Source organism: Cnephaeus nilssonii (assembly GCF_951640355.1).
Source record: "Cnephaeus nilssonii genome assembly, chromosome: 2".
Classification (NCBI taxonomy): Eukaryota; Metazoa; Chordata; class Mammalia; order Chiroptera; family Vespertilionidae; genus Cnephaeus; species Cnephaeus nilssonii.
The window spans coordinates 9,552,917-9,622,741 of NC_137073.1; the positions used below are offsets into that span (position 1 = coordinate 9,552,917).

A 69,825-nucleotide genomic window follows, 5' to 3' on the forward strand; every position below is an offset into this window, starting at 1 on the left:
CCTCACAGTTACTATGGCCAGCAGTGGCAGCAGCAGCGGGGTGATGGGGGCGGAGCCTTCCCCTGATCAGCCCAATTGCCTCCCGCAGAGAAAGGTGTACACTGGAAAGGATGCAGGCTGGGCTGAGGGGACGCCCCCCCCCCATCCACGAATTTCGTGCACTGGGCCTCTAGTATTAAATTTTTTAAAAAGTGAAAATTGGCTGTTACAGAATAGTCATGGGGATGTAAAGTACAGCATTGGGAATGTAATCAATAATACTATAGTAACTACTAGAGACCCATTGCAGGAAGATTCCTGCAATAGGGCTTCCTGCGAAGGTCTCCGCTGCCCCACCTGCTTCCCTCCCTTCTCCCCCGCCCCACCTGCTTGCTTCTCCGCAGCTTCGATCCCTTCTGCGGCTTCCTTCTATGCTGTCTTCAGTCTTCGCTCTGTGCCTGGATATGCAAATTAACTGCCATCTTGGTTGGGTTAATTCACTCCTGATTGGCTAGTGGGCGTGGCTTGTGGGCGTAGTGGAGGTACGATCAATTTGCATGTTTCTCTTTTATTAGATAGGATATATGGTGTCAGATAGGTTGTGAGATTTATTGGGATGATCACTTAGTAAGTTATGTAATGTCTAATCACTGGGGTGTACCCCTGACACTAATATAATAATGTATGTCAAACTGAATTTTACGTTACAACCCGATACTGTACATACATCCAAGTGTCAGAGGCGAAGGGTTGATGGGGTCACTAATACACGGCTGCTTAGTGTGGGAGCTGGCAGAACAGGTTGAACACTGCATTACCTACCCAGAATTCCACTTTCAGGTATTTGTCCAAATAAACGCAGCACATATTCATCAGGAAACACAGGCAAATGTATTCATATCCACACTAACCATACTGACTAAAAACTGGAAATTACCCAATGCCCACCAACAAGAGAATGCACAGTTACAATTAATAAATGAAATATTACTATACAGCCAAGTACAACACCATGGATTAATTCTAGCAACATAAAGTTACATCAAATTTGCAGATCCATGGGGCTAAGGAATTTTAATATTGTTGATTTTGTTAGGTGTAATAACAGTAATATGATTGTGTAAGAAAATGTCAACAGTTTTTAGAAATGAGCATTAAAGTATGCACAAGTGATGGTATGTACAAGTTTTTTGCAATGGATTTGGAATCTTTATTAAAGTTATTTTTACAAATGTATGTCTGCTAACGTTGTTTTCTACTTTAACACTTGCTTTGCAAATTTACATCAGCAGTAGGAAGGGCTTTGGTGAAACAGTAAGATTTCTAAGATTTACTTTAAACTATTGCAAGAAAAGAGGAAGGAAAACATGATCAATAAAGCGAGGGCAGCAAAATCTTGATCGTTGTTGAAGCTGGGTGATGGTACAAGAGGCTCGTGATATTCTTCTGTTTTGTGGGCTTGAAATTTTCATAATACCGAGATTTTTAATAAACAAACCCATCCCAGTAGACAAAGTATTTTCATGCCTCTTTCATACAATCCATAAACAAGTAAAATGAAACTAAAAGCATGTGTGGTGATTAAAAGGAGGAGCAAGAAAACCAAAAACCACAAATCCAGGCTCACTGTCCCTCTGAGAGGGAGGCGGGTTTGGGACAGGGGAGAAGTAAGTTTTTAGAACGAGTTGACTTGGATTAGGTGCTGGGTTCACAGGGGCTGATTTTCTAATAAATAGGTAGCGGAATGCAGGAGGTATACATAGACCCACTGCTGATAGCATTGTCCCTAATCCAAGTCTGTGCACCTGAGGTTAAAAATAGCACACGGGGTCGGCTGGGGTGGCTGGTGGTTGAGCGTGGACCTATGAACCAGGAAGTCACAGTTCCATTCCCGTCAGGGCACATGCCCAGGTTGCAGGCTCAATCCCCACTAGGGGGCGTGCAGGAGGCAGCTGATCAATGATTCTCTTTCATCGTTGATGTTTCTATCTCCCCCTCTCCTTCCTCTCTGAAATCAATAAAAATATATATTTTTTTAAAAAACACAGCATACGGTTTCAGGTGGTGATTCCCTGCTCCCCTTAGGGATCTTACACTCCCCGTGAAAGTGAAATCTCAGAAAGATCTCTGACCTGGAAGTGGAAATGAGATGTTCTGGGTTTTGTTCCGCCACTAACCTGCCACATTGCTTTAGAAACAAATTCCTGCAAATAGCTGTTTCCTCACCGTGAAATGAGCAATTTGGCCAATGGTTGCTGACGCTCCTATTAAAAGAGGAAGAATGACTGCTTACTGGGCAGAGATCCCTGGCAACAGGCTTCCAGTCAGCCTCTCCTCCGGGCTCTGGGTCTGGCCTCCATTCTTCCCTGGTTCCTCGCCTTTGTAGACAGTGCTGAGCCCATTCCTCCACGCCCCCAGACCCGACATCTGCCCCTCAGTTTTCCTTAACCCACCCCCCGCCCCACTGTGTGCTCCCACCCAGAAACCCAGACATCCTGCCTCGCCCCTAATTGTTCTCGGGGAAATCCGTCCTGCCTTGGGTACCTGAAGATCCGAGGCAAGGCCTGGTGGTTCCTGAAGCCACCTACACTCCCTTCTTCAGGCCTGGAATGCCCCTCTCAGGCATCCATCCAGACACAGGCAGGCCAGAGTACCGCCTGGTCCTCACGCAGGTGACACAGCCCAACAAGGAACCCCCAGAGAGCCTGCTTTGCTGCTGTTCACTGCCAGGCCAGTCTCTCCCCTCCTGTCTCCCCCACATCCAGGAACTGAGAATCCTCGGGGAGCCTCCGCTGCCTCCACCTTTCTCTCAGGAGGCTCTGAGGCTCAGACTCAAGCCAGTCAGAGCAGGGGAGGAAGGGGGGTATGGCGGGGGGGGGGGGGGCGCACTCTCCGGGCCTCTCTCTTCTGTGTGCTCGGACTTCCCACCCTGCAGCTGCACCTCCCTGCCCAAGGGCTTTCTCAGAAACCTCAGCAGATCTCCCTCAGGGCCCCAGTGGCTGACAGGAGTGCCAGTCTACACTCCTCAGGTGGGGTGAGGAGTTTCTCGGCGAGAAGCTCCCCTCTCCTTGCGCTAACCTCCTTCATAATGCACCTTCCCTGCCCCCAACCCGACCCCCAGCCCCCGGCCCCCTCCCCACGCCCAGTGTTTCCTGCACCTCATAAGCAAGCCTGTTTTCACTGGGGTCTTTCTTCTCTTAAGGTCTGCTTGGGGGGAACCCAAACTAAGACAGTGGCATCTCAGAGAATTCTCTAGGCCAACCCCCTCCCACTACAGACGAGGAAACAGACCCAGACGGGAAAAGGACTGGTCTCCCCACCACCCGACACTGGCCATCACCATGGACCCTCCACCCACATGGCCTCCTCCCCTTGGAAGACAACGGGCCACAACACCTCCAACCCTTCGAGAAGTGTTTCCCGGACTTCACTCACTCACGTACCACCTTCACATGCCATTTCCATGTTTATCATACCCACAGTACCACCTGTGGCACTTAACACGTCTTAATAGACTCTCTTTTTTACTTAAATTTCCTTTTTCCATGTTAATTTCCGTTTTAAAAATAATATGATGGGGGTTTTTTTGGTTCTTTTGGGGGGCATAAAATTTTACTGACAGGTCTGAGGAAGAGCTAGGGGTAAGGGTCCCTCCCCTCCCATCCCCTCCCCAGGGGCTCCCTCTGCTGGACCAGGACGCGAGGAGGCTGCTGGCCTCTTGCTGGTGGGCAGGTTGCTGCAGGTGGCATCCTGGCCCTGGAGCAGGCTGTGCCAGGTGGTGATCCCCTGCTCCCCGCATTTTTTTTTAATTTTAAGATATGATTTTTTAATATATTTTTATTGATTTCAGGGAGGAAGGGAGAGGGAGAGAGAAAGAGAGAAACATCAGTGATGACAGAGAATCTTTGATCGGCGGCCTCCTGCACGCCCCCTACTGGGGATCCAGACCGCACATTCCCTGGCGTGTGCCCTGACCTGGAATGGAACTGTGACCACTGAGCCATGCGGGCCAGGCCTCCAGCTGCATCTTGATGTCCATGAACTGCCGCTGCTCCAGCTTCTGCCCTTCAGTGTGGGCACGACCGTCACTCGGCTGGTCAGCGAGGACCTGGCCAGCGGGGCTCCAAACCCAGCCTCTGTTTCCACCGGTGAGCCTTCCAGGCGTTTCCGCAGAACAGGCCTGAGGGTGCCGCAGCCGGTGCCTCCGTCTTGCTAATCTGCAGTTGCTCCGTGTGGCCAGCAACCTCTGAGTATGGGTCATCATTTGGGGGATTTTCTTTCAATTGAAGAAATGGGCAGGGAACCATATTGCCCCTGCTTCCCCGTCAACCTCTCTTCACTTAACGTGCTGCACGTGAGTCGTGTAAAGAAACTCTACGGGTGAGGTGTGCCCCGGCTCCGTGAAAACAGTGCAGATCAATCTGCCTTCTCTGCGTTTGTCTCAGATGCTTTTGTTGTGGGCGGAGCTCTAGAGTGCAACCTCCTCTGTGTGGGAGGCAACAGCACCTGTAACTCACTAAGCTGGTGCTGTTTTCCCAAACCACAGCCCAGCCCGCAGGGATTTGCTGGTTGATTGATTTTCAATGGAGTGAAGTATACCACCCTCCAAAATAAACAGAAGTGTGTCCATTTTTTTATTAAATTACTAGAAGCCCAGTGCACGAAAATTGTGCATGGGGGGAGGGGGTCCCCTCAGCCCAGCCTGCACCCTCTCCAATCCAGGACCCCTTGGGGGATGTCCGACTCCCAGGGATCGGGCTGAAACCGGCAATTGGACATCCCTCTCACAATCTGGGACCGCTGGCTCCTAACTGCTCACCTGCCTGCCAGCCTGATTGACCCTAACTGCCCCCCTGCCGGCCTGGTTGCCCCCAACTGCCCCCCTCTGCCAGCCTGGTCACCCCTCACTGCCCCCCTCTGCTGGCCTGGTTGCCCCTCACTGCACACCTGCCAGCCTGGTTGCCCCACGCAGCCTGCTGTTCGGTTGTTACTGTGAGGGCATCGTGACCAATTTGCATATTACCCTTTTATTAGTATAGATAGGAAAAGGGGAGGAGGGGGGTGGGAGTGGCTGGGGGAGGGAGGGAGGAAGACAGAAAGAAGAGGGAAAGGGGCAGTTGGTGACCAGCTGGGGAGTGTCTGGGGAGGTGGACATGAGAAGGCGAGGGAGAGGGTGGCAGCTCTGACGCGGGGCCCAGAGCGAGGGCCAGGTGAGGAGTGGCTGCTCAGGCTCCCCGGGCTGGCTGGTGGGCCAGGCTTCAGCATCCTTCCCGGTCTCCCCAGCCATGACCTCTGTTGGCTCTCCTGGCACTCAGCTCTTGGCTAGGTCAATTCTGGAGTGAAATCCACCTCTGTGCTGACCTGGCGGCCCCCTGGCCCCTCGGGGGGCTGACTTCCTCCTGAGGTTCTTCTTCAGGCCCGCTCCTCCTCCAGGCCTCCAGCCTGCATCTCCAGACCGGCTCTGGCCAGGCCAGTGGGCCCAGCACCCCGCACCCAGCACCCGTGCAGGCCGCGCCGCCCCTCCACCCTCTTGCAGGGCCTGCTCCAGCCCACGTGGGTGGGAGGTCGTCAGCAGCCAGAGCCGTGGTCTGCAGGTCAACCTTGGCTTTCTCAGGGGGCCCCAGGCACCCTGTCCCACTGCTCCTTGTGGTGGTGGCTGTAGTCGCGGGCGGCGGGGCCCTGCTTCTGGGACCAGTCGCGATCGTCACCTCCAGGTCACCGTTGGCGCCGCCAGGACGTGCACCTTGTCCACGTGCGAGGCCAGGCGGTCGCTGAGGTTCCGCAAGGTGGCTTCCCATTGCCCACCAGCAGCCAGCCGGCCCGGCCACGGCGCCTGCACAGCCTCCACGGAACTCCCCCCAGGAGAATGAGGACAGGAAGCAGGCAGAGGACACCCATACGCCTCGGCCTCCCGGGCCTCACGGGTGCTAGGTGCCTCCTGCCCAGAAGCATACGGTGCCTCCGCACCATAGCTTAGGAAGTCATAGACCATAGACAGAGGGCGCGGGACACTGGTCGGAGGAGCTGTGGTCGGCAGGGGTGCGATAAAATTATGTTTTTAATAAATACACCAACATGGCTCAAAATTCAAAAGGTATAACAATGCACACAGGGAACAGTTTCCCGCCCAGTCCTGCCCAGCCTCCCGGAACCACAATACCAGTCTCTCCAGACCGTCCAGGGAGGTCCAAGTGTGCACACGCGTGTTCTCTAACACACGTACTGTAAAAGTTAATGTCCTATCAAACCCACACATAAAAAGCAGTATCGCTTGCTTATGAGTAGAAAGTAATGGTAAACATAAACATAATGAATACAAAGTAAAATAAAATTCCCGGACGACTTTGCATTTTCACGGGTCGGAGCCTGAGAGGTGCTCTTTCCCGAACTAAGATGAGTCAGCGTCAGAGAGGAGCTGAGGCCCAGGAGGCCCGCCGAGACTGTCTCCTGGGCTGAGCCTGCAGCGAGGGCAGGACTGGGACGGGAGCAGGGTTCCCATGTGAGGCACCGATGCACGCCCAGGCCGGGCCCGGGCCACAGCTCACAACTGGCAGAACATCCCTTCCTGGCCTGGCCCTGAAAAACTGGCTCCTTGGTAGCATCGGCGTCGCCACTTCCTACTTGTGTTGCCTTCTCTGAGCATCACCACCCTCGTTGGTTTTAAAAAGAAAACAGCGCTGAGAGTCCCCACCTAAGAGTGCAGCCCAGCGGACGCCTCTCTCTGAGTCTCATTCCTCCACCTTGTGGACATTCAGAGCAGCTCACCACCAAAAATGGGGACCCGGCAGAGAAGTATAAAGAAAAGCTAACCCTGTACCCATGGTGTGGGGAAGGGGGTTTACGATATCTAAATCCAGCCTACCACCAGGAATGCTCAGGACCTACTCAAGAAGGCAAATAATCCCTTCCACCAATATTTACAGGGTAAAACAAGATTATTGTTAGAGTAATAAATTTGACAGTAAAATAGTAGTCAAGTTTTCAGACAAATTTAAATTGGCTAGTTGAAACAAGTGAATATTCTAGAAAAATTAATTGTACCAGACAAAAAGGTGTTCCTAAAGAGTCAACTAAAATTTTTATTGGTACTTCATCTCATGATAAAAGTGTGCACCATATAATGAACCTAAAACAGCTATATTATAGTGCAAAAAATTAAAATTTAAAAGCCACCAAGAATACATTATAAAATTTTCAAAAGCCTCCTAACATTTAAATCAAAAAAGGAGGGGATAGTAGAGGAATATCATGTAAGGAAAAATATCCTGTAAGTAAATTACATCTAGAAAATTAATACGTTAGAAAATTAATTGTAAGGCTAAAAGCAAGACACCCATGAAAAACACACAAGGTGACAAAACAAGCCAGAGGAAAATCATTTGGGCAAAAATTGAAAAAGGATCCCCAGTCAAATTTATAGAAAATATTCCTTTATTAACCTTTGGTCGAGAATATGTTTGTATATTTTCAGAAAACAACTCCGAGACCATGTGGATTCCAGCAAGAGAGGAATCGACAGGACTACTCCAGCCATGAAGACAGAAGAGAAGCAGTCCTGAGACGGAAGACGCTGATGTGGCCTTCCCATACTAGCAGTTAGCAGCTGTGCATCACTGCAGATTGCCCAGGACCAAACCGGACAGAGTCGGACCTGCATTACCACCATTTGTCCACCATCCAGAACTGAAATATCAGTGCTGACATGTACACATAAGGAACTGTTGGACATTGAAATTGGGTCTCAAAAGAACTGTTGGCCCAGAAAGAAACTCACTACACACTGATTCATTTGCCTGTCACCATAACCATTATTGCTTGTCTCATTTTCGGTTCTTATAAGTGTATTTCTAATAGCACATGATCTCACTCATCTAGGGGAAATAATGAACAACATAGACTGATGAACAAGAACAGACCCAGAAACAAGGAGGCATGGATCAGACTGTCGGGCCTCAGGGGGAGGGTAGGGAAGGGTGGGGGTAAAGGGGGAGACCAACCAAAGGACTTGCGTGCAGGCATATGAGCCTAACCAGCGGTTAAGGACAACAGGGGGGTGGGGGCATGTGTGGGGAGGGGTGTGGGATGGGAATGGGGGGACGAGGACAAATATGTGATACCTTCATCAATAAAGAAATTTAAAAAAAAAAAAAAGAAAAAGAAAAGCTAAGTCACCAGGAATCCCGCGGGTGACAATGTTTTGACATTTCTTTTGTCTTTTTTTCAGGGTTTTTTTCTCATAATTGCAATCATGATGGATATATATATAGTCTGATATAATGCTTTGTGGTTTCTCACTTCTTTCATGAGTATTTCCCATTTCATTAAAAACTCTTTGACATTTTATCTCACACTATTTGGTTCACAAAGTTTCTCGATGGTTTAAAGCAGTGGTCGGCAAACTCATTAGTCAACAGAGCCAAATATCAACAGGACAACGATTGAAATTTCTTTTGAGAGCCAAATTTTTTCAACTTAAACTTCTTCTAAGGCCACTTCTTCAAAATAGACTCACCCAGGCCGTGGTATTTTGTGGAAGAGCCACACTCAAGGGGCCAAAGAGCCACATGTGGCTCACGAGCCGCAGTTTGCCGACCACGGGTTTAAAGGAAAAGGCAGCATGTTTACACGGTGGGAACTGTTTCTACCCACTCAGCCAGGCCCTGGGAACTGAGCAGGGGCTGCTGCCTGACTCTCAGGCCCGGCCAGGAACGCCCAGCTCTGCCAACCTTACTGAATTCTCTACTCAGCCTCTACTCGCAGGAAAAAGCCAGAAAAATAGTAGCAACAACTCAGATGTCTGTGATGACCTTCCGTTTTACTAACACAGCATTCCCTCTGAGGATCTCAGATTTCCTGTCCCAGCCCCCGTGGCAAATGACTCCGAACTCTTTTAAGATGGGGACAATACGTGATAGAAATGCTGCCCCGCGTTCTTTTTTGCTATTTACTTTCATTGGTTTTTAGAGAGAGAGGAAGGGAGAGGGAGAAAGAGAAACATAATGTGAGAGCAAACCATCGATCAGCTGCCTCCTGCACGCCCCCTGCTGGGGATCGAGCCTGCAACCTGGGCATGTGCCCTGACCAGGAATCTACCAGTAACCTTCTGGTGCACAGGACGACGCATATATGCATAACCCATGGACACAGACAATAGTGTGGTGAAGGCCTGGGGCGGGGCGGTGTAGGGCAGAGGGGGGGTCAATGGAGAGAAAGGGGGACATCTGTAATACTTTCAACAATAGAGATACATTTTTTAAAATAAAGATATTGTGATAGACCCCCAGCCAAGACAGTGGCCTACCGTGGCAAAGGGACCAGCAGTAGTGTAACTACACCGCAGGAGCGTAACTCCGGGAGTGGGGGGTGGGGAGGGGGAGGGCAGGGCAGGAGCTGAGAGGCTGTCACACAGTCAGCCTGACAGTGTCTGCTTTTTTTTTTTTTTAATTTCTTTATTGATTAAGGTGTCACATATTTGTCCTCATCCCCCCATTCCCATCCCACACCCCTCCCCACGGATGCCCCACCCCCCTGTTGTCCTTAACCATTGGTTAGGCTCATATGCATGCACACAAGTCCTTTGGTTGATCTCTCCCCCCTACCCCCACCCTTCCCTAGCCTCCCTCTGAGGCCCAACAGTCCCATCGATGCCTCCTTGTTTCTGGGTCTGTTCTTGTTCATCAGTCTATGTTGTTCATCATTTCCCCTAGATGAGTAAGATCATGTGTCACTAGAGATATACTTATAAGAACCGAATGTGAGACGAGCAATAATAGTTATGCTGACAGGCAAATGAATCAGTCTGTAGTGAGTTTCTTTCTGGACCAACAGTTCTTTTGAGACCCAATATCAATGTCCACCAGTTCCTTATGTGTACATGTCAGCACTGACTTTTCAGTTCTGGGTGGTGGACAAATGGTGGTAGTGCAGGTTCGATTCCCTCTGGTTGGGTCTCGTCTGGACCCAGGGGCACGGCCTCACCCGGACTCAGGGGTGCACGGCCTCACCCGGACCCGGGACCCAGCATCACCCGGGCCCCGGGGTACGTGGCCTCACGCGGACCCAGGTGCGCGCAGCCTCACCCGGACCCCGGATCCAGACCCAGGGGCGTGTGGCCTCATCCGAACCCAGGGGCACGCGGCCTCACCCGGACCCAGGGGCGCGTGGCCTCACCCGGATCCAGGGGCGCGCGGCCTCCCCCAGACCCGGGAGCGCGCGGCCTCACCCGGACCCGGGGGGCGTGCGGCCTCACCCAGGCCCAGGTCCCAGCCTCACCCAGACCCAGGGGCGCGTGGCCTCACCCGGGCCCGGGACCCAGCCTCACCCGGACCCAGGGGCGCGTGGCCTCACCCGGGACAGTGTCTGCTTTCACCATCTCTGAAGAGCCCACAGCCCCGGCCATGGCAGCAGGAGTAGTTGGACGGCCATCATGACAGAGGTCCAGCTTATAACCACACCAGTCACGTGTCATCTCTTTTCCTCTAATTAACCCGAACCTGAAGGAGCCAGCAGAGCAGGGTGGGGAGGGTTTAGGCCGCAGTGATTCTCAACCTTCCTAATGCTGTGACCCTTTAATATAGTTCCTCACGTTGTGGTGACCCCCAACCATAAAATTATTTTCGTTGCTACTTCATAACTGTAATTTTGCTACTGTTAATGAATCATAATGTTTTCCAATGAATCTGTGTTTTCCGATGGTCTTAGGCTCTACAGCAGCGGTTCTCAACCTGTGGGTCGCATAAGACCATTGGAAAACACAGATATTTACATTACGATTCATAACAGTAGCAAAATTACAGTTATGAAGTAGCAACGAAAATAATTTTATGGTTGGGGGTCACCACCACATGAGGAACTGTATTAAAGGGTCGAGGCATTAGGAAGGTTGAGAACCACTGGTTTAGGGGAAGGAGAGGGGTTGAAAGGAGAGTGAAAGACCAGATCCCCTTCCCCTTGGGGTCACTTTAAATGGGACGTGCTGTTGAAAGTTTTAATTTGGCAGGACTAGACACTTTCATGCCTGGAAATGAGACTGTTCTTCCAGCTGGAATGACCTAAAAGCTGTGCAATCCTCCAGAGCATGGCTGAACCACTGATAAAAGATGCTTTCCTGATGTAACCCTTCACGCCCGACCACTTGGAAGTTTTAACCACTTCATGTCCAGGTAATCCTTCAGGCCCACCACCTCTTCCCCAAGTCCACCATTTAATGGTAGTGCCATCCCCATTCTAAAGGCACACATGCTAGGACACGGCCTCTCCCCACACAGTATCCACCCCAGAGAAACATTTGCACATGTGCACGTAGAGGCATGTACGAGGATGCTCATTTCAGCAATGTTTGCAATAACAAAAATAAGAAACAAACAGCAATTAATCAGAGCATGATTAAGTAGTCAACGGCATCGCCACACGGTGGAATACCACACGGAAATTAAAAAGGAGATTCGCGTAGAATATGACATCATTTATAGAGAAAGAAAAACACAGTCTTACCTGTGGGACATAAACATGTACAGAAAGTCCTGGAAAACCACTCACCAAACTGGCAACCAGGAAGACTAGAACTTGGGATTGGGGCGCATGATCAGAGAACGTTCCCCTTCTCCGTAAGATAGTAAGTATATTCATGCATTATTTATATTTTAATTTTAAAAATAATCTTAAGAACCTATATACCTAAGGGTCTGGAAGTCTAGATCCAACAGCCAGCACCAATGCAAAACCTTATGGATTTCCTGGCTGGTGTGGCTCAGTGGTTGAGTGTCAACCTATGAACCAGGAGGTCACCATTTCTGCTCCCAGTCAGAGCACATGCCCCAGTTGCAGGCTTGATCCCCAGGGTGGGGAGTGTGCAGGAGGCAGCCGGTCAATGTCTCTCTCTCTCTCTCATCGCTGTTTCTACCTCTACCCCTCTCCTTTCCTCTCTCTAAAATCAATACAAACGTATTTTTCAAACTTTATGGATATTTCTTGTTTAATCTTAAACGTCCATGCAAATTCTATACTCCATAATATGTTTGTTTTGATATGATCGTGATGTTTTCAATGTTGACTCATTGGTTAAGTTAGACAGCTTTCCTGCCGCCGCCGCCGTCACCGAGGAGAGGCAGTCCGGCGTAGCTGGTTCTCCAAGAGGCACCATGCCGTGGACTCGGGTCCTCAGCTTGCACCACCGTTGCCCCCTGGGGACACTGGAACCCCAGGGGAGGAGGCAAGCCAGCCTAGCGGGTGTTAGTTGTTTGGAGGCCTGCTGTGGTGAGGATGAGATAAGTGAGAGTACTCGGTTAGTGACACATAGCAAGCTCTCCGTGTCTTTGTTTGCCCTTTAGCTCGGCCCTGGCAGGTGCCAGCTTGCTCTTGTCCACCGGAAGTCAGGGCCCTCCCACCCCCACCCTCTCAGCGGCCAGTCCTCTGGATCCCAGTCTCCACGAGGGGGAAGTACTGAGTGCTGGAGGGACCCACTTCCTACTTCCCCGGGAGGTTCTGGCTGGGCCTCCAGCCACTGTCCAACAGGAACACTCTGATCAGGCAGTTTTCCTCAAACCGGCCCCTCAGGACTGCCTCCGGCTCAGGGACCTCGTCTCTCCCTCAGCCAGCCCTGGGCAAGGTCACAGGGTCGTTTCCCTCAGTGCACAACTTTCTGGTGGCCGTGAGAAGGACGTTTCCTGCGTAGCTCCCACAAAGAGGAGCAAAGGAGCGAGGGCGCGGCTGAGGCGCTGTGAACCCCTCGCCTGTGTCTGCTGGCAGCCAGCCTCGGAGCCGGCAGGGACACACGCTCCTGGCTGGCCGGGCGGCTCAGGGGAGGAGTCCCCACAACAGTCACCTGCACCCCAGCCTCCTCCCTGCCTTCACGCGGTCAGACGGGCATCCATCCGAGCTGTGGGCTCCGTTCTCTCCCCCGGCCGTCTTCCCTCACCCATCTCTGCACATTTGAGCCCACCTTGGTGTCTGCTTCTCAGGGTCCCCATTTCCTCAGAAAGGGGCTTTGGGCTCTTGGACCCCACCAGCCTTCCCCCGACGCCCAGGACGGGGGCTCAGGCCGAGGGGCGCACATTGTAAGGAGGTGCCGGGGTTCAGAGAGGATGAGAAATGGCGATGCCTCCCGAGAGCACTGAAGGGTGAGTGGGAGGGCAGGGCCCTCTGCGTGATGGGGACAGGAGGGTGGCACAGGCCAGGCTGGAGAAGGGCAGGGCCCCTCCGATGCCGCGCCAGAGACCGGACTATCTCCTCTACGCAACAAGGAGCTGTTGAAAGTTTTGAGCCACTGAATCGCATGACCTCGTTTGTGTTTTCAGAAAGATCTGACGTGTCAAGGCTGGGAGGGCAACAGGAAGTTACTGCGGAGACTAGGTCACTTGTCTCTTCACAGAGATTTCATGCGGAAGGAGTCAGAGTGCAATCGCTTTTATTAATGCTGCTGGATTTTACAACCAATAGCCCATTTACTTTATTGTTTTATTTTCTAGCATGAAAGAGGCCCTCAATTAACCCTCCCTCCTGTGCCCCGGAGCCAGGGCCGAGCAGGCTTCCTCTGAGGACACAGCCAGGAGTGCCCACCCAGCCAGATCCCGGGCCTCTCTTACCTGCCCACAGCCTCCCCGGCCCATCTCTCAGCTCCATCACCCAAGGAAGTCCCCCCTTTGGCACCAGTTGCCAGGGGCCCCCAGGCCTGTCACACCTCAAAGGAGGTGGTCCCAGGCCAGCGTCTCCCCTAGGACAGGATGGGCAGCAGCCTCCAGGCCCACCTGCCGAGCCCCCAAAGGCCCCCAGCCCCAGGGGTTACCCAACGCCCAGAAAGTGGGTCTTTGCGCTAAAACCAAGGAAGGTGTGGAGCCAGCTCAGGGGGATGGCGCCCTCTATCCTCCCCAGCAGCAGGCCCAGGGCGGGGGGAGCATCAGGCTGTTCTCTTGGTTGGCACCTGGGGGGGAGGGGGTGTTCCTCTCCAAATCCCAGACACTCCGTGAGCATATTCCAGAGGGAAAGGGAAACAAGGTGGGCGGTTTGTTCAGCCGGCAGGGGCGCTGGCGGTTTGCAAGCGGCTGTTGGATGGAGGACTGTGTTTGGGGCTTCCTGTCCCTGGTGGCTGATAGGACCTGATCAGTGGCTCTGAGGTGGACAGCTGACGGAACAGATGGGTGCCCAAGCGCTTCTCCAGGGGCCAGCGCCACCTGGGAACCTGTAGGAAAGGCACGTTTGGGACCCGCCTGGAAGGGGGCGGCAGTAGAGTTTGGGGAACCAGCTCGCATTGTGAGAATAGGAATCCTGCTCTGCTAGCCATGGCTGCGTGGTTCGGATTAAAGAAGGCACGTCTTCCCTGGCGGGAGCTCACTGGAGAGGCCGCCTTCCTCCCCGTTGGGAGCTGCCTGTCATCATGGAACGATGAGCAACTCTGCTCAGAAACCAGTCGCCAGCCTTTGAAGGTCCCAGCCCTTTGGCACCCCGCAGGCCTTTGCAGACCTCCAGCCGCTCACCTGTGAACGGCCCACCTGGCACTCCCTTTGGCTGTCTCCCTGTCACCCAGCCCTTGCACGTCACTCAGCCCTTTGAAGACCCCAGTCCTCCCGCAGATCCATCTGTAAGCTGCCCGTTTGCCTACTTTCCTTTGTGCTTTTACCGCATCAGCAGCGGCTTGTGGTGGGGGCAGGGCAGGTGTCTGTGGCTGACCTGCTGCTCTCCCGGCTGCCGGCAGGACTGGAATCAACGCTCATGTGTGATTCCACCCTGTCTCTGCCTCATTGGCTCGAGCAGTGACAGGCAGCACGGACCCCTTGTCCAGACCTACTGAGCCCAGACCTACTGAGCCAGACGCTCAGCCGCCTGTGCTTGGACCCGCCACTGCTGCGCGCTCTGGAAAGGGGGTTTGACCTGCTCCAGTTGGAGACACTGAACGGCCTGGCGAGTGGGCCTGCTCCCCGTGGAGAGGGGGGAGGGGAAGCTGCAGGCCCCCACCCCGCCCTCACCCCAGGGCTCCAGCTCCTCCCCGCCCCAGGCTCCTGGCCCTTTGCCCTCCGCCCCTCAACCTCAGTTCTTCCGGGAACACTTGCCTCTCCTGGTTCCCAAACTGGGGTTTCCCCACTGACCCGACGTTAGACCCCTGCCCCACCACAGCCCCCTTTTCATGCCCAGAGACTGACTCGCAAAACTCTCGGAGCCCCCACCCCGCCCCCCGCCCGGCAGGCCGCTCAGGCCACCTGGCTCTCGGGCCCCACGAGCAGCAGCGGCTGCGCATTCTTGCCCTTGTCGTGCCAGCACACGTCGAAGAAGGGGTACACGGGCCCGGGCAGGCGCTCGTGGAAGGCGAAGAGCAGCTCCAGCGCGTCCGCGTCGCTGGCGTCGTAGAAGGAGAGGACGCCGTCGGCGAAGCTCAGGTACAGCCCCACGCGCGCCGGCCGCCGCTCCAGGTGGCGCAGCGCGCGCGGCTCCTTGGCCTCCACGTGCGCCTCCAGGACCTTGCCCTCCCGCTGCCCGAGCAGCCAGAAGCCCTGCGAGGGCACCGTGTGCAGCCGGCCGCGGCGGCCGGCCTGGGCCGCCATCACGCCCAGCGCCCAGCGCGGCTTGTCGCCCACCTCCACCTCCCAGTAGTGCTCGCCCTCGGAGAGCAGCTCCCGCGCCACCACCGCCACCGCCTTGTCGAACTGGCGCGGGTCGTCTCCGGCCGGCGGCGCCTTCTGCTCCGAGCACTCCGCGCGGCGGCCGCAGGGGGACAGCACCAGGCTCGGGTGGGCCGTGCTCGGGTCGAAGGTCAGCTCCCGCACTGCCGGAGAGACCGTCAGGCCCGGTTACCCTCCGCGAGCCTTTCCCCTCGGCCAACCTATGGGTCAGCCTGGTCTCCTCTCATCCCGGCCCTCGGGGTGGGGTGGGGGGTGAACCCCCTCTGCTCACTGGCTTCGGCCAAAGACTGCCGCTCTGAGCTGCAGCTTGCTCAGCTGTAAGCGGGGGCCGTGACTGCCTCCTCCCAGGGCTGTGGTGGGTGAGGCTGATACAAGGCACACAGCACCGCCCAGGACCCAGGTCACAGGCAGGAGACAGTCAGGAAGCCTGGTCCGCGGCCCCCCTATCTCACCGCCTGCGACCTCAGTCAGTCTCTGGGCCAGAGTCTTCTCTTGGATCAAACAGAGTTCCCCCATCCCCCGCCCGCAGGCCAGCGAGGCTGCCCCACCACGTGTACAGGCCCTGGAGCTCTGGAGCGGCGCCCCCAGTGCGCTCAGCTCCGGGGAGAGGAGGCTGAGCCACAGGCCACCAGAGCCCAGGGTTCCAGCTCTGCAGACCCTCAGGACCCAATTAGCAGGGAGTATCCTCTCCACTGTGCACAGGGGCAGAGACTGGCCAAGGAGCACTCAGGGTTCAAACCCAGGCCCAGCAGCAGCACCTTCCTGTAGGCAGCATCCTCCCCAGTCAGGCACCCACCTATAAATCCCACGCCCTCAGGGGTCCTTCTCTTAGCACAGGTATTAGGGTACAGGGATACCCTAGAGCAAGCATGTCAAACTCACGGCCCCGCAGGCCACATGTGGCCCACAACAAACATTTTTGTGGCCCAGCCAATATAACTGTATGTAAGAAATGTTTTAATAAAAATTTCATAACTTAATTTTTACACAATCCTGTTATACATAATCTATATATATAAAAGGCTAGCCCTGACCAGTTTGGCTCAGTGGATAGAGCATCGGCCTGTGGACTGAGGGGTCCCAGGTTCAATTCCAATCAAGGGCATGTACCTGGTTGCGGGCACATCCCCAGTAGGGGGTGTGCAAGAGACAGCTGATTGATGTTTTTCTCTCATTGATGTTTCTCTCTGTCCCTCTCCCTTCCTCTCTGTAAAAAAACAATAAAATATATTTTTAAAAATAAAAATAAAGGCTAATATGCTAAGTGTCTGTCTGGGTAATGATGTTACTTAACAATGCCTGGCTTCCTCTCCCTAGCAACTAGCCTCCTTGCAGTTTCTTCAGCCCAGGAACACAACTTGCTTTACAGCCAGGCGCAAACACTTCACAGTTTAACCAAATGTTTGTGAAGCGTTTTCTCGTGCCTCATCTCATTTGATCCTCACAGAAGTCCTGGAGTAGGTAGCTAGGAGACTCGATGGAATCCTATTTTCTTTTCATTAGCTGGAAAACGGAGATTTAGAAAGCTTAGACACTTGACCCGACTGAAAAGAAGTAAGAAATGGTGAAACTTGAAAATGACTTCAGGTTTTCTCACTGCAGGATCTCTCCACATCACTCTTCTGCAGAATATAGTCAAACACTGCTGCAGCTAAATATTTTACCCTTTGTTCTCCCTGCATGATCTACAATAATAATCTGCTTTGTGTTGATATTTACTGCTGTGACCCTGACAATTACCTGAAAGAGAAGTTGGGGTGTTTCACTGGGCTGGAAAAAGTTTAGCTAAGTCAGAAAGCAGGTCTAATAGGCAAGTTTATTCTATATATATAAAAGGCTAAGTTGACTTGCAGATGCATAATACATATAAAGCTCTCGCTGGCACCAATCACACACGTGTATGTGTGTGTGTGTTTCCATCTGTCATTGTCAATCGTGAATTTGATTGACACTTCTATTATAGAGAAATGGTGAGTAGCAATATTAAAATATTTTACCCTAACTGGTTTGGCTCAGTGGATAGAGCATCAGCCTACGGACTCAAGGGTCCCAGGTTTGATTCTGGTCAAGAGCATGTACCTTGGTTGCAGGCACATTCCCAGTAGGGAGTGTGCAGGAGGCAGCTGATCAATGTTTCTAACTCTCTATCCCTCTCCCTTCCTCTCTGTAAAAAATCAATAAAATATATTTTTAAAAAATTAAAATACTTCTTCTAATTAATTTCCTTTTGATGTGCATGAATTCGTGCACCAGGCTACTAGTTATTAATAATAAACTACAATGTTCGCTAATGACTGATTACTATAATCGTGTTGCATTCATTTCCCTTATACGCCTTACACGCAGGCGCACCATTTCTCTCCACTAATACTAGCAGCGAATATTTTAGCAGCCGATTGCCACGTCATTAGTCTTGTACTGACTTGTTTGGTGTGTGCAACAGGAAATATTTCGCTTTCGGAGAACACGAAAAATAGGTTTATTTGCATTATGCTTATTAATTTGTGCAGTTATTCAGTGTCTGGTAAGTTTAATGTTCAAGAAAAAATATTAATTTTTATTAAAATGTTCTATGATTTTATGTTCACTATGACCCATTTATTTCAGCCCTTTGTATTCAGCATGTCTCTATCAAAATAAACCTACGTTTCTATGAAAATTGAAGCTTTTGTTTCTTTGCGGCCCCCACAAACTTAAACCTTGTTTTTCTGGCCCGTGTTAGCCTTTGAGTTTGACACGCTTGCCCTGGAGTCTAGAGGCAAAGGGGCAATGGGCACCTTCTTCTGTGACCTTCCTCGCTGAGACTGGGAGGCCTCTCTGTGTGTGGCTGCGGCCTCCCAACAACAACACGGTTACAAACATAACATGCCTCCCAGTACCTGGCATCAGAGCACGGAACATCTTCCTCCACACCTGGAATTTGAAGTCATCTGAGATGACAGGCAGCTGGATGTCCAGACGGGCAGGCGGTGGGGACTCTGCCAGGATCTTCTGCAGCCTGGGGGTGGGGAAGTGTCTGTGAGGGGACTTCCGGAGGAGGCATGGGGTGGGGGAGGGCCAGAAGCAGTGCCCAGAAGAGAGGACAAGGCTGTGGAGTTCCAGTATCTCTCCACATCATTCCTCGGCTGACTTTCCAGTTTGGAAAGATGAAAAGTTCTCGCCCCGGCCGGGTGGCTCATTTGGAGCGTTGTTCCATTCACCAAAAGGTTTCGGGTTCGATCCCCAGTAGGGGCCAGTACAGGAGGCAACCAACTGATGTTTCTTTCTCACATCAATGTGTTTCTCTCCCCTCTCCCCCTCTTCTCTCTCTGCAATCAATAAACATATCCTTGGGTGATAATTTTTTTTTAAGATGAAAAGTTCTGGAGATGGATGGTGGTGATGGTTGCATAACAACGTGAATGTACTTAATGATACTGAACGGAAAATGTGCACTAAAAAATGGTTTACCGCTGGGGTGGCTCAGTGGTTGAGCATCCACCCATGCACTGGTTTGATTCCCAGTCAGGGCACATGCCCAGGTTGTGGGCTCGATCGCCAGTAGGGGGCGTGCAGGAGGCAGCCGATCCATGTCTCTCTCTCTCATCCATGATTCTATAGCTCTCTCCCTCTCTCTTCCCCTCTCTCTAAAATCAATAAAAACATATATTTTTAAATGGTCAATTTTATTTTGTGTACATTTTACCACAAAATGTTTAAGTCTTTTGTTGGGATAAGGTCCAAGCCCCTCAGCGCTTCCGTTTGCCCACCTGCCACCCCAGCACACCTTCTCTCCCTCTTGCCTTCTCTCAAGGCTCTTCCCCCAGCTCGTGACTGACTAACTCCAGCTCGTTCCTCCAGCATCCAACGCTAACGTCCATCTCCTCTGCAAAGCCTGCCCTGGCCACCCACTGCTCTCCCCGGCCACCCACTGCTCTCCCCGGCCACCCACTGCTCTCCCGGGCCACCCACTGCTCTCCCCGGCCACCCACTTCTCTCCCCGGCCACCCACTGCTCTCCCCGGCCACCCACTGCTCTCCCCGGCCACCCACTTCACTCCCCGGCCACCCACTTCTCTCCCCGGCCACCCACTGCTCTCCCCGGCCACCCACTGCTCTCCCCGGCCACCCACTGCTCTCCCCGGCCACCCACTGCTCTCCCCGGCCACCCACTGCACTCCCCGGCCACCCACTTCTCTCCCCGGCCACCCACTTCACTCCCCGGCCACCCACTTCTCTCCCCGGCCACCCACTGCTCTCCCCGGCCACCCACTTCTCTCCCCGGCCACCCACTTCTCTCCCCGGCCACCCACTGCTCTCCCGGGCCACCCACTGCTCTCCCCGGCCACCCACTTCTCTCCCCGGCCACCCACTGCTCTCCCGGGCCACCCACTGCTCTCCCCGGCCACCCACTGCTCTCCCGGGCCACCCACTGCTCTCCCGGGCCACCCACTGCTCTCCCCGGCCACCCACTGCTCTCCCCGGCCACCCACTGCTCTCCCGGGCCACCCACTTCTCTCCCCGGCCACCCACTTCTCTCCCCGGCCACCCACTTCTCTCCCCGGCCACCCACTGCTCTCCCGGGCAGCACTGAGCACAGTGATGCCTACGTCCCTGCCCTCCTCTGTCTGGGAGGTTCCTAAGAAGGACCAGGTCACGTTCATTTCTATGTTCAAAACCAAGTGCCGGGAAATTGCCGAGGACTGAATGGAATCGCAGGCCCATGGGGAGTAGCCCGTGAGCCAGCCAGTGTCCTTGAAGACCAGGGCAGGTTGGGGAAGGGGCGGGGCCAGGATGATCTCACCTGCTGGTCACCAGGCAGAATTTCTGGAGAGAGAAAAAGAAAACGGAGGTGAGGCAGGCAGGAAAGACTCTGGACATGACTGAGGATGGGGTGGATGGACCAAGAATGCTGAGTGTGGGGTCAGGAAAAATCAGAAAGGCCGAAAGAGGCCCAGAATTCAAGGCCACCCCAGCCCTTTATCTGTGTGAATTGGAAAAGGGTACCCTTCCTCAGGAAACAACACTCCGCGGGGGAAGACTGTCCTAAGAAGTGAACAAACCCACAGCGTCTGTGCTGTGAATGGACCCTTAGAGACAGCGCCCTCGTGCAGCGCCCAGCCTGAGCAACATACAGCAGTGGGGGCTCCCCCCCCCCCCCCGTGTGACCCTGGCTGGTCCCTGCCCTCTGGGCCTCAGGGTCCCTGCCTGACCCTGGGGTGAGCTCTCTGGGGCCCGGACCGGGCGAGGGGCAGAGGAGGAAGGTCACCCGAGCTCACCATGAGGAACTCGGTCTGCGGCTTGTCTGCCACCTCCTCCAGCACCTTCTCCATCTGCCGCAGCTGCTCCAGGTAGGAGTTCAGGCTCCCCAGCTCCTTCCGCAAGGCCACCCCCGCCTCGCCCCGCACCCGCTCGGCCTCCCGGTCCAGGGAGCCCTCCAGCGCAGCCAGGAACAGCCGCATCTTGCCCAGCTGCTCCCCCACAGCCTCCTGGAACTGACGCACTGTCTCCTGCGGGGCAGACCAGCACAGGCACTTGGCGGGGGAAGCCTGCCTGCCCCCCGCCCCAGGCTCTGCCGGGCCGAGCCCTCACCTCCATCTCCACCAGCTGGTGCTCCAGCACAGCCACGCTCTTCTCCTTGCGCGCGCATGCCTCCTGCAGCTGCAGCTTCTGCTGGGGGAGCTGGGTCTGGGGTGAGGCAGGCAGAGGTGAGCTGCTGCCCCCCCACCCCCCACCTGAGCCGCCCCGGACTCAGCCTCAAGGCCAGCGCCTCCTCCAGCCAAGCTGCATCTCACCTCTCCCCAACCCCCGCGCAGGGCTCCAGGCCCCCGGTTCTGTCCTGATGTCGAGAGCGCCTTCCCCTCCACCGGCCTGTTTAGGTGAGGTCCCCCAGCCTGAGCCCACACCCCCCCGCCCCCCGGCTCTGTGAGGGAGACACACACAGGGACTGGCTCCCCGCAGAGGGGAGTGAAGCTGGCGCCCGCAGGCTCCGGGGGTGAGTGTAGGGTGTTTGAAGTAGAAACGCAACCTCCTCCTATTCCCGGACAGCCGGGCGCTCCTAACGCCTCCTGCCAGAGTCCCCCTTCTCTGGGGGTGCAGGGCCGCGGAGTCACACAGCTCCCGTCCCGCTCCATGGCTTCCAACGCGTGTCCTCGCCTGTGGTCGCGCTAAAGTGGCGGCCTCCGCCCACCCCCTAGGGAAACCGGGGAGCCCCTCGGCGCGGCGCCGCCGTCGGGTGCCCGCGATGGGAGCCCGGGCGGACCTCTGGGCCTCCCGCGCCCGCGCCGGGACAGTCTCCGCCCCCGCCGCCCTCGGAGGACAGCCCCGCCTGCAGGAGCCGGCCGGCCCGCGGAGGGGGCGCGCCGTCGGAGGGCCGCAGAGGCTGCGCCATGTGCCGGAAGCGCGACGCCATCCTGGACGCGCTGGAGAGCCTGACGGCGGACGAGCTCAAGAAGTTCAAGCTGAAGCTGGGGGCGGCTCCGCTGCGCCGGGGCTTCCGCCACATCCCGCGGGGGGAGCTCGAGAAGCTGGACGCCGTGGACCTCACCGACAGGCTGGTCGCCTTCTACCGCGAGGACTACGGCGCCGAGGTCACGGCGGCGGTGCTGCGCGGCATGGGCATGCAGGAGGCGGCGGCGCGGCTGCGGGGCGCCGCGTGAGTCCCCCGGCCCGGGCGGGACCCGCTCCTCTTCCTCGCCAGGAACCCAGGGGTCCGGCCCCGCCAGTCTTCCTGCCCCTCCTCACCTCTCCCCACCCCTCACCCCTCCCCACCCCCCCCCGCCCGCCAGCCTTCCTGCCCCTCCTCACCCCCCACCCCCCCGCCAGCCTTCCTGCCCCTCCTCACCCCCCACCCCCCCGCCAGCCTTCCTGCCCCTCCTCACCCCCCCACCCCCCCGCCAGCCGCTCCCTGCGTTTTCGGGCTGAGCGGACGCGGACCCTGGCAAACTGCACCCGCCCCGCGCGCCCCGGGAGGCTCCCTGGACTCCTAAGACCCTGTCCCACTTCACGGGCTCTGTTATCTCTTCGCAGATGAAAACGGGCGAGGTCGGGAGCGGTGCGGTTCTCCGCAGAGGTGAGCCTGGGCTGGGGGGCTCCTGGCGCGGGGGGGGGGGCCAGCACGGGGCGGGAGACCGCCGCCAGCACTGGCTGGACGGGCGGCGGGGCTGGGAGGGAAGGGGAGGCTGATCGGGGGAGCCTGAGAGCTGGGTCTACCCCCTCAGGTGCTGATGTGGGGGGCTGAGACCACGCAGAAGCCCCCCGGACCCCAGCCCTGAGGCCAGGGCAGCTTCACCGAGGGACCCAGGGCCGCTGCGTGCCTCCGGACCGCGCCCCGTTCTGCCCCCGCGCCAATAAAGCCTTCGTGACAAACGGCCTGGCCTGTGTGGACACATACCCCCGCGTGACTGGCCTCGCGTAGGGCATGGGCGGGCCGGGGTGCGCCTGCGTCTCCATTCAAAGGTGAGGGCCTCTCTGGGCACCCGTGGGGGTCGCGCCCCTCGGGCGCCACAACTAGGTGCGGGCGCTGCGCGCGTTCAGGACTGACAGCTCCCACCAGTAACACAGCTCCAACCAGTAACACAGCCCTGACTTGAATCTCGGTGCCCAGGCGTGCCCGGAACGCCTTGGTGTGCGCCAAGCCAGTCCCACCAGGGCCCGCCCTGCGCGCCTCTTCCCTCTCCGCCCCGCCTCCAGCTCTTAGCCCCGCAGTCCCTCCCGCCTGCCCCTCCCGCGTCCCCCACAACACCCGGCGCCGTGGGCCCTGAGCTCAGAGTCCGCGTCAATGCAGCAACCCCCCGGTGGGCCCTGCCCCGTCCCACCGTCCCTCCACCGACCCGCCCGCGGCCGCCGGGGTCCCACACCTTGAGGCGCGCGTGGGCTTCGGCGGCGGGCAGCAGGCGGTGGCCGCGGTGGGAACCCAGCGAGGCGCACACGCCGCACACGAGCGCGCGGTCCTGCTCGCAGTAGATGCTGAGCGGGTCGAGGTGCTCCTCGCAGTGGCCCTGCGGCACCTGTGCCAGCCCCTCCACCAGGCGCGCCAGCTGCAGGTTGGTGCTGAGCGCCTGCGGCCGCGTGGGTGCCTGACAGGACGGGCAGGGCGCCGTGCCGTCCGCCCCCGGCTCCCCGGCCACGCGGCTCAGGCAGGCGCGGCAGAAGCTGTGGCCGCACTCGGCCGTCACGGGCGCATCGAACAGCTGCAAACACAGCGGGCAGGACAGCTCCTGGCGCAGGAGACCGGGCGCAGCCGACATGGCGGGCCTGGGCACAGGAGAGGTCAGTCAGGGAGACTCGGCCCCAGAAATAGCCCCATCAGGGACGTTGTCTCACTCCCAGTTCCTAAACACAAGCCCGGGTTGCAAACTCAGTCTTACCCACTGTCCTTCCCTGGCTTACCCCAGATTCTCCAAAGCCGCATGGGACCCTCCCGCCCTCACCGCCCCAGGATCCCCAGCACTCCCCTCCCCACTATCTCCAGGCCCACAGGATCCGCGGGACTCACAGGTCTGGTTGGAGATCACAGGCAAAAAGAGACTCCCAGGAGGCTCAGCCTCAGTGAGGCCTAAGCGCAGGGGGTCAGGGTGGTGTCTGAAGACAGGTGAGAGGCGAGCGACCAGCTCGGAGCAGGGACGGGAACTGGCACTCACGGGGCAGCTAGCAGTGGGCACCACAGCTGATGGGCAGCAGTGACTGGCAGAGGGATCCTCCCCACTGGGCTCTGGCCCCAGGACTATATTTAGCTGCCCTGCCTCTGCCTCCTATCATTTCCGGAAACCATTCTAAAAGTGAAGACTGAGTGGTCAGGGAACAAGCACCACATGTCAAGGTCACCTGTCCTGGCCCATCTCACTGTCCCCTCTGCTGCCCAGTCTGAAGCCAGCGCTCAGAGCCAGCAGGACACAGGGCCTCTCCATTGGGGAGGAGAGAGAGGTCTGCCCTTTCTCCCGCACCTCCACTCCCACGCCACAATCTGCAGCTCCCCCTCCCCAAGAGCGGCCCCTGCCCAGCCTGTCTGTCACCCACTCACTATTTCCCAAGCTAATGGCTCTCACACCCACAGTATGATCTCCCCCTGCAGGACAGGGCCTCGGCCCCCGCCCCCACCCCCCCACCCCACCTCCCCGGAAGGTTTTCTTCCTCCAGAGCTGAGGAAAGAGTCTTTTTTCTGTCTCGCCAGAGGTCAGCACAAGCCCGGGGACACAGTTGGCCTCCCTAAATGCTTGAAAAGCAATAATTGACTGGCAGTTGAATAAATGAATGAACCGAATCCAGAGCCTGCAGTCCAGAAGCCGAGTCTGCCTGGGAGCCCCAGGCCTCCCTGTGTGCTGCTCCTTGAAATCTCTGCCTAAATTTCATTGAGAATAAAAACCAAAGTCCTCCCTGTGGCCTACAAGGCTCCACCCAGCTAGACCCCATTTGTCTCTCACCCGTCACCCCCTTGCCCACACCAGCCGGGCCTTTGTACTTGCCATCCCCTCAGTCTGGAAAACTCTTTCAAACGAAGATCTTTAACCAAAGTCACTTTTTCAGTGAGGCTTTTCCTAACTCCCTGATTTCAAATCTCACGTCTCCCTTCCCTGCTTTCCTTGTCTTCATAACAGTTATCACCACCTGACATGCAAAATATTTAACTTTGTTTTTCGTCCATCTCCTCCTACCAGCATACGTGTGTTCACTGCTTGTCTCCAACTTAGAAATAAGTGTGTGGCACACAGCAGGTGCTCAATAAATACTCAACAAAGAAATCAACACAGGAACTTCTGGCCTCCCAGTCACCCCCTCTCAGCCTTTACTGGGGTTTGCTCTTTTTTCCTCGACCACTCTCTGTCTCCCTCAGAGATTCTGTTCCTGTTTTAGTCACTTAACTTCCTCTTTGGACTCTCTCTTTGCCTCTCTCTTGGGATTTTAATATTCATGTTTATGTGTTTTACGCCGAATTTGCACACAAGGTGTTCTGGGTCAGAGACAGATTTCTCATTGATTACTCACAGTCAGCAGTCAATGTTTGGCCCCCTGTGCCCGGGATTGCAGAGGGCCGCCTGGGAGGCACCTGGGCATTTCCTTAATTATCATCAGCTGAACTCAGGGCATAGGCCGATTCACGCCCTGGGAACATGCTTCCCCAATGAGGCTGGACATGTTAATCAGTTCTGACTTCATAGCAGCCCAGGTGTCCGCAGGGGCGGGTCTAGATATGTAAATCCAGTAATGCTGGGGCCTAGTTAAGAATGCAAATAAGCTCCTTTGATCCTAAGTTTTGGTGTTACTTCCTGGATTTTTGGGATATAAAATAAACCTGCTGGGTGGCTCAGCGTCGTCGTCGTCATGCTGCCTCTCCATCAGAGAGGAAAGATGGCGTCCCACCCAGCCCCAGCTTCATGAATCTATTTCTGCGTCTTGTTTTCTTTATTTCTATTATTTCTCAATCCCTGGCCGCCTCCACTTAGAACCGGTTCGTTCATCTCTCTTTCCGCGCGGGACGCGGAAAAGGGAGATCCCCGCCATGTTTGGCCCCCGCAGCTTCAGGCCCCCGCACGGGATGACGCGATGAGGGCCAGGTCCATTAACCTGTGAGAGTAGCCAGATACCCCACAGGTGAGCAACAAAAAGCATTTTTCCTGCCCTAGCTGGTGTGGCTCAGTGGATAGAGCGTCGACCTGCAGACTGAAGGGTCCCAGGTTCAATTCCAGTCAAGAGCACATGCCCGGGTTGTGGGCTCAATCCCCAGTAGGGGGCGTGCAGGAGGCAGCCGATCAGTGATTCTCTCATCATTGATATTTCTACCTCTTTCTCCCTTCCTCTCTCTGAAATCAATAAAAATATATTAAAATCAATAAAAAATAATTATTTTTCCTGCTTTTAAAGGGGAAGGAGGCGCCCTGGCTGGTATGGCTCAGTTGGTTGGGCATCATTCCCTGCACCAAAAGGTTGCTGGCTTGATTCCTGGTCAGGCACATGCCCACGTTGTGGGCTCGAACTCCCATGTGGGTGTGAAGGAGGCAGCCAATCAACGTTTCTCTCTCTCTAAAAATCCATAAAAAATATTTTTTTAAAAACGTATTTTTATTGATTTCAGAGAGGAAGGGATATATAGAGAGAAAGGCAGAAACATCAATGATGAGAGAGACACCTCAGTTGGTTGTCTCCTGCACGCACTGCAACCAGGACCAGGGATCAAGCCCGCAACTGAGTCATGTGCCCTTGACCGGAACCCAACCTGGGACCCTTCAGTCCGCAGGCCAATGCTCTATCCACTGAGCCAAACCAGCTAGGGCTGTGGTCGGCAAACTGCGGCTCGCGAGCCACATGCAGCTCTTTGGCCCCTTGAGTGTGGCTCTTCTACAAAATACCACGGCCTGGGCGAGTCTATTTTGAAGAAGTGGCGTTAGAAAAAGTTTAAGTTTAAAAAATTTGGCTCTCAAAAGAAATTTCAATCATTGTACTGTTGATATTTGGCTCTGTTGACTAATGAGTTTGCCGACCACTGAGCTAGGGCAATAAAAAATATTTTTTTAGAGGGGGAGGAGGCAACTGTCCCCCTCCTCTGCTTAAATGTCTAAACAAATCTCCTCAGGAGTCAGGAGAGCTCCTTGCACATCTTGGGTTTTATGACAAGTCTCCAAGCTCTGGCCTTGTCTCCAAGCTCATTTCTTCTTGAATGCTTGAGGATCTTGCATGTTGCACGCTGGCCTGATTAGGAAGCTACTCCAGGCTCCCTGGCACGTTGGGGCTTAGCCTAGGAACTTTGTTCAAGCTATAATCGCTTGGGCCCCTCAGGAAGAGATAAGAGTTTTATTATTTTTTTGGATCAGGCAATTAACTATACAAATGACTCCAGACTGAATCTTCTGATATGTGAGCAGTCTCAGGAAGCTAAGGCTTTCTCCCAGAATCCAGAGAAGTTTGATTTCCCTACTGTATCTCTAAGTCTCTGATTTTCTCTCTGCCACTTTTGATGGCTCAGACTTGGCCTGGGGTTGGCAAACAGGAAGAGGGTAGAGGTAAGAGCGTACCTGGAGCTGTTCTCTGAAACCACAAGCCACTTCAGTTTGGCTCAGAAAAGTCAACATCCCGAAGGTAGATCTCACCTGGAGTTCTCATCACTGCCAGGCTGGGGCTGAAGGGTTTAGTCAATAAGAGTGGGAACCCAGGACAGGGAGGAGACAGTCGACTCATTCCCTTTCTGTAGATGAGCCAGGTCTGACCTCTGACCATTGGAAGGGACATGGATTGTCTACAACAGATTCGAGGACGAGAAGGGGCCAGAGATCATGTCTAGGGGAGGAGAGGAGGACAAGTGTCGCTGACCCTAAGACAGAGCTGGGGCCCAGAGCTCAGCGGCTGCAGGTTTTAGCTTGTCCTAAGGGAGAGCATCCCCAGAGCTGGAATGGTAAGTGCCGTGGGGGAGGAGAGCCCCTTGTGCTGGATACATGCATCGGAAGCCAGAACCCCCCATCAGGACCACTGCAGAAGCAGGTCCTGAATGCTGACATCATGAGCTCAGGAGATCGCCTCCCTCTCTGGGCTTCAGCATCTTCAGCTCCGACAGAAGGATAAGGAGGATGATAACACAGCCCTGCAGCCTTGTCACGGGGATTTAACTAGACAATATGAGTAAACACCAGGGTGGTGTGCTGGCACCAAAGGGCTTAGGGCAGTGATGGGCAACCTTTTGAGCTCGGTGTGTCAAACTTCACCAAAAAACTGAGCATAACTCGGGTAGTGTGTCACTTTGAGGAAAAAACTAACTCCAAGACTCTAGTCGCAAATGTTTCATCCTCGGCATGTGGCCGCGTGTCATCAGAAATGGCTACGCGTGTCAGTGCTGACACGCGTGTCATAGGTTCTCCATCACTGGCTTAGGAAGTGCTAGGTTAAAACTTGACTCTGCTCTTTCCTTGTGTGACCTTGGGCAAGTTATTTAAGGTGATTTACTCACTTGTAAAATGAGGATTATTTGTGGTTTAGGATCAGAGCATTGGATTGTTATGAAGATTCAACAAGCTAATTCGTGTAAAGCACTTAGAACAATGCCAGACCCATAGAAAATGTTCACTAAGTGTCGGCAGTTGATATCATTACAATTATTATTACTAACTGTCCCAATGAATCTTCCCTGCATCATCCCCAAATTGAGAAACTGAGGCTCAGAAACTTCAATAATGACAAAGGCACCTACTATGTGTCAGGCCTGTTCCAAACACTTCACAATTCTTAATCCATTTATAATCTCTTAAATCCATTTGTAACCTTACAATAACCTCATCATTATTCCTATCTGACAGGGAGGCCTAGAGACACAAAGAGATTAAGTGACTTGCCCAATTCCTGGCAGTCTGTGGGCCCTCTGGACCCAGGAGGCGCAATCTGGCTCCAGCAATCAAAGGGTTACTTTGTTGGGTCGAGGGTCACACCCAGGAACCAATTTACCACCAACTGCTCTGGCTCTAATCCAGGGGGCAAGGGTGGGCCAAGAGGTAAGACTAGGAGGTTCTTTTCTGCCAGGGGTCAAAGCTCAGAGCTCTGAGACTTCCCCCAGAAAAGGGGGTCAAGGCAGAAGTGATTACCATGGATTCCCAGAGAGCTGCCCAAGGCCCCTAGTCCCCACCTTCCCAGGGCAAACCACCCTGGCAGTCTCCAGGAATGAGCAGGCTCTACCTCTACCTCCTGGGGGACCCTGGGCAACTTACAGTCCTTTTCATTCATGACACATCATGCAGACCCCAGAGAGCGGCTGTGACCTCCCTACGTCACCCAGCTAAGAGGCAGAGGGCTGGGAATCAAATGTGAGAGGGTCTGACACCCCTTATCTCCTGCGTGTCCCACTATTCCACAGTCTTCTGGATGTGCTTTAAAAGCCCTAGAGCAGTCTTCCAAGAGGAGGAAGTTACTGTTAGCATTACTGTTATTGCAACGCCTGTCCTCCTGAGGGTGTTTGTGGACAGTCTGGAGGAGGCATAAGCTTCCTTATACATAACTCTCCAAGCACTTTGTCAGTTTTTGAGGACAGACATGGCACTTTAAAATGGTGGTTGGCATCTGGGCCTAGGAGTCAGGCGGACATGGGTTCAACCTGTTTTCTCAGATGTTACCAGTGAAGGCTTCCAGAGTAATTTCTGAAAGCCTCGGTTTTCTCCTCTGTAAGGTGGGATAAATACACATGCCTCATAGGGCTATTGGGAGAATCCAATGAGATTATGAATGTTAGGTGCTTAGCACAGTGCCTGGAACAAAGTCCATTAAAAGAATGAAAGTTGTCGTTACTATTATTTGTCTTTCACCAGCACTTATCATGGGGTTGGACATCTAGTAGATCTTTAATACCTGTTTTTAGAATAACATAGATTCTTCCCAAACCTTGTGTCCTCCTGAGTTCAGTGTCTGCTATGTTCTCACAGAGCACAGGCACCTGTCACACAGTGCCACTTGTTCCCACTGAGTTCCAGCCTGAAACCCCTGCAGGAGCGAGGCCTCCAGTTCCAGGGGAGGAACGGCTGTGTGTCCCGGGCCCCTGGGCCCTTTGCCTCCCTGCGACATCACACCAAAGGGCTGGCACTTGCTGAGGCGATGTCCGGTGAAAACCACAGCCAGGTTCTCCTCTGTGTCTGAGCAGGAATGTGACTGGGGTTGGATGCCAGGGGCACGCTGGGCCCAGAAAGAAGGATCCTGGGCGGGGATAGGCGGGAGGAAGTCCTCAGCGCCCTCACGCCCAGGAAGCCAGGGGTGAGAAGCCCACCTTCTCCTCCGAGTCAGGATACACACTCCCCCAGGTGCAATTCCCTCAGCCCCAAAGGTTCCGTTGAAACGCGTTATATTGATTTTACTTAGAGCCAAGGCCACCCCATCCAAACTAGGGTTCAAGTGATACAGTCAGTGGCCATGTGGCCGAGGAGATCTCCGCTCTGAGAAGGGGGTGGATTGGACAAGTTCTTTAAATTCCATGGCTCAAACACACACAGCTTCTAAGATTCTACCAAATGTGAAAGAGCAGGTTTCTAGGATTCTAGATTCTAGGATTCTTTCGTCACTGCTTAAAGGCTTCTCCAGGCAAAGTCTGTGCCAAGCCCTGTGCTGGGTGCTGTGGAGCTCAGCCTGGTGGGGAAAACAGACTCGATAAACACTGCAGCAGGGGCACAGTAAGGGCATCCTGAGGACATGGTCCAGCAATAATTCATTTTGCACAGAGAGGACAGAAGAGTCCATGGCAAAGAGCAGACAGGGGACAGACGCAGATGCTAGACAGACAAGCTCTATGGTCCCCTCAGCTAGATGACCTTGGGCAAGTCCTTCGACCTCTCTGAGCTTCAATCTTCTCACCTATAAAATGGGGCTACTATTCCTATTCCAAAGGGATTGCTGAAAGGCTTAGAAACAAGACACATGGAGGATCACAGCCTAAAGAGGGGCTCCAATGTTTATTATTTCTTTTCTTTTTTTAATATATTTTATTGATTTTTTACAGAGAGGAAAGGAGAGGGACAGAGAGCTAGAAACATCGATGAGAGAAACATCGACCAGCTGCCTCCTGCACACCCCCCCCCCCGACTGGGGATGTGCCCGAAACCAATGTACATGCCCTTGACCGGAATCGAACCTGGGACCTCTCAGTCCGCAGACCGACGCTCTATCCACTGAGCCAAACCAGTTTCGGCCAATGTTTATTATTTCTTACAAGAAGTGACTCTTGTGCCACCAACATGGCTCAGTGGTTGAGCATCGACCTATGAACTTGGAGGTCACAACTCAATTCCCGGTCAGGGCACATGCCCCGGGTTGTGGGGCGTGCAGGAGGCAGCCAATCAATGATTCTTTCTCATCATTGATGTTTCTATCTCCCTCTCCCTTCCTCTCTGAAATCAATTTAAAAAAAAATTTTTTTTTTAATTGACAAATGCTGGAGGACAGGCAGGAACCCACCAAGCAGATCCGGAAGAAAAAAAAGCCAGACAGAGAGCAAGTATCTCATGTGCAGAGGTCCAGAGGCCAATATGGTGGAAGGTGCTGCTGAGGAGGTTGGCAAAGGCCTCCAGGCCAAGCCCTGGAGCGTGGACTTGATTCTGGGCACTGAGAGGCATAGCAGGTTTCTGAGCAGGTGGGGGACAGGATCAAGGTGTGGGCTAGGAAGGTGCAGCCTTCTGGCCACAGGGCACAAAATGAGTTGGAGATTCTAAAAGGACGAAGACCAATGAAGAGGCACAATAATAAACAGCCATGAGCCGAAACCGGTTTGGCTCAGTGGATAGAGCGTCGGCCTGCGGACTGAAAGGTCCCGGGTTCGATTCCGGTCAGGGGCATGTACCTTGGTTTCGAGCACCTCCCCGGTAGGGGGTGTGCAGGAGGCAGCTGATCGATGTTTCTCTCTCATCGATGTTTCTAGCTCTCTATCCCTCTCTCTTCCTCTCTGTAAAAAATCAATAAAAATATATTAAATAAATAAAAAATAAACAGCCATGAGCCAGGGAACATTGGCAGTTGGTGAGGGTGTTGGCACATAGTACTGCCCAGCCCGTGTGGGACAACACTTATAAGGATGGGGAGCAGGGCCCTGCTTCCCTTCTGGAAGCTCTTACACACAACATGCTGCAGGTAACCCAGCTTCATTCACCCCTTCACTCAGTAAATCCTCACTGAGCATCTACTGTGTACCAGCATTCTCTTAAGGCTCAGGACTCATGAAGCTCACATTCTGATGAATTGAGATGAATGCCAAATAAACAAATAAATGAATGGATGTGTAATATGTCAGGATCACATCACTAGAAGGAATGGTGCTTGTTACAGCCCAGCTGAAAGGGATACAGGGAGTCCCAGTACCCAGTGAGGAACGAGAGCCAGAATTCAAACCAGGGACTGCACGGCTTCAAGGCCACAGTCCGTCAGCTCCTGGGAGCTGCCTCTTTGAAGAGAGGCGCACCTTCCAGTTACTGGTATCCTCCCTTGAGCCATGAGACCCGTTTGCTCATTATTGATTCCACGAAGATTCACTGAGCACTTACTACAGGCCAGGAACTGTTCTGGGTGCTGTCGCTGTGACAGTGATGTGGACAGGCATGATGTGCAGGTACTAAACACACCGAGTTAGTGCAATGCACTCACAATTGCTGTGAGAGCTACAGGTAAGTAGCAGGTGTTATGAACTACTCTGGGAGGGATTCTAAACCTGGTCTCCCTGAGAAGGTGACATTGAACTTGAGACCTAAAGTCTCAAGAGTTTATCAGGCAAGAGTGAGGGGACAGATTTCCAGGCTGAGGGAGCAGCATGTGCAGAGACTGAACGGCAGCGAAGGAGCCTGGCTCGTTTGAGGAACTGAGGCCAGCGTGGTTGGAACTGAGATGGAGGGGGAACAGGATGTGGTGCAAGACAAGGCTGGGGAGATCCACAGGGCCAGACCAGCCGTGTGAAGAGCAAGCTAAGGATTCTGGGCGCAGCTTGGGCTCCAATCCCCAGCTTTCACCTGCTCATCTGGGGCAAACCACCCAGAGTGACTCCCACCCATGACTTTCCCTCCCGTCCAGAATCTTCTCAACTATCACAAGTGTCTCTTGTCATTGCGCCCCCAGAACCTCGGCTCCTGGGACCAAAGCCTGGCTCTCCCAGGAAGTTTTGACAAGGTTTCAGGAGCCACTGGGTAGCCCCGGTCATGTTGGAATATTTACTAAGTGGATAAGCGGGTGTTACCTCCATTTTACAGGTAAGGAAACTGAGGCTGAGAGAGAAAGTGCACACAGCTATTCTCCTCCCTTTTTTTAATACCTCATTTCTCCCCAGTCTGTGCAATTGGGAGCTACAAGGTCCTGGCTGTTAGGATTCTGATTCTAACATCCTCTGGCATGTGAGAGGGGATGCTGAGGTTCAGGGGAAGGTGGAGATTTCGGGTCATCTGAATTCCAAGATTCTAAGCCTTCCAGTAAACTGGGTTCCTGGCCCGTGCTAGCTAATGCAAGCCGGGAGTCGCGGGCACCACCCATGAGCGCCTCCCTCTCCCGTCTGGTCTCCCGCGTCCTACCTTGCGGACCAGCTGGAGGATCGGTTCCTGGCGCCCCGCTCCACGGCCAAGAGACTGACATGGAGGCCTTCAGGGAGGGGGTAGGGGTAGGGATGGGGGCGGGGCGGGAGAAGGGGCACAAGGGACAGTCTGGGGCGACCTAACTCCCACCCAAGGGCAATGGGCTGGGGCAGGGGCGGTGTCGGCAGAAGGCGGGAAGCTGCAGGTCCCGCCCCAGAGGAGACTTCCTGGTCGGCGGATACCCCGGTGAGCCGCAGCCGCGGCGGCAGGGGACCCCGGCGCCATGGCGGGCACGCGGGACGCCATCCTGGATGCGCTGGAGGACCTGACCGCTGATGAGCTCAAGAAGTTCAAGCTGAAGCTGCTCTCCGTGCCCCTGCGCGACGGCTACGGGCGCCTCCCGCGGGGGGCACTGCTGCCCATGGACGCCGTGGACCTCGCCGACAAGCTGGTCAGCTACTACCTGGAGGCGTACGCCGCCGAGCTCACCGCCCAGGTGCTGCGCGACATGGGCATGCAGGAGACCTCGGAGCAGCTGCAGGCCCGCGGCCGGGCCCGGGGTGAGCCAGCCTCCACGCCCTCCGGGGGCCCTCGCCTAACCCAACCCCCGTTTGCCCCTCGGGCTCTTTCGCTTTCTGTTCCTCCTACCCCCTAATGAAGCTCTTCCTGCTGGGGAGGGAGGCTTCCCGCGCTCGGTCCTGACTGGCCTCCCCACCCCAGGGCCCCGGACCCCCGAGAGCCTGGAGACACCACAGGAAGGGAGAGGACCACTTAGGCCTCCATTTCCTTACAGGCTCTGGAGCCGTGCCAGCAGGGATCAGTGCCTCTGCAGCCAGATCAGGTGAGGCTTCACGCCCAAACTCACCTGCCTGGGCACCTCACCAGCCTCACCACCGCGCCCCTGCACAGCCTGTCTGTTACCAAAACACTTGCATTGGGAGAGAGCAAGGTTGGGCCAACCTTCCCACCCACCTACCTGCTCACACACCTTGGGCGGAGCCTAGCTGGGGAGAGGTTATACTCATGCCACTCTACCTGGAGCCCGGCTGCCCACCTTGAGCCCCACCCCCTTAGGGTGCATTTAGAGCCATTCTGAAGCAAGCAGGGTTCTGCAGGAACGGGCCCCAGTTCCCACCCTGGGTGCCAGCTCATCTGCTCTACCTCTCCTTCCCCCAGCCCCGCACTTTATGGAACGGCACCGGGAAGCCCTCATTAAGCGGGTCACAGACGTGAACGGCGTGCTGGATGCTCTGTACGAGAAGGTCCTGACGGAGGAGCAGTACCAGGCAGTGCGGGCAGAGGCCACCAATCCAGACAAGATGAGGAAGCTCTTCAGCTTCGCTCCAGCCTGGAACCTGACCTGCAAGGATCTGTTCCTTCAGGCCTTGAAGGACACCCAGCCCTACTTGGTGGACGACCTGGAAAAGAGCTGAGGCAGCAGCTGGAACTACCAGGGGTTGGACGCGCAGAATGAGTGATTTTTTAAATAAAAAGTCAGCCTGTACTTGTGTGGGTTCTCCTGCTTCCAGCCTGGCCGCACATGCAGAGCTCAGCTACACAGCTAATTGCTGCGGAGGCTCAGGTGCAGCTCACTGCCTTTCAAGGGTGGGGCAGCAGGCTCCCCAAACTGTCACCCTTCCTGCCTGTCACCAAGGCGAATGAATATTCCTTCATTCGCCATTCAGTGGCTCCTCCGGTGCTATCCGAGAGAGCCCGCCTTGAGACTCCAGCTGGCCCTGCAGTGTGTTATAGGGGCGTGCACAAAGGGTCTGGACTGCGGGAGCCGGTGTGGCAGAGGCATTGAACCCAGGCACTCTGCTAGCTGGCAGAGCTTCTCTTTTGCCTCTTCCATGGGAGAGAGTACTTGTACAATTAGAGCAATTTTCAGGGGGAGACAGTAGCATCTAAACGTGGAAGACCACAAGCGACCAAATAAAATTCTAGGGTTCCTTCTGGCACTGACAGCAGCAGGCTAAATGACTCCCTGCCACCCCCTGGAGGAAGGGGTATGCCCAGAAAACATGCTAATCACAAAAGCAAAACTTTATGAATTCTAGTAGATATTTCTTCTTGTGGTGGAATTAAAGGAAATAGAAGTACATACAGTTGACCCTTGAACATGGGGGTTAGGGGTGCTGGCCTCCTACGAAGTCTAAAATCCCCATATAAAACTCATCAGCCCTCACAAAAACCAAATAGATTCACAGTCTGCCAGCTGCCAGAGGGGAGGGGAACTGTGGGGCTGAGTGAAAAAGTGAAGAGATTAAGCCCCCCAAAAAACAAATACAAAAAAGCACATCAGCCCTGGCCCGTTTGGCTCCAGTTCAAGTGTCGGCCCTCGGACCAAAGGGTCTTGGGTTCAATTCTGGTCAAGGGCAGGTATCTTGGTTGCAGGTTCCCTCCCTGCCCCTGGTTGGGGCACATACAGGAGGCAACCAGTCAATGCTTCTCTCTCTCTGTCTCTCCTCCTCCCTCCCTCCCTCCCTTTCACTCGCTCTCTAAAAAAAAAAAAAAAAAGTAATCAGCCCTGACCGGTTTGGCTCAGTGGATAGAGCATCGGCCTGCAGACTGAAGGGTTCCAGGTTCTATTCCAGTCAAGGGCATGTACCTTGATTATGGGCACATTCCCAGTAGGGGCTGTGCAGGAGGCAGTTGATCGATGTTTCTCTCTATCCCTCTCCCTTCCTCTTTGTAAAAAATCAATAAAATAGCCGAAACCGGTTTGGCTCAGTGGATAGAGCGTCGGCCTGCGGACTCAAGGGTCCCGGGTTCGATTCCGGTCAAGGGCATGTACCTTGGTTGCGGGCACATCCCCAGTAGGGGGCGTGCAGGAGGCAGCTGATCGATGTTTCTCTCTCATAGATGTTTCTAACTCTCTATCCCTCTCTCTTCCTCTCTGTAAAAAATCAATAAAATATATATATATATAATATATATATATATATCAATGAAATATATATATTTTAAAAATCAGTGGAAAAAACATCCTGGGGTGAGGATTAAAAAAACAAACAAACAAAAAAGAAATCTGACACAGAAAACAGTATGGTGATAACCACAGGGGAAAGGGTATGAGGGGGTAGAGTAGGGTCAAGGGGGATGAATGGTGATGGAAAGAGATTTGATTTGGGCTGGTAAACACACAATCCTATCTAATAAAGAGGGAATATGCTAATTGACCATCACTCCGTCACAAAGATGACTGCACCCACAGCTGAAGCTAAGTTCCCATAAGGAGCCTTAACGAGCAATCAGCAGGGACCTGAGGCTACACCCTCCCCCGCCCCCGTAGGGCTTGACAGGGAACCTCAGGCCGAGACCCCCGCCCAGTGGGCCTTGCCGGGGGAACTCAAGGTGCGCTTCCTGTCCTGGTGCTGGGCTAAGGGACCTCAGGCTGCTCCCCCCACCCCAGGGCCAGGCTGGGGGACCTCAGGCTGTGCCCAACAGGTGGGGCTTGACAGGGGACTTCAGGTAGCGCCCCCCACCCTGGCACCAGGCCAGGGGACCTCAGGCTGCACCCCCCACCCCAGCACCAGGCCAGGGGACCTGAGGCTGCGCCCCCCTGCCTGGCTGGGCTTGACAGGGGACCTCAGGCCATACCCTCCACCCAGCGGGGCTTGACAGGGGACCTCAAGGTGTAACCCCAGTGCTGGGTTGGGGGAACTTAGGCCATGCCCCCCACCCCTGCACCAGGCCGGGGGACCTCAGGCTGCACCCCCCACCCCAGCACTGGGCCAGGGGACCTGAGGCTGCGCCCCCCTGCCTGGCTGGGCTTGACAGGGGACCTCAGGCCGTACCCTCCACCCAGCGGGGCTTGACAGGGGACCTCAAGGTGCACCCCCAGTGCTGGGTTGGGGGAACTCAGACTGTGCCCCCACCCCAGCACCAGGCCAGGGGACCTCAGGCTGTGCCCCCTGCCCTGGCGTCAGGCTGGAGGATCTCAGGCTGCGCCTCCTGCCTTGGCACCAGGCCAGGGGACCTCAGGCCATGCCCCCCACCCAGCGGGGCTTGATGGGGACCTCAGGCCATGCCCCCCACCCAGTGGGGCTTGATGGGGACCTCAGGCTATGCCCCCCACCCAGCGGGGCTTGACAGGGGACCTCAAGGCATGCCCCCCATCCTGGTGCCAGGCCAGGGGACCTGAGGCTATGCCCCCTGCCCGGCGGGGCTTGACAAGGGTGGGACTGGCCGGGTCTGGATCTAACCCAATGGTGGGGGGGCCAGGTCTGGGTCTTACGTGATTTTGAGGCACATGTGGGTGGGTGGGGACTTGACTCTGGGTCCCCCTTTTGATGTGCACGAATTTCGTGCACCGGGCCACTAGTACAATATACAGATGATACATACACTGAAACCTATATAATTTTATTAACCAACTAGTGACCCAGTGCACGGATTTGTGCACATTGAAAGGAAATTAATTTGAAGGTGGCCAGCGGGGCAGAACTGGGCAAGACTGGCCAGACACACTCTGGAGCCAACCTCCCGTGGTCCCTCCCCAGCATCTGCGGAATGAGCGGGGATCTCTCCAGCAGGTGGGGGTCCCTCGGCCTGGCCTGCAGGGATTGGGCCAAAACTGGCTCTCTGACATTCCCCAAGGGGTCTTGAAGTGCGAGAGGGCACTCTGCAAAGTTGCTGTCATAGTACAGGGTGTACAGGGTGTGGAACACAAATGCAAGTGTGCAGTAAACCAGATTCAGGGCCGACAGTCCCCCAGCAACAAACCCACAGCTGAAGGTGGAATCATGTGGCCCCGCGAGGAATCGGGTTCCCTCCTCTCTGGTTTCGGGGTACATCACCCGAGAACCACCACTGCCGAGTCACTGCAGCTCGGCAGCTCCTGTGTTGAGCGTCTGCCCCCTGGTGGTCAGTGAGCGTCATAGCAACAGGTCAGACAGGCAGCGGGACAATGAGCATATTAGCCTTTCATATAGATAGATGTCACCCAATAAATGCAATAAAAAGGTTAAAAAAAAAAAAGTCAGCCCTCCACATACAGATATTCCAAAGCATAGTCCACCCTTGTACAACTTGCATTTGAACTGTGCAGGTCATCTGAAAAAACTCCACTTATTAACTGGACCTGCACAGTTCAAACCCATGTTGTTCAAGGGCCAACTATCTCTCTCCAGAAAAAGCACTTAACGAGCCTTTCCAGAGACTGTTAGGGAACCAGGGTCCTAGGACGACAACCTGCATACACGTTGCACCAAAATTATTTCTAGTTATAGAGCAGTGAAGTGCTGGGGTAACCAGTATGCAAAACAGGAGACCCTGAGGAGCCGCCTTGGGAGTTAATCAAACAGGGATCCAGGTATGAGGGTAGAAGGTGATTGGTTCTGTGCCACTCAAAATGATACACTAACCCACAATGAACAAAGCTACAAGATTTCAATTCAATACCCTCACCTAGATGACACAAATGCAGTGTTTATTCTCCACACACACTCCTTTAGGGGTGTATGTAGGATCTCACTCTGAGTCTGTGCAACATTTCCCTATTCTGACCTGGGTCACCAGAGCAATAGGAGAAAACAAGTGGTTAGCTACAGGAGGAATCTACCAAGAAGGGACAATGTGGCCTGTCAAACGGGATAGCTAATGCTACCTGGGACTCCAGGAGAAAACGTAAGCTTCCCAAAAGGTGGGAATCAGCCCCAACACCTCAGAACCCCATGCCCTAGTCCTTTCTTTGGCCAGCTACCCATAAAATGCTGATCCATCCTTAACCCTCTTCTACCAAGTAGTCTTCTCGAGCCTTATTCAACCCGAGATATGTTCAATCACATGTTCTACAAGGACCTTACCATTTCCAAGAGTGAATCTGTCCTCCTTTTACCGACCCTGTACTAGGTGTACCAGTTAATAATAGCAGATTTTGTAATAAAAAACACGATAATTTCAAGAGAAACATCAAAAGTGGTTTATTCAAAGTAATGTCCATCGCTAGCTACACATTTCCCCATCTTTTAGGTAATTTGTTGATACCATCCCAATAGAATTCTTATTTTGAGGCAAACCATTCAGAGACCCAATTTTCCACTTCTTCGTACATTTTGAAGTGCTGCTCAGAAAATGCATGTGCCATTGATTGGGACAACTGGTAATCTGAAGGAGCAAAATCTGGTGAATACAGCAGGTGGGTTAATACTTCCCAGGCAAGATCTTTTAACGTGTCTTTAACTGGTTTTGAAGTGTGTGATGGTGTGTCATCATGAAGCAAAATTATTTTGCCGTGTCTTCTGGCACATTCTGGTTGTTTCACGATCAAAGCATGGTTTAAATTGATTATTTGTTGTCGGTAGCGATCAGTACTAACGGTTTCACCTGGTTTTAGAAGTTCATAATACACCATACACCTTCCCGATCCCACCAAATGCAGAGCATTGTCTTCTTTCCAAAGCGATTAGACCTTGCAGTTGATGTTGATGGTTGACCTGGATCAACCCATGATTTTGTGCATTTGGGAGTCTCAAAATAAATCCATTTTTCATTGCCAGTCACAATTCAATCCAAAAAAGACTTTCTTCCATGCCGTTGAAGCAACATTTTACTGATGACTTTTCCGTTTTCCACTTGTCTTTCATTCAGTTGACATGGCACCCATTTTCCTTCCTTTAAAATCTTTCCCATTGCTTGTAAGCGATCGGATATTGTTTGCTGAGCAACGTTTAATCTTTCTGCAAGTTGTTTTTTAGTTTGACACGCATCTTCATCCAATAATGCTTGTAATTGTCTTCTTCAAACTTTTTCGGTTGACCTGGACTTTGTCTTTCACATCAAAATCATCACTTTTAAAGCATTTAAGCCAGCGTTCACAAGTATCTTGAGATAGAGCATGTTCACCATAAGCTTCCCTAAGTATTCAGCAGCACTTTTCTTCAAAATAATGAATTAAAACTTCCCGCAAATGTTCTTTTTCTGGCACAAAATTCAACTTTTTTTTTCAACATTTTTAAGTGTAAAAATATCTATGATGTTAACACCTTCAGCAAATTTGACATATGAAGTTTTGAAGCTTGTTGTCAAAACAAAATAGCATACATATCAGATTGCATATATATCAACATCCACCTATTGAAAAAAAATCCGCAACATTAACCGGTACACGTGGCAACAGCAGCAGCCTAACCAGAAATCCTATCATGCTCCATAAAGCCTAGATTTAGTCAGTCTTGCAATTGCCTTGCTTTCAACTTCACTGGCCCCACCTGGTTTATGCCTAATGTCTTACCTGTTTCTAATCTATCACTTTCAAGGGCCTGAGTGATCAAAACTGATCATGGAAATGGACTCTCAATTCTAACATTAGGATACCTAAACTCTCATTCAAGCCCAGCCTGTAAGAACCTACCCAACCTCTCCCATCTTCCTCTCCACCTACCCCATGGTCCAGCATCCCTATTTGTTCACACCCTGTGCCCTAGCAAATGCTGGTCCCTTACTTCTGAACATCTTGAAATCTACCTGTCCTAGTGTGCCCATAGCTGTTGGATGCCTTCCTCTGGGCCCCAGGGCATTTCCTATAGAATCTGTGTAAAGCAAACCATATTGTCATGGTATATTTTCACACAGGACTGTAATGAGACTGAGCCCCATAAAAAGACATCTTCCGCAACAAGGTGGCTCAGTTGGTTGGAGTATCATCCCATACACCAAAAAAGTTGTGGGTTCAATTCCCGGTCAGGACACATACCTAGGTTGCAGGCTGGATCCCCGGCTGGGGCGTACAGAGTACGGGAGGCAGCTGATCAATGTTTCTCACATCTATGGCTCTCTCCCTCCCATGCTCTTAAAAAACAACACATATTGTGTGATTTAAAAAAAAAAAAATCTTCCCAACCTCTGTGCAAGTGCCTTGCATATAAAAAATAATCGATGAATGACAGCTACTGTGTACCCCTAGTGTCTAACAGTATATATTTTTTAAACTTCACAGAAACCTTACGATTCTCATGAGATGGGGCCATAGCTAACACTTCCTTGTACAACAGATAGAGGCTACAAAAACCAGTGTAGGCCTGAGAAAAAAGAGAAACTAAGTTTAAAAACTTTCTTGGGCCCTGACCGGTTTGGCTTAGTGGATAGAGCATCGGCCTTCGGACTGAAGGGTCCTAGGTTCGATTCCAATCAAGGGCATGTACCTTGGTTGCAGGCACATCCCCAGTGGGGGGTGTGCAGGAGGCAGCTGATCAATGTTTCTCTCTCATCGATGTTTCTCTCTATCTCTCCCCCTTCCTCTGTAAAAAAATCAATAAAATACTTTTTTTTAAAAAATTTTCTTGGGAGCTTCCCTTTTCCTTTTTTTTTTTGCGGGGGCGGGGGGGGGCGTGAGGATGGACACAGCAGAACTGAGTTCTACCAGTCTTTAAACACAGCATTGAACCACATCCAGCACGGCCAGGGGTGAACCTAAGGAGGGGCGGTGAAGTATTAAAGAAAACAGACAAGAGAATACAGTTGGGACCAGGTGGATCACTGGGCCTGGATGAGGAAACAGTGACCCTGCCTGTAAGCAGGATCTTTAGTCAGATCACACAAAGCAAAACAAGGGCAAGATGTTTGCCATGTTCTTGTAAGTTTCAGATCTGCTTCTTTCCTGTTGTTGCCTTCTCTGAACTCTATCAAGCCTTGTTTTGGCAGCACTCGCTGCACACCCCTGCAGCCCACATCCCTTAGCTACCTAGGACTGCAGGGTTTGACTATAAGGTCAAGCTTACAACCACAGCCTTTTGGCTATAATTGTGCTGGGAGAGCTTTGCCCTCCAAGCTGGGACTTGTATGTGGCTTTGCCACAAGTCAGTCCGAGGCTTGAATCTGTCCGAACACTAGCCACTCTCCACACAGCACCACATAGTGGTGAAGGACACAAAGTCCACAGCAAAGGATCCAGATTCAAATCCCTGCTCCACCTCTCACAGCTGAGACTCAAGGCCAGTTTGTGCCCCAACATCCTCACCTGTAAGCAGGGAAACTAGGGCTTAATTCATCATTTATACCAACTGACCCAAAGCAAGTACATTAATTTTAGCAATTATCTCTGAGATGTATGTCTCTAGCTCCCCAATGGTTTAGAATATGATCTGAAATAATCTAATTTTTTGCTCACATCTTTAAGCATCACATAACTGGGGGAAAAGCAGAAAAGACAGCTTTGGCTGGCCTATGCTAATTAGGAAAAAACCCACATGCAGATCCCACCCTCCCTACCTTTTCCTTAACACCTAGGTAGCATTGTTTGTTAGAAGTTTTATACAGCCTGGCCTGGGTGGCTCAATGGTTGAGCACTGACCTATGAACCAGGTCAAGGTTCAATTCCTGGTCAGGGCCCATGTCCTGGTTGCAGGCTCGATCCCCAGTGTGGGGCGTGCAAGAGGCAGCGAATCAATGATTCTCTCTTCATTGATGTTTCTCTCTCCCTCTCCCTTCCTCTCTGAAATCAATAAAAAAAAATATATTTAAGAAGTTCTGTACAATCAAGGTCCCCGTCACAGGAAAGGTGGAGGGAATTAGCAGAAAAGAAGTCTCTGCAGAACTTGAATGTGTGGCTTTAAGTATGCTACTGAATCAGCAGCAGCAGCACCAGAGCTTGCACCCGACCTGGACCTACATACTGAATTAGAACCCAAATGCCAACAAAATTGTCCAGCGGTTCACGTGTGTCTTCACCTTAGACACACAGCTGCCTAGAGGATTCGGCCCTGCCATCGCAGACTGGAGTCAGGTGTGCAGGGGCCTTCCCACACAGGGATTTGCCTTTTTACTGGAGACAGTACACAGGAGGGGCCAGCTTTCCTTCAAAATCTAAGGGGGTGGGGCAGGTAAAAAAGCCTAGATCTCACAGAGCGCCCCCACCCTAAAGAGGCTGCCAAGCTCTAAGGACACTACACTGAACAGCTACAGGGAATCCAGGCAACTGAGCAACACTGCCAGCCTGAAGTGTGTGCGGTATTGGGTGGAAAAGCTTGACTCCTGCTCCCTTCAAGGATTTATTTTCCCACATGCACCCCACTCACCACCACCCCCACCTTGGAATTCCCCCACATAAAGCCACCTAAATTTGGTCCCCTATTAGAGCACAAGGAATCCCCAATCTTCAAGCCAACAGTCCAAGTTCCTTCCCCGTCTCCAGTTCCCACACTGGTGGCTCTCCCTTTCTCTAGCACCAGGGCTAAAGCCACATTACAACCCAAGGAGCTGAGAGCACTATCCATCAGCAAATTCCTGCTCACGAGGAACACACTTTTCCTGCCTGTTCCTGGCCTCGAACAATGAGTATTTTATTTTTTATTTCAGAGAGAAAAGGAGAGGGAGATAGAAACATCAATGATGAATCACTGGTTGGCTGCCTCCTGCACTCCCCACACTCAGGACGGAGCCTGCAAGCCAAGAACACAACACTGGGCATGTGCCCTGACCAGGAATCGAACAATGACCTCCCGGTTGATAGGTCAATGCTCAACCACTGAGCATGCCAATCGGGCAAACAATAGGAATTTTAGATTCAATGGTCTCCAAAAGCCCCTCTAAAACCACAGTATTGACAGTCCGACAATTTCTACAAGCCCTAAAGCCAAATCTGCTGGCAAGATCCACTGGACAGTTCCTCAGTTCTTATATGCCAACACCAAGAACAACAATTTTTGTGGAAACTGTCAAATTATTTCCGAAAAGAAAAGTTAAAAATTAAAGGTTTTCTACATATTGAGGGTCCAAAAGTAGAGAGAGCCTGATTTCTGTAAATTCCTCCCAATTAGACTGGGGAGGAATGGTTGCAGATGAGACCCCACCGAATTTAGCCTCGTTCCCATGCATAGCAGTATAGGAAGTGAGATCACAGCCCATGGTGGATCATTAAGAGACAGAGACCAAGTTGGAGCAAACATACCTGGATGAAGTGGAGTCTCATAGGGGCTGGACCCTAGACCTTAACTCCTGGTTAGTCTACCCATCAATGACTTAACCTCAGCCCTATATTCAAATCAATAAAACCTGGCTGGGCCTGGGAGCATCAACCTATGAACCAGGAGGTTACGATCCAATCACATGTCTGGGTTACAGGCTCAATCCCCAGTGGGGGGCATGCAAGAGGCAGCCTATCAATGATTTTCTCTTATCATTGATGTTTCTCTCCCTTCTCTCTGAAATCAGTATTAAAAAAAAAAAAAAATTGGCCAGGCCCAGCATGTGATAGAAAGCTAAAAAGACTAAACTAAATCAAAGGGGACAAGCAGACCTATAGTATACCTCTTCCCACCCACCTTTATTTAGCCTGTCCCAATCCCAATCCTAATTCAAAAAGCCAAGCAATTCAATAGATTTAATTAAAATAATCATCAAAAAAGCCAGGCACCTAGTGCTTTAAGATTTTTTCAATAATAATGAACTGGCAGCAGAACCAGCTCCTCAAAACCAACATTTTCTGCTATTTTTGTCTACATCCATCCTAGAAAGGTCCCCACAATGGATCTACCCACTAATCAGATGCCTTTTATGTAAGGGCTAGCCAGTATCACTGAAGCCCATGAAAGGACATTAAGAACTTAATACCAACAGTCCCACTCAGTACTCAGGCTTCACAAGGATCTTCGACCTCTACCCCTAGGAGCAGGGACCAAGAAACCACAACCCCAGAACCCTACTCGGTGAGGCAGAAACAAACTTCTGAGACCCAGATCAGGCCACTCAAACCAATCATTGGAGAGATCAAACAGCCTGGCCACACCAAGGACAGAACTGCTATAAACTTGGCTCTAAATCCAAGCGCTTCTCACATGGACCAAGTCCAATTAGCCAATTCAGATCATTGCCTGGGAGCTCAGCCACTCAGCCTACTCTTGGTTTTTGAGCACCCCCACCCAGTAGGGAGGGTAAAGCCAGAGCTTCTGCCTGGTCAGGGGAGACCTCACGATGAACCAATCAACTCTTTAGAGAACAGACAGCAAAGAGCATATTTGACCATTTCAACAGAGGAAAGCACTTTTTCACCAGGGCTCCCAGGCACCTTTTTGCTGCTGGCTATAATTTTCAGTTCTATGTAACTAAAATGCATGCTCAACAATTGATTGCAGGTACAGCCAAGTTTTCTCAATTTGAGAATTGGGGGGGAAAGTGGGGTCTCTGAGGGTCAGGAAAGGCACTCAAGTTTGAGGGGCACTGTTCTGAGATTTCAAACTCATTGGTTCCACACTTTTCCCATCTCCACCACCATGTTGAAAGGGAGGACCTACCACCCACAATCATTAAAGCTCATACAAGCCTAATATCTCATAATAGCAATGACCTCAGCCTTCTGGGTACAGGCAGGATGTGAGAGCCAGGTAGACCACTGCCTCCCTACATCTATCCAAGCCCCATCTTTAGGAAAACTAGGGGTGCACCTTGAAATGTAATGCCTCTAAACTTCCTTTCCCAGCTAACCTTTCCCCTTGTTACCATCTCTTCATTCCCAAACAGAATAAAACAGGGCAGAGGAAACTTATTGTGCTTAGCAGTTATCTTGCAGAAAGCTTGCAGCCTTGAGCTCAGCATAGCCTAGATAACCACTAGACATCTGGCGCTGGGAGGAACCAAGGATGGACCGGACCCTTATATCATAACTGTTTGCAGCCAGCAGCATTCTATATATACCTATAGACTAGTATATAAAAGCCTTAGTGACTCAAGGACCAGTCGCCATGATGCACACTGACCACTAGGGGGCAGACACTCAACACAGGAGCTGCCCCCTGGTGGTCAGTGCATTCCCACAGCCAACATCCAGAGGTCCCCTCCCCACCTCACCTCAGCAAGACAGCCCAATCGCCAGCCAGGCTGAGGGACCCCACCCATGCACAAATTCATGCACTTGTCCTCTAGAGTAAGTTAATAAAACCCTGCCTCCCCCTTCAGTCACTGCGGATTCCTTTTTTGGACTCAGCCCACCTGCACCCAGGTGCCTGAAATAAAAGTTCCTTTGATACATTAAGTCATAGGTGCATGATCCCGGCCCACTCTCAACCTTCCACAAACCTCTTCCCTCAAATTTAGAATCCTCTAAGCAAATGAACATTTGAGTTTGTTCCCTTCAGAAAAATGGCTTCAGACTGAAAATGAAGTCAGAACACTAGGGCTCAATCATTCTGATTCTCAGTCATATACCCCATATACTTTTTCTGTCTATAGTGAGGCCACACAACCCCTGCAGTGAGGTGCTCAGTTACTCTCCTTTGTACAAAAGACCTGATTGCACTGCCTCCCATGGTGGTCAAATTTGAATACTGCCCCTAAAGGCAATTCTGATTTGAGCCCATTTTAAAAAGTGTAAAAAGACCCGAGTCCTTAAAGAGGGTAAGACTGCTGTAAACAGTAAATGCACCAAGACCAGCATGTAAATAAATGTGCTAAGAGTTGTTCACAGAGTTGGGCATATTTGGGGCAACACTCATGACATCACATGTTCATTTACCCCATTCATACACCCAACTTTGTGATGAGTTTAATCTCTATTTTTAAGGAGACCACTTGACTTTTTCTCCCCAGGACCAAGTATCAAACACTTTATTCCAGTTCCTGCTGGGCAGGATTATCTGAGAGAGGAAAACACCCCACATTCCTGACCTGGACATCAATCCTCTGAAGAGGGGGTAGAGATAGAAAATTTAACTAAAACGATGGTTTTTAATGGGAACCAGATATATGGTTACAATTACATAGTCCGACACAAAAACCCATGGGTGGGTCAGGAGTTGGAAAGTTACAAAACAACGAGGGTCACACTGGGTATAGAAGAAAAGCTGTTCCAGAACTTCAGGAGGCAGGCTAATATGGCCTCTCCCTGCGATCCTGTCTGTGGTCACCCCTGCAAAAAAGAGTATCCATTAAGGTCTGAGTTACCAACCTTTCATCCCACCCCCAAAATCCTAGCCCAAGAAATCTAAGTATTGAGTATACAGATTAGTTTCCAGAGATAACTTTCATCCCCTCCTTCCTTCATTCCTTCCCCCCTATGGTCACAATCTCAGTTTAACAATCTAACCTTCAAAATGAAACAACTTTCTCAACAAAACCTTGCAATCCCACCCTAGCTGGTTTGGCTCAGTGGATAGAGCGTATGCCTGCAGACTGAAGGGTCCCAGATTTGATTCCAGTCAAGGGCACATGTCTGCATTACAAGGCTCAATCCCCAGTAGGGGGCGTTGATGTTTCTCTCTCTCTCCCTCTCCCTTCCTCTCTGAAATCAATAAAATATATATATTTTTTAAAAAACTTGCAACCCCATGACCTGTTCAATTACTTTTATTTCAATTTAGTCTTACCTGGAGTCCATCTTGCCAGGGCCAAAGCCACCTCTGTCCCCACCACCCCGGCCCCCTCGGAAGCCCCCACGGTCCCCGCCTCGGCCTCGGTAGCCGCCCCGATCATAGCCTCCTCTGCCTCCACGACGATCATCTCCATAGCTACCCCCTAGGACAAAAGAAATATGATATATCATATCCCAAAATCCCCCCTTACCTTCCCTCTAACCTCTCTGCTTAAGATTAAGGGCTTTTTAAAAAATTAAATATTGTCAAAAGTATTACATATGCCTCCCTTTTCTCCCCCACTGACCCTTTCTAGCCCACCCCCACCCCCCAAAAATTAAGGGCTTTTTGATCCCAAATTCTTATTACCAGCTCTGCCTTTTCCTTACCCATATGAGAGCCTCCTGGTCCCCCTCCTGGGCCATCTGGTTTAGGGGCCTTACACTGGTTGCATTCATTCCTCCAAGAGAAGTTCATGTTCTCGCATGTACTGAGGAAAAGTAAAAATTAACTTGTAGGGGTGGAGAGTAGGGCAAGACCTAGAATTAGAAATAGACTCAGACTCCAGTGACCTTACAGAGAGAAAATTGAGCCCTCAGGCCTCAAGAAAGGTAAGAAGGCTTGCTTCTCAAAGACAGGAACAAAAACTGCAAATTAGTGAACCCAGTCCAATACCTTTCCCACTAGTTACCTTACCGAGGAGGTAAGCTCTTGGCCACTGCAGCCTTGACTTGACTAGTTTGGAAAACACACAACTCTACCATAACATCAAAGGGCACACATGTAAGACTGAGAAAAAAGTTTCACTCACGGATTAGGACACTTCCAGTCCCCAGCTCGCTGCTGTCCTCCACCGCCACCACCTCCACTTGGGAATCCTCCTCGGCCACCGCCACCACTGCCACCACCTCCATAGCCTCCACGGCCCATGGGTCCTAGTGTAGATACAAATATGGGTCCAGCCCCTTTCCATGGTTAGTTAACCTAACCTTCTTTTCCACGCAAGCCCTCACAATGCTCCCCCCTCTTCCCATCACCTCTTTACACTAACATCAGGAAACAGCTCCTCACCTCCTCGCCCTCGGCCTCCACGACCATTGCCACCACCTCGATTGAAATCTGCACGCCGAGTAGCAAATGAAACCTTGATAGGATTCCCAGAGAATTCTTTACCTAAAGAAATAAAGAAGGTATAAAAAGGAGGCTTTTGCCTGACTGGTGTGGCTAAATGGTTGAGCTTCGAACCAATGAACCAGGTCACAGTTCGATTCCCCAGGCAGTACACATGCCGGGTTGTGGGCTTGATCCCCAAAAGGGGGTGTGCAGGAAGCAGCCAATCAATGATTTTCTCTATCACTCTCCCTTCCTCTCTGTAAAATCAGTAAAAACATATTCCAAAAAAAAGGGGGAGGCTTTTTATTATGACCCATGGGTCTAAAACAAGCATGTCTAAAACAGATGCCTCATTTGACATGCTTGGAAAAGAACACTAGATACACTCAACAAGGTAAGACTCTGCCTTCCTGAAAAGGTTTATAATCTAGAGATATAAGCAAAAATAAAGACTACTTGAAGTAGCACATAGAGCAAGTGTTGAAAGACTCAAAGAAACCCTCAAAATGTAGTCAGTTTCCCAAGGCTTGCTTGCCCGGATCTCCCCACCTGACACCAGCCTCCTCATACATACCATCAAACCAGTCAATAGCTGCTTTAGCAGAAGGTGGGTCATCAAATGATACCGTTGCCTCTCCCTTCAGCTTGCCCGTTTCCCTGTCTGTGTACAGATTAATCATGGGTTGTCCTGTTTTCTTATTTGTCTGAAAAAGGCAACATAACATTAGGCTTACAGGACATAATAGTTCTACCCACCTTCTAACTTCCTCCTCCAGAACCTGAGGTTCATCGTAACCATACATCAGCTCCTCTCTTCCCAGTTACTAGTTCCCATCTCACATGTAATTTGAATGAAAATCAATGGCTCCCATGGTCTCTCACATCATATCCTATATAATAAAAGCCTAATATGTATGCTAAGTGTCTGAATGGACAACCCATCAAAGCATAATATGCTAATGATATGCTAAGGCCGCTCAACCGCTTGGAATGACATGCACTGACCACCAGGGGGCAGATGCTCTGACTGGTAGGTTATCTTGCTGCTGGGATCTAGCTAATCGGGACTGAGCAAGACCAGCCAGACACGCCCTGGAGCCCTCCTGCAGTCCCTCCCCAGCTGGCCAACCTCCCGCATCTCTCCCCGGCCCCGACATGTACCGGTGGGGTCCCTCAATCTGGCCTGTACCCTCTTGCAATCCGGGATCCCTTGGGGGATGTCCGAGAGCAGGTTTCGGATCGATACCACAGGCCAGGCTGAGGGATCCCACTGATGCACGAATTCATGCACTGGGCCTCTAGTTAAAAAGATAAAACTAATGGTTGTACCTTACAAATTCAAAAGTCTAGGATAGTCCTTTATCAATTGTCTTTGTGTTTTTTCTTTTAGAAAATAGCAACAGCAAATGCTCCTTCCTCATCAAATTAAGTTTATAACCATTAAGACATTTATTTTTACTAATGTGTGAAATCCAAAAGTCTGAAACAGATAGAAAGCACCCACCCTGCTCCACAAGTACCTTAATAATACCAATCTGCTTGAAATAATCAGCCACAGACTCAATTGTAACATTCTCGCCCAGTCCTTGCACGAAGATAGTGTTGTTGTCTGAATTATCCTGTTCTGTTTGTGTAATGCAGAAGAAAACATGAATTAGAAAACAAGCAAAGATAAAATGAGTCAGTGACTCTTCACCTAATACCTGATACTAAACTTTCAAAGGAAAAAAATTCTAAAATAACCAATATAATGTGGTTTACAACAGACAAAAAAAAAAAAAAAACACATCTCTATTTTTTATTATTTGAATGTCTATATGGTACCCATTTCACAAATTTAAAATTAGTTCTACAACTATCCTTTCACACGTTAATACCCATTACAGAAACCAGGGCTCAAATTAACTGCCAATGATCACACAATTAAGTACACCAGTGTTTGTAAAACTCTTAATTGAAGACCTCAAGGTAAGAAACCTATTTTATACTAAAATCCAGTACAAGCATCATCAAAACAAAGATACACTAAATGCTTCCCTGTATGAGTCTTTTGTGGTTACTAATTTGGTCATGATTCACATCTTAAAAACCTATACTTTAAACCAGCAGTTCTGGTGCATGGACCATACAGATGTATCAGCACTCTTGAGACTTGTTAGAAATGCAAGACTATTTATTGGGCTCCTCCCAGACCTACTAAATTGCTGGTGGAGTAAACTACATCAGTTATTTCTGATACATGTTTGTTTATAAATCACTAACTACAGCTACACCTAAACTCCCTCCTTCCCTTTCCTTTTTCCTTCTCTATCCTGCTCTTTCTCAAAAAACATCCAGAAAAGGTCCCATGTTAGCCACCTGTGGACTCACCAGAGTCATGACGAGATCCTTGGTCCCGAGGGCCTTAAGTAACATGGGGGGAAAGAAAAAAACAAGGAAAAAGGAGTCGTTAGTCAACAGGTAAAGACTGACAAGGCAAAAACTTAAAACCAAATCCAAACTCGCAAAGTATCAGTTAAGTGCTCACAGTCTCACTCCAAACCCCAGAGAAAACCCTAGGCATGGCTGGGGAAGAAGACACAGGCCCCTTTTCTTAAGATCTGTGTGTAACTCGAGTCCCCACAGGGACAACTCCGCACTTCAGAAAATGCTGCCTCCCCCAGCTCAGGCTGGGAAATGTCCTCAGCACAGATTGGGGGGAGGTGGGGGGCCAAGAGGGAAACTCATTGAAGTTAACAAACCAACTCATAACTTGGCCCTGTTCTCTCACCCCCGAGAGAAACGGGCTCACCACCAGCAATGTGATATGCATCCATCCAGTTTCTCCATACTTTTAACACCAAAGACACTTATCCCTTGTGGAACAATTTTTAATTTCTTCTTTAGAAACCATTCTTAAAACCATGTTGTTTCCCCAAAACCACATATGAAAATTTAAAAAATTAAAAACATATATAATAGCTTTATTTCCATAATGCAGCCTATTTTTTTCCAGAGACCACCTTTGACCAAAGTTTCTCTGAATTCACCATATATACACACTGTACCCACATTCAATGACACCAAAATCATGAACCCGGGCCTTTGGTTTTAAATGGTGAGACAAATCAAGAAACCTTTTGTTAACCAAACCAGAAAAGTTCCAGCTTACTGGCAGACTTCTCAAATTTGCCATTTTTCATGAATTCAGTTTGTGCTGTTATTTCCCATGAGCCACACATGCTCCCAACCTTTCTTGTGGTCCACACCTTCCTTTCCACAGCTAGTTTCTATTTGCCCATCTGAGTTGTTTAAATACATATATGTAGAATTGAATTGACACCATTCAGTATTTAATATATAAATACTGTATATACCAACTTCACCATTCTCAGGGCAGTATTTCACATCCCTCTTCCAGAATTAAAACACTTAGAGGTTGTTACACTTTTACACATACACATACAAATACATACATACATACATACATACACACACACACACACACCCTGAACACAATTATCAAAAAGGACCCTAGAGCCAAGTTTGTTCGTGTTCCAGCACACTCTCCAGTTTTTCATAATGCCATGGTCATAAGTACCAGGTGTGGCAACACTCATTAAACACCTATTGACCGGAGTCAAACCAATTTGGTGAAAGACGACTGCTGAGTCTTACCCCTGCCTGCATCGTTAGCACACATCTGGCAGCAGGTGGCATTCTACCCCACCCCTTTCTGGAGGTGGTTCTGGACACTTCAAAACCTTTGACACTTAAAACACGCTAAGACATCTGGCAAATGAACAATCAGACAAAGCATTGCTGGGAGAGTTGGGAATTTTGGAAACTCTGTTCACTTACCACCAAATTTATTGAAGCCACCACGATCACTTCCGCTGGAGAAGACAAGTTAGAAGAAAGGACATGAAGCTTCCAACAGCTACAAACGGGCGTTTTTTTTTGTGTGTGTTTTTGTTTTAGTATTCCCCAAACAAGGGTATTGTGTTTTGGGAAAAAGATACAAGTGGCTACTAAAATACATTCCTCTTCCTGACCACCCCTTGTCTGACCTTTGAGCATGTCACACACATGTGTGCAAATTTCTTAGACACAGTTTTTTTTAAGAATTTTGCTTTAAAAGGTTATATATCTATTTCCTCTGGAAAAAAAATGACCCATTTTCCTTGGTTGGTCTTCCGACGTAGCAGATGTTTTTTCCTCTTGTTGCACGCAAGTGGTTGACAACCCAATAGTTGGTTTAAAAACCCTACCCCCAATTTACCCAGAAGACATTTCACACCAGGCTGGGGTAGCCCTGAACACATTTTTGTGGTTTTTGCTTTGAAAGCAGCAAGCAGACCCAACCCCATTCCATAATAAGTCAAAACCAAAGGCAATTTCCCCTTAAAGCGAGACAAACTTAGCTAACTAAACCCTATCCTAACTACTGAGCCGTTTATTTCCCCCAACCACCGGGGTCACCCCTTCTACACTGCGAGAAGAGCGGAGTATTTTGCAATGTCACCTTTCATACCTGTGGCACATAAAATGCAGAGCAAGTTAACAGTCACATAACAGTTGTTTTTTCTTTTTAAAGTTTTGCATTAAACACACGCACACAATAGTTTTCCTCATTTCTGTACGGTTTTTGAGATTGCCCCCACCCACCCTCTGAATACTTACCATATATAAACTTTCACTTTAAAACCCTACTTTAAAAAAAAAGAGTAACACACTGATGACATCCCTCCCCTTTTCAAGGGAGACAAGAGTATGGTCCTTCTAATAATATTTACCAACAGATTTGACGCATGCTTAACATCAAATCGAAGGTTTTACTTCAAATCAACTACAGCGGGAAGGGAAGGTCCAGTTGGACAGGTAACCAGGGGGAGGGGGACAGTGGAGCAAATATGTGGGATACAACTGTCCAGTGTGTTTTGTCCAAATGGTCTGCACACTTCAATAGCCCCACAAAGCAAGTCAGAAACAAAATCATCACTGTCAGTCAAATTACTGCAAATAAAGCTCGTGGATTCAAATGACTACAGAATATGGGGAGAGTAGTCAAATCCTAGAAGCTGAAGTCAGATTCACCGTTAACAACTCCCTTAAAGGACACATGGGAACACAAGTAACAAGTTTCCCTATTACCAGGAGTGGGATCATCGGTTTCCCTTGCAGAGAAAGAAGCCTTTACTTCCATGTTTCCTGCCTAGGATATCAATGACTCCAATCCATACACACCCATGTTTTTCCTTTTCCTTTGGAAATGTGTCAATACTCAGGTGTGGGTGTTCAGGCTCCCAAGCTCTCACAAAAATGGGATGGAGGAATAAACAGTCTATGCCCCCCTATATCAAAGCCATGACAAATCCCTATAAGACTAACCATGCTCTAAGGTACTGAATTCATGCAACCCACCACACCCCCCCGTGATGTTACTCCCTGGCTCACAAGACACCTACCCCATGCCGCCTCTGCCTCCACGGCCACCTCCACGACCTCTGGGTTCATAGCCACCACTGCTGCGGTTGTAACCACCGCCACCGCCCCGGCCTCGTCCCCCACGGTCCTGCTGGCCTCCCCCGTAGCCACCGCCACCACCACCACTTTGGTCCTGATTGCCATAACCGCCGCCACCACTCATGGAGGACTGATCTTGGCCATAGTTACCTGTCAGAAAGAAAAGATACCTTAAGAGGAAAAAAAACACACACACTGTGAAATGACATAAAACAGTTCAACCAACCAGGGAATAAGTGACTAGAAATAAAGAGACAGCCCGGCCGGTGTAGCTCAGTGGTTGAGCATCAACCTATGAACCAGGAGGTCATAGTTCCATTCCCGGTCAGGGCACATGCCCAGGTTGTGGGATCAATCCCCAGTTGAGGGTGTGAGGAAGCAGCCGATCAATGATTCTCTCATTGATGTTTCTCTCTTTCTCCCTCTCCCTCCTTCTCTGTAATCAATAAAAACATACTTAAAAAAAGAAAGAGACAGGAAATAAGAAATCAAGACTTTTAAGAACCCTTTTAGGGAAAGGACCAGGCAGAATATCAATCTTTATAGAAAACAGATATGAGACAAAACTGAAGACACCTTCTCACCTCCTCCACCCCCTCCGCCACCTCCACTGCTACTGTTGTACTGGTTCTGCTGTCCATAGCCCTGAGGAGGATTATAGGAGCTTTGCTGCTGTCCATAGCTAGGCTGCTGTCCACCATAGCCAGACTGCTGACCATAGCCCCCACTCGGGGGCTGCCCATAGTTGCTGCTCTGAGAACTGCTACCGTAACTAAGGAAAAGGAAAAAGACAGAATTATAATGCCAACATGTCCACTACTTCCTTTCCCTTTTGTACATCCCCATTCTCTAAATCCAACAAAGACACTCTCCCCACTACTCCTATTGGGGTCACATCATTCCTTATCAATTCACCCCTCTCCACAACTTCTTACCTTCCCGAGGTGCTGCTAGGAGCTGGCTGCTGGCCATAGCCAGGGTAGGACTGCTGCCCATAAGACGACTGAGAACTCTGGCCACCGCCATAGCCACCGGTTGAGCCATATCCCTGGGGAGCTGACTGGGTGCCATAGCCTGCTACAAGGAAAAGAGAAAGGAAGTCACACAAGCTAAGAGGAAAAAGAAAAGGCAAAGAATGATGGGGAAAAACCTTACATATTACCTAATGCTATCTTATTTTAAAAGTCAGCCTCTTAGCCCTAACCGGTTTGGCTCAGTGGATAGAGCGTCGGCCTGCGGACTGAAGGGTCCCAGGTTCGATTCCGGTCAAGGGCATGTACCTTGGTGGTGGGCACATCCCCAGTAGGGGGTGTGCAGGAGGCAGCTGATCGATGTTTCTCTCTCATCGATGTTTCTAGCTCTCTATCCCTCTTCCTTCCTCTCTATAAAAAATCAATAAAATATATTTTTAAAAAAAAAGTCAGCCTCTTAGAAGCTACTGAGAAATTGTGCAAATCATAGTCAAAGATGTTACCCTTCTCTTCTACCTTAAGGCTAATGTTCCAACTTCTAGCAACTTCAGAGTTCCAATCTCATCCCACCCATCCCCAAGCCAGTCTCCAGAACCACCACTAACCACAGCCCGATACCCCTATTCATTAACATCATTTCAACCTGCTCATGTGTTTGCACTACAACCCATATTATTTATACTTCAGGGGAAATCCCACCTCTCATTGTAGCATATGACATTTAATAGTCTAACTTCAAACATCTTCAAGGCAAATCACTTTCTCCCTATAAGTATTAAAAGCCTAAAACTTTCTCCCCTTTAGTGAATACTTCCCCCACACATTTCACTTTCATGCTGAGGTGAAATAGGGAAAAGTGCAGTATAAATAGAAAGTAAAAAAAGAAAACAAAACAGAATTACAAACCAGTAAGCATTTTTGTTTGAAAGGACTCAAGACTCGAGAGTCAGAAGGGTTGGATAAGGGAAAAGAAACACGGGACAGTTTCAGCATTTCAGCACTGCTTAGGGGTTAAGAAAAGCAACATTCAGAACGAGTAGGAAGAGGCGGGTGACCCACTTAAAAGGACTCACTGTTCTGGGTCTGCCCGTAAGAACCATAGGTGCTCTGGCCATAGCCTGAAGTGTCCCCAGACTGGCTGTAGCCACCGTAACTCTGCTGTCCATAGGGCTGGTTGCTCTGCTGGGAATAACCCTGCCCAGGCTGGGTGGGGTAGGCCCCATAGCTGGAGAGGGGGGTGGGGAAGGAAAAAAAAAAATCAGCAATCAGGAAAACAGCAACTCCTGCCCTCTGCAAACTTTGGAAGCCCAGAGATGACACTCACCTTTGGGTTGCTTGCTGGGTATAGTCTGCAAAAGAAAAACACAATTACATCACTGTCAGCCATCCCTAAGAAAGCAGAACACAATAAAGAAAAAGCCAATTTCTAGAGACCTTTTTGGATGGAAATACCGAGAGTCTTGGTGGACAGCCACAATCTTCCACAAATTCAACTGGCCTCAGGAACCGCACAAATCTACACACATCTCCTTTCCATGCCCACTCCAGGAGGAAGGGATCACCAAGAGTTAGGCTGAAGTCGGGGCTGTGTAAGTGGGGTGGGTTTTAATTACAGCTGGAAGCAGGCGGCACCAGTGTTCGGGATGTGGCCACTCTCTCAACCAAAGAACAAAACTAAAAGAACAAGCATGTCTCCAAAGAGGCCATCCGCCCTTCGCAAATTTTGTAGACTAGCAAGTGGACTTTTAATGCAAAGACAGGTGACCAAGAGAACTCTGACCCCACATGACAGAGACCATCACCAAGTGCTCGCCTCGGGAGACAAGACCATTGGTACCCAAGTCCCCAGCCCCGTGGCTCCAACTGAATCCGCTTTCTCATCGCCCTGCCTTCCCCGCAGCTGAGGGGGGATCGGGGAACCAGAAGTAGTGAAAGCGCTTTTAAGACGCCGGTATGAAGGCGCACCGGCCGGATCAACTCCTCTCCTCCGCACAGTACACGAGGCGCTTCCCCCGCAGGAAAGGGCACAAGGACCGGGAGAGGGTGTGGCCTGGGGCGGTCGCTCCTTTCCGTTCCCACCTCAGAAAGAGGGAATTTGGGCGGGAACACGCTCGGACCCGGTCCCCAGGTCCGTAGGACGACCCTCAGGAACCACCACCACCCGCCAACCGTTAGGCGGGCACGCGGCCCGGGATCCCGAACCTCGGCCCCGCGCCGCGTGGCAACCCAAGAGGGAGTGGGGTGGTCCCGCCCCTTCCCGAGGGACCCGTGGGAGGGTGGGGGGGCCCGAGGGCCATGCGGGACGGGCACCGCGCAGTCTTTAGCCGAGAGGGTCTCGCGACAAAAAGGGCCAAAAAGAGGCGGGAGGGGGCTTCGCGCCGCGAAATGGGGGGGAGGGGCCGGCAGAGCGCGTGCGCGCACCGAGTGCCCGGATGCAGCACTGCGACAAAGCGGCCCGAGCGCAGGGCTGGGAAGCGGGGGGAAGAGGGGCTACAGGGGCCGAGCATTTCCATCCGTATCTCACATTTCATGTCACCAAGAATCGCGCCTCCCAACCCTCACCTCAAGGAACAGGACTGCGAATGGAAGACCTCCCGCCCCGCGCAAGGCATCGGAGCAGAGAAACAAGATGGCGACCTCGGCTTCCCCCTCCACCCTTCTATGCTGCTTCCCGCCACCGAGGTACCAGATCCTACACGGGATCACCGCCCCGGTCCCACCGAAAAACATAAGCCGAGCTGGGAGGAAACGAGCCCGGGTCGGCGCGCCGCCACCGCCTCGCGCTCTTACATACCGTTTGAGGCCATGTCGGCGCACGCGCACACAGGCCGACAGCCACAAAACTCCCACACCACACAGCGCCGACGCCCCGAGGACTGAGCGCCCCGCCGCCTGCGTCGAGGTTTATGTATGCCTCCCGCCTACGTACCGCGGGGGAATGTACCAAATGCGGAAAGCCAAGGGGGTGGTATGGCCGCACTCCTAACACTTCAGAAAGTATAGAGGGCCGAGCAGGCAGAAGGGAAGCATATTAACTAAGAACCTTAGAATCTTCAAATAATATATATAATCATGTTTTTTCTAACAAAGGACTCCGATTCGCTCTGGAGGATAGCCCACGATTTCCTTCACCCCTAACAAGGCATAATGGTATAGTCTAATTACCCTCGGGGGCGGGGCGAGGGGCCAGGGCTTCTGTGGACTGAACTGTAGTCAAAGCGAGAGTCGCCGGGCGGAACCGAAATTCCTTCGGCTGGCGCGCTGCGCTGGGCCCTACTTTCACTCTGGATGGCGAGCTCCTGTGCCCATTGCTCAAAGGTTTCTCCCTGACAGCACACTCCGACCCTCTCCCTGCGTCTCGGTTTTCACTTCACCGTCTTTCATATATATATATATATATATATATATATATATATATACATATATATATATATATTTTTAATTGATTTCAGAGAGGAAGGGAGAGGGAGATAGAAACATCAATGATGAGAGAGAATCGCCTTCTGCACGCCCCACACGGGATTGAGCCCGCAACCCGGGCTTGTGCCCTGACCAGGAATCTAACGGTGGCCTCCTGGTTCATAGGTCCACCACTGAGCCACACTGGCCGGGCCACTTCACCGCCTTTAGGGGTTGCGTTTCTTTAGTCCTTACCAGGATTTGTGGATTGTGACTTTTTAAAAATATTTTTATTTTTTGTAATATATCTTTATTGATTTCAGAGAGGAAGGGAGAGGGGAGAGAGAGAGAGAAATATCAATGATGAGCCCTAACCGTTTTGGCTCAGTGGATAGAGTGTCGGCCTGCGGACTGAAGGGTCGGTCCCAGGTTCGATTCCGGTCAAGGGCATGTACCTTGCTTGTGGGCACATCCCCAGTAGGGGGTGTGCAGGAGGCAGCTGATTGATGTTTCTCTCTCATCGATGTTTCTAACTCTCTATCCCTCTCCCTTCCTCTCTGTAAAAAAAAAAATCAATTTTAAAAAATTATATATATATATATATATATATATATATATATATATATATATAAAAGAAATATCAATGATGAGAGAGAATCATTGATCGGCTGCCTCCTGCATGTCCCCTACTGGTGATCGAACCTGCAACCCAGGCATGTGTCCTTGCCCGTAATAAAACCCGGGACCCTTCAGTCCACAGGCCGACACTCTATCCACTGAGCCAAACCAGCAAGGGCTAAAAATATTTTTATTGATTTTTAGAGAGAGAAGAAGGGAGAGGGATAGAGAGAAACATCAATGAGGAGAGAGAATCGTCCATAGGCTGCCTTCTGCACCCCCCCCCCCACCCCTCCACACACATACTCACACACTGGGGATCTAACCCACAATTTGGGCATGTGCCAGCCTGGAATCCAACCATGACCTCCTGGTTAATAGGTTCACACCGGCCAGGCTGATTGTAATTTTTTGACCTGCAAGAAAGCATAAGATTTAGCCAGGACCCCTGGATCCTAGTCTGGTCCAGCACTGATCGCCCACCCTACTGTCTCAGCTTTGCCCCCAACTACCCTTGGGACGAGAAAGCCCGGTCCCTCTGGACCCTTGCATCGAGATTAGAGTAGGGATCTCTGTTTATTTCCCTGAAGTCCTACCAAGGAACCAATGTGAAGATCCACAATAACTGATACTTGAATAGGGCTTAAGTGGTTTCAAAATGCACAGTTAATTATTTTCCATCACAATCTTGTGAAGAAAGTAAGGGTATCTCCATCTAATAGGTAAGAAAAGTGAGACTCAGAGTCCAAGTGCAGCTAAGGCTCTGAGGGCCTGATTCAAATCCAGGTCTATGTGGCTGAAAAAAACACTCCTTTTGTTGGTTCCAGGGACACTTTGCAGTGTTCTGAAGCCTGTTGACTCCCTGTGAGACCGAGGACAAAAAGTGAAATTCAAATTAACTTGGCAACTTGCACTCTAATCAGCCTAGCCTAGAGAAGGAGACTTGAATGTATCGAATAAAACAAGACAAAGGAAATTGTTCCTGGTACACATGCAGATTTTCCTTCCCAACGTACCTTTGACCTGGGTTCCAGAAGTTCCTTTTTAGGTTAGACACGTTTTCCTGGAGAAAAATTGAGAGGTATTCCCTAGGCCTGCCCACAAACTTCTACTAACCCCCTGATTGAGGCTCTGATGGCCTTTGAACACCCTGTCACCCACCCAGATTGGGAGGGCAGCGTGACTCTGGAGTGAGGGGAAAGGAAGTCTACCACTCATTCATTCATTCTGCACATATTTAATAAGTATCTACAGTGTTCCAGGCACTGTTCTGAGACCTGAGGATGCACTAGTGTACAAAATAAATCAAGCAATTGAATAACAAAGCTAACATTTAATAGTGAAATATTTATATCCTATATAATAAAAGGCTAGTATGCAAATAGACCGAACGGCTGAACAACCGGTTGCTAAGATATGCACTAACCACCAGGGGGTGCGCATGGCGCAGAACATGGCGGGTATCGGCCGCGGCAGGATGGTGGAGCAGGTGAGCAGGGTCACCAGACCAAGGCAGGGCGCCAGACACTGTCATCAGTGCAAGCCTCAGGTGATTACTGAAAATTCTTTGCTCCCCTGAGCTGCAGTCCCGCCCAGCACTCACACCTGCTGTCGGCACCCAGTGCTGGTCCCAATCACTTGGCATCCTCAGTGAGTGAAAGCGGCAGCTGCAGGCCCTGATCGCCCCTGAGGGCTTCTCCATCTTCTCCTGTGCCCACCACAGCCTCGCAGCCCACAGTTCCTTTCAAGGTGCACGAATTTGTGCACTGGGCCCCTAGTATTAAATATATAACATTTGTAATAGGGTAACACTTTGATAAATCTTGCCAAGTGTCAGGCACTCTTCTGAGTGCTTTGAGTATAACTTGTTTAATCTTATTCCTCACAATAAAAGGTTGATGTGAGGATTACACTTTACAGATGAGCAAATAGGCACAGAAATGTCAAAAAGAAAAAGCTGTGCCCTGGGCCTTCTGCAGACAGATAGTGGCAAAGCCAGATCCCCAACCCAGGCAGCCTGGCTCAGAGTTCCTGCTCTTAACCCCTGTGCTTCCACAAACATCACTTGAGCACTACATAAATTGTACCAAGCCTGCAGCATTCCTGGTGAGAAAGATAAGAAAGATCCAGCCCAGCCCTGGTTGGTTTGCCTGCAGACTGAAGGGTCCCGGGTTTGATTCTGGTCAAGGGCATATGCCTGGGTTGTGGGCTCAATCCCCAATGGGGAGCAAGCAGGAGGCAGCCAATCAATGATTCTCATCATTGATGTTTCTCTCTCTCCCTCTCCCTTCCTATCTGAAATCAATAAGTGTATATATATATATATATATATATATATATATATATATATTTTTTTTTTTTTTTTAAGATCCAGTCCAGCCCTAGCTGGATTGGCTCAGTGGATAGAGCCTCACCCTGCGGACTGAAGAGTCTCAGGTTCAATTCCAGTCAAGGCCATATGCCTGGGTTGCTGGCTCGGTCCCCAGTAGGAGGCATGCAGGAGGCAGCCAATCAATGATTCTCTCTCATTATTGATGTTTCTCTCCCTCTCCCTTCCTCTCTGAGATCAATAAAAATACATTAAAAAAAAAAAAAAAAAGATCCTGGCCCTGGCTGGGTGGCTCAGTTGGTTGGAGTGTTGTCCCAAAAGGTCTGGGGTTCAATTCCTGGTCATGGCACATACCTGGGTTTCAGGTTTGATCCCCGGTTGGGGTGCATACAGGAGGCAACATATCAATGTTTCTCTCTCTCTCTCCCTCCCCCTGCCTCTCTCTAAAAATAAATGGAAACATATCCTCAGGTGAGGATTTAAAAAAAAAATCTAGTCCCTGAACCACAGGATCTTATGGCCAGTGGGTGAAATGTCGGCAAGACCCACAGACCCCATAGGGTACTTGAATCAAATGTGGTAAGTTCTGTAACGTGGAATCAAGGACTCTGAAAACCCAGCAGGGAAAGCAAGTCACCCATCAGATAAGCAAGCACAGAAGTGTCAAGAGAGGTGGTAACACTGAAGCCAGGCCATACAGGATAAATAGGAGTTCACTCAGCAGTGAGAGGAAAGGGTGTAATAGATAGAAGAAATGATAAGAGAAAGGCATGGGTGAGGAAAGGCACGAATGGGGCAGAGTGGCAGGAAATAACAGGCTCAAATCATGACCTCGGAAAGGTTTTCTCCAGGCTTATCTCTCAGTGGCCTTTCCCGGGTCACATAACACAGGGCCTCTCACTTCTCCTTAAAAGTCTTCTTTTAAAGTCTCCTTACAGGACATCCCTGCTACTGGCCCGCCCACCTTTTCCACTGTTGCCGGAAGCTAATTCCAGCAGGTCATAAATGCAAGTAGTTCATCAAAAGGTTAGTGAACCTTGAGCCTTCAGCAAGCGCTGGAAAATACATATTATTGCCTGTTGGAAATGGCTAAGGGCATTTCCCCAAACCTGAAAAGGATGCATAAATGATTGCTTGCTGCCAGACAGCTGAGGGCATTTCTATCTACATGTTATTGCCTCCTGCTGGTCAAACATCTGAACAGCCGTAGGCAGTTCCCCCAATCTGACAATGGATTCTGTATACCAAACCTTGCCTTTGATATGTATATCTACCTTGCTTTAGGACAATTTGTGTTAATAAAAAGCAAGGGGTCCAGAGAGACTGGAGAACTTGGTTCCTACAGCCAAGTTCCTCTGGCCCCCCAAAATGCCTTCCAAAATTATGTTTCATCTCCAGACTCTTTAATAATTTACAGCAGCTCCTTCTCCAGATTCCTGAACGCTTCTAGATGCTGGACAAGACCCCCGGCACACTGTCACTCTGCCTCCCCGTTAGGTAGCCCTTTAGGTGGCCGTGCCTCCCAAAGTTCTGTCTTCAGCCTTCAGTGCTTCTCCCTTGAGACCCGAGGCCCCAGCTGTGGTGGCCTCATGTGAAAAGCACCCTGCAGACAGGTTCTGTGTAGCTAAAATTTTGTTTTTAATTTTTTTAACCAGTTGCCGACACTAGAAATAGTGCAAAAATCCAAACTTCTTGTTTTTCTTGAAAATTGAAGTCTGGCCATCCTGGGCCCACTTTCCCACATCACAAGGTCAGCTGCAGCCAGAAGCAGCTGGCCACCAGCCTGCAGTTCACCACGTCCTCCTTCCTCCCTACTTCTGACATGGAAGCCAGTGTCAATTGCCATTTATGTCAGGTGTTTAATGCAGTTTTTCTTAGAGCAGAGTTACTAGTAAAAGCAAGGGAGACAATTCTTCCCTCAGACACAGGAAAGAAAAAGGAGGCCCTGGTTTTCAGCCGCCATTGGCCCTTGGTAGCACTTGGGTTTATCAGTTCCCAGATCCAGGGTTCTTTTTATTCATTTATGTTTTTAATTCTTTTTTTTTAGGTGGTTTTTTTTTTTTAATTCCCAGATCTGGGATTCTTTTTTTTTTTTTTAATATGTTTCTATTTATTTCAGAGAGGAAGGGATAGGGGGAGAGAGATAGAAACATCAATGATGAGAGGATCATGGATTGGCTGCTTCCTGCACACCCCCCACCACGGATTGAGCCCTCAACCTGTGCAAGCATCCTTGACTGGAATTGAACTTAGGACTCTTCAGTCCGCAGGCTGATGCTCTATCCACTGAGCCAAACCGGCTAGGGCAGAAAATCGATACCTGCAACAACTGCGAGGTGATGAAATTTTCTGTTGGTGACAGAGACCCAGAAACCACTGTGATTCATTGCCTACAGATACCGTATTGGGGAAAATGCTGACTTTCAGTTGGAGGTTAGTGAAAATAAGATAGTGCATAGTCCCCCTGATTCACAGGAGATACGCTACAGTGGATGCCTGAAACCGCAGGTAGTACTGAACCCTATATATGCTTTTCCCTCTTTCTACTGTTGTCAAAGAGGAAACCAGAGGCCCCAAATGGTATCACTCATGCTAAAGTCAATGATACCAAACCTAGGCTTAATATCTCATCTAGCTGAAGTTTCACCCTCTCCCAGAAACATTATATTAATCAACCAGAATGGGATTTTCTGGAGATAATCTGTCACATGGGCCTCACCCCTACCCCCATAGAAAGAAGTAACCCTTCCATTCTCCACCACCCCCTAAAAAGATGTCCTTCCTTCTATAAAAACCTTCCGTTTGCACAGCCCCACGGAGCACCTTTCTATTTGCTAGTTGGGATGCTCCCCACTCACACACACCCGATTCATGAACTGCTTAATAAAGCCAATTACAGCTTCAAATTTACTCGGTTGAATTATGTTTTTTAACACTGTACATGCCTTTTCACCTGAAGGAAACACCATGGCTTCTCCGTGGCATATCCAAATTGCCAGCATCACTTTGGGGCCATTATTAAGTAAAATAAGGATTAGTTGAACACAAGCACTGTGATACCACAACAGTTGATCTGATAATGAGTCGGCTACCTGGTGGCTAACCATTGGGTAACTTATACAGTGTGGGTGCACTGAGCAAAGGGATGATTCACTCGACAGAGAGATGGAACAGGGACAGCGCAAGAAATCATCACACTATCAGAATGGCACAGTTTACGAATTGTTTATTTCTGGAATTTTTCGTTCAATACTTTTGGATGGCGGTTGATCACAGGTAACTGAAAACTTCAGAAAGAAAAAGTATGGGAAGGCTTCACTCGCTGCCGAGCACGGACAGACGAGCCCCTGGGAGACATGGGGCGGGAGACTACGCGCTTGCTGACCTCCGAGTCCTTCAAGAATCTCAACGCCCCGGAAGCGGCCAGGTGCGCATGCTCGGCGACCGGCCACCGCTGCAGACCCAAGGGCCGACGCAGCCACCCCGGACCAGCCCGCCGCCGCGCACCGGGCACACCGGAGCTTTGCCGAGCCCGCCGCCCAACGAGTTCTGCGGTGGCTGCCCTGGAACTCTGAGAAAATGGCCGAAGGAATTGCTGAGAGGGAATTGACCAACAGGAATTGGGATCAAGAAGACGAAACTCTTTCTCTCTCTCTCCCAATTTTTTTTTTGGGAGGCAACCAAAATTTTTGGTGGCCTATAAAAAAAAAAAAAAAAAAAAAAAAAAAAAAAAAAAAAAAAAAAAAAAGAAGACGAAACTCGGCTGGGTCCCGGATCCGGGTGAAGCCGCGTGCCCCTGGGTCCGGGTGAGGCTGGGAACTGGGTCAGGGTGAGGCTGGGCCCCGGGTCCGGGTGAGGCCACGTGCCCCTGGGTCCGGGCGAGGCCATGCGCCCCTGGATCCGGGTGAGCCTGGGCCCCGGGTCCGGGCGAGGCCGCGGGCCCCTGGATCCGGGTGAGCCTGGGCCCCGGGTCCGGGCGAGGACGCGGGCCCCTGGCTCCGGGTGAGCCTGGGCCCCGGGTCCGGGCGAGGCCGCGGGCCCCTGGCTCCAGGTGAGGCCGCGGGCCCCGGGTCCGGGTGAGCCTGGGTCCCGGGTCCGGGTGAAGCCGCGTGCCCCTGGGTCCGGGTGAGGCTGGGAACTGGGTCAGGGTGAGGCTGGGCCCCGGGTCCGGGTGAGGCCACGTGCCCCTGGGTCCGGGCGAGGCCATGCGCCCCTGGATCCGGGTGAGCCTGGGCCCCGGGTCCGGGCGAGGCCGCGGGCCCCTGGATCCGGGTGAGCCTGGGCCCCGGGTCCGGGCGAGGCCGCGGGCCCCTGGATCCGGGTGAGCCTGGGCCCCGGGTCCGGGCGAGGCCGCGGGCCCCTGGATCCGGGTGAGCCTGGGCCCCGGGTCCGGGCGAGGCCGCGGGCCCCTGGATCCGGGTGAGCCTGGGCCCCGGGTCCGGGCGAGGCCGCGGGCCCCTGGATCCGGGTGAGCCTGGGCCCCGGGTCCGGGCGAGGCCGCGGGCCCCTGGCTCCGGGTGAGCCTGGGCCCCGGGTCCGGGCGAGGCCGCGGGCCCCTGGCTCCAGGTGAGGCCGCGGGCCCCGGGTCCGGGTGAGCCTGGGTCCCGGGTCCGGGTGAGGCCGCGGGCCCCGGGTCCGGGTGGGCCTGGGTCCCGGGTCCGGGTGAGGCCGCGGGCCCCTGGATCCGGGTGGGCCTGGCCCCGGGTCCGGGTGGGGCCGCGGGCCCCTGGATCCGGGTGGGCCTGGCCCCGGGTCCGGGTGGGGCCGCGGGCCCCTGGATCCGGGTGGGCCTGGCCCCGGGTCCGGGTGGGGCCGCGGGCCCCTGGATCCGGGTGGGCCTGGGTCCCGGGTCCGGGTGGGGCCGCGGGCCCCTGGATCCGGGTGAGCCTGGGTCCCGGGTCCGGGTGAGGCCGTGGGCCCCTGGCTCCGGGTGAGCTTGGGTCCCGGGTCCGGGTGAGCCTGGCCCCGGGTCCGGGTGAGGCCGTGGGCCCCTGGATCCGGGTGAGCCTGGGTCCCGGGTCCGGGTGAGGCCGTGGGCCCCTGGATCCGGGTGAGCCTGGGTCCCGGGTCCGGGTGGGGCCGCGGGCCCCTGGATCCGGGTGAGCCTGGGTCCCGGGTCCGGGTGGGGCCGCGGGCCCCTGGATCCGGGTGAGCCTGGGTCCCGGGTCCGGGTGAGGCCGTGGGCCCCTGGCTCCGGGTGAGCTTGGGCCCCAGGTCCGGGTGAGCCTGGCCCCGGGTCCGGGTGAGGCCGTGGGCCCCTGGATCCGGGTGAGCCTGGGTCCCGGGTCCGGGTGAGGCCGTGGGCCCCTGGATCCGGGTGAGCCTGGGTCCCGGGTCCGGGTGAGGCCGTGGGTCCCTGGATCCGGGTGAGCCTGGCCCCGGGTCCGGGTGAGACCGTGGGCCCCTGGATCCGGGTGGGCCTGGCCCCGGGTCCGGGTGGGGCCGCGGGCCCCTGGATCCGGGTGGGCCTGGCCCCGGGTCCGGGTGAGGCCGCGGGCCCCTGGATCCGGGTGGGCCTGGCCCCGGGTCCGGGTGGGGCCGCGGGCCCCTGGATCCGGGTGAGCCTGGCCCCGGGTCCGGGGGGGGCCGCGGGCCCCTGGATCCGGGTGGGCCTGGCCCCTGGTCCGGGGGGGGGCCGCGGGCCCCTGGATCCGGGTGAGCCTGGCCCCGGGTCCGGGTGAGGCCGCGGGCCCCTGGATCCGGGTGAGCCTGGCCCCGGGTCCGGGTGAGGCCGTGGGTCCCTGGATCCGGGTGAGCCTGGCCCCGGGTCCGGGTGAGGCCGTGGGCCCCTGGATCCGGGTGAGCCTGGCCCCGGGTCCGGGTGAGGCCGTGGGCCCCTGGATCCGGGTGAATCAGTGCCCCTGGGTCCGGCCGAGACCAAACCAGAGGGAGTCGGACCTGCATTACCACCATTTGTCCACCATCCAGAGCTGAGGGGTCAGTGCCGACATGTACTCATAGGGAACTGGTGGACATTGATATTGGGTCTCAAAAGAACTGTTGGTCCAGAAAGAAACTCACTACAGACTGATTCATTTGCCTGTCAGCATAACTATTATTGCTCGTCGCACATTCAATTCTTATAAGTATATCTCTAGTGACACATGATTTCGCTCATCTAGGGGAAATGATGAACAACATAGACTGATGAACAAGAACAGAACCAGAAACAAGGAGGCATCGATCGGACTATCGGGCCTCAGAGGGAGGATAGGGGAGGGTGGGGGGAGGGGGGAGAGATCAACCAAAGGTCTTGTGTGCATGCATATGAGCCTAACCAATGCTTAAGTTCAACAGAGGGTTGGGGCATCCAAGGGGAGGGGTGTGGGATGGGAATGGGGGGATGAGGACAAATATGTGACACCTTAATCAATAAAGAAATTTAAAAAAAAAAAAAGTATGGGAAAGGATTCCAGCCTGTGTGGTTCAGTGGTTGAGCGTTATCGACCTATGAACCAGGAGGTCACGGTTTGATTCCCAGTCAGGGCACATGCCTGGGTTGTGGGCTCGATCCCCAGTAGGGGATGTGCAGGAGGCAGCCGATCAATGATTCTCTCTCATCATTGATGTATCTATCTCCCACTCCCTCTCCCTTCCTCTCTGAAATCAATAAAAATACATTTTTTTTAAAGCATGAAAAAGGTGAGACTACTATAATGGTTTCTTCCCCAAATCTGTGATCCCCTGAATGTTATCCTCTGACCCCTAGGGATTCCAGGTTAAAAACTGGCTCTAGGCAATCTCATCTACATCACGCCTACAGCCCCCTGATGTGTGTCCAGCCAGGACCCTCCTGAGTGCCATGCCTCTCTCTCAGTCATCTTTGTTGGGCTAGGCCCGTGGTCGGCAAACTGCGGCTCGCGAGCCACACGCGGCTCTTTGGCCCCTTGAGTGTGGCTCTTCCACAAAATACCACGGCCTGGGCGAGTCTATTTTGAACAAGTGGCATTAGAAGTTTAAGTTTAAAAAATTTGGCTCTCGAAAGAAATTTCAATCGTTGTACTGTTGATATTTGGCTCTGTTGACTAATGAGCTTGCCGACCACTGGGCTAGGCTAAGAGAAAACCTGCTTGACTCTGTGAATTAGTCAGACGTATAACGTAGGTCCCTTTAATGATACTAAGAATCTGTTAAACAGATATTACGACCTTCAGGAGAGCTAGTCCTGGAAGACTAAAGGCTTGGGCTGCTGTGCCGGCCAGAACATCTGAACTTTCCACAAATGGTTGCTGCCTCCAAAGCATCTTCTTGACAAAACTGGGCTGTTGTTCATGGAGCATTTTGAGATCTTGCTTCACGGCAGTGTCGTCAGTTTGGCTCAAATACACTCTTGTAAGTCTCTACAGGTGTGCAAGTTTCTTACGTCTACAATTCTGTGGCAGGAGGCAACAGCGCTGGAATTTCCACTAGGAAAGTTCTGGGTTGTTGGCCCCTCGGCCGGGTGTGTGTGACCAGCTGGGAAGTATCCAGGCTTGACTCTGTCAACACAAGAAACGTCCAAACCTGTCGAGAATTTTTCTGAGTTTATTTGAATCAAACTGATGACATATGCCAGGGAGCAAGATCCCAAATGCTCTGAAAAAATAATGAGTTTTGCAGTTTCTTTCATGCACTTGAAATTGAGGGAATGCAAGTAAGATTACATGGAGGTGGGAGAAAGCAAGGCCAGGATTGGGTTACGGGATAGTTAACAAGGTTATGGGCTCTCTCGAGGGTGGTCACAGCTTATTTCAAAGGTGTATTTACCTAGAGGCACAGACACAATGGACAGGGCTTGCTTAAGGCAAAGATACATCTTTTACTAAAAAGTTACATGTCTGGGGCATGACTCAGTCGGGGATTTAGGATCAGATCACCCTTTGAGGTTACTTTCCATGGAACCCCTTTTCTTAACCACAGTCAGCAGGAATCAACGTTCCTTTCTCTTTCCTGCTTCCTTCAAAATGCACAGCTTCAAGCAAGCACTATTGCTCTATTCTTTCCTTCCAGTGCCCAGGACAGGAAGTGCCCCTGGGCGGGGCACTCAGGTTTTGTGTCT

The 69,825-nt window shown here is 51.9% G+C and overlaps 4 protein-coding genes across 6 annotated transcripts; 2 read left to right on the plus strand and 2 right to left on the minus strand.

Annotated features, from left to right (window-relative positions):
- Positions 1-15,161: 15,161 nt before the first annotated feature.
- On the minus strand, positions 15,162-23,817 carry TRIM72 (tripartite motif containing 72; the record flags this gene model as incomplete). Its single annotated transcript, XM_079761107.1, has 6 exons — positions 15,162-15,733; positions 18,470-18,588; positions 20,373-20,395; positions 20,848-21,078; positions 21,161-21,256; positions 23,428-23,817. The coding sequence occupies 6 exons, from the start codon at positions 23,815-23,817 to the stop codon at positions 15,162-15,164; spliced, it is 1,431 nt and encodes a 476-aa protein (XP_079617233.1).
- PYDC1 (pyrin domain containing 1) lies at positions 21,958-22,907 on the plus strand (the record flags this gene model as incomplete). The annotated part of the gene is made up of 3 exons (XM_079761146.1): positions 21,958-22,223; positions 22,598-22,640; positions 22,789-22,907. 2 exons carry the CDS (start codon positions 21,958-21,960, stop codon positions 22,599-22,601), a joined length of 270 nt encoding a protein of 89 aa, XP_079617272.1. The 3' UTR covers positions 22,602-22,640; positions 22,789-22,907.
- A 9,996-nt stretch (positions 23,818-33,813) lies between the features above and the next one.
- Positions 33,814-35,031, plus strand: PYCARD (PYD and CARD domain containing). 2 transcript variants are annotated; one of them, XM_079761121.1, is made up of 3 exons: positions 33,814-34,130; positions 34,364-34,411; positions 34,747-35,031. In XM_079761121.1, exons 1-3 carry the CDS (start codon positions 33,854-33,856, stop codon positions 35,001-35,003), a joined length of 582 nt encoding a protein of 193 aa, XP_079617247.1. In that variant the 5' UTR covers positions 33,814-33,853; the 3' UTR covers positions 35,004-35,031. The 2 variants fall into 2 exon arrangements, with proteins under 2 accessions (XP_079617247.1, XP_079617248.1); XM_079761122.1 differs by lacking the exon at positions 34,364-34,411.
- Positions 35,032-47,209: 12,178 nt separating this feature from the next.
- FUS (FUS RNA binding protein) lies at positions 47,210-58,335 on the minus strand. Of its 2 annotated transcripts, none has more exons than XM_079790233.1 (15): positions 58,236-58,335; positions 56,766-56,790; positions 56,515-56,666; positions 55,406-55,544; positions 55,055-55,242; positions 54,413-54,620; positions 52,806-52,840; positions 51,336-51,368; positions 50,486-50,589; positions 49,540-49,669; positions 48,924-49,025; positions 48,664-48,787; positions 48,242-48,342; positions 47,868-48,015; positions 47,210-47,410 (listed from the first exon to the last, which is right to left on the minus strand). In XM_079790233.1, exons 1-15 carry the CDS (start codon positions 58,246-58,248, stop codon positions 47,371-47,373), a joined length of 1,542 nt encoding a protein of 513 aa, XP_079646359.1. In that variant the 5' UTR covers positions 58,249-58,335; the 3' UTR covers positions 47,210-47,370. The 2 variants fall into 2 exon arrangements, with proteins under 2 accessions (XP_079646359.1, XP_079646358.1); XM_079790232.1 differs by having other exon boundaries at positions 55,406-55,547.
- Positions 58,336-69,825: the final 11,490 nt, after the last annotated feature.

Excerpts from the sequence above, each read along its gene's own strand:
- PYCARD (XM_079761121.1), top strand. The coding sequence starts at position 33,854 with ATGGCGGGCACGCGGGACGCCATCCTGGATGCGCTGGAGGACCTGACC. Across the intron at positions 34,131-34,363 it reads GGCCCGCGGCCGGGCCCGGG|GCTCTGGAGCCGTGCCAGCA; the intron begins GTGAGCCAGCCT and ends ATTTCCTTACAG. Across the intron at positions 34,412-34,746 it reads TGCCTCTGCAGCCAGATCAG|CCCCGCACTTTATGGAACGG; the intron begins GTGAGGCTTCAC and ends TCCTTCCCCCAG.
- FUS (XM_079790232.1), bottom strand. Across the intron at positions 52,841-54,412 it reads GGAGGCAGAGGCGGCATGGG|CGGAAGTGATCGTGGTGGCT; the intron begins GTAGGTGTCTTG and ends TGTCTTCTCCAG. Across the intron at positions 48,788-48,923 it reads TGGAGGCCGAGGGCGAGGAG|GACCCATGGGCCGTGGAGGC; the intron begins GTGAGGAGCTGT and ends TATCTACACTAG.